Below are 72,089 nucleotides of genomic sequence, written 5' to 3' on the forward strand. Positions count from 1 at the left end.
AAGAGGGGGTGAAAGAGAGGGGGGAGAAGAGAGGGGGGAGAGGGGGAAGGGGAAAGAGGGGGGAAGGGAAAGAGGGGGGAGGGGAAAGGGGGGGGAGAAGAGAGGGGGGAGGGGGAGAAAAGAGGGGGGAGGGGAGAAGAGAGGGGGGAGGGAGAAGAGAGGGGGAGGGGAGAAGAGAGGGGGGAGGGAGAAGAGAGGGGGGAGGGGGAATAGAGGGGGGAGAGGCTCCGTATGCCTCGTACACGCGTGGCTCTACTCCGCACACCTCGTACACACGCGGCTCCGCTCAGTACACCTCGTACACACACGGCTCCGCTCCGTACACCTCGTACACACCCGGCTCCGCTCCGTACGCCTCATACACACGCGGCTCTGCTACATCCACACTGTAAACCCCTCCTGACCCCACACATAACCTTCCCCTCATCCAGCACCATGACAACCAGCACAGCAGAGTCCTGCATCCACTGAGGCCCCTGATCATGTGACCCCTGACTCCTCCCCTCCTGTGACCTCATCACAGGTCCTGTGTGCACAGAGCAGCCATATATGTGGTGGCGGCTCTGTAGGTGGAGGTATGTGGAGATCCCCCATTACTGGGCGCAGGGGGCATTAACCCCTTCAGTGCTGAGACTATATAGGTGCTTTTGTGTTGGTTCAGGAAGTAAGGAAAGTATTGCTCTCACAGTACAGTGCCTCTTTTGTGCCCCCCCCCCCCCCTTTATAGTATAATGTTCCCACATTACTGCCTCCCCCAACCCCCACATACAGTTTGGGACCACTTACCCCACGGCTAATAAATAAATACTCACTTAGCCCCATTCTTGGTGCAGATACAAATGAACCCAGGACATATGAGATATAATTTACCACACATCAGTCCTCATCATGAAGTAGTTATTTCTCATGTCACATGTAATGAATATCTCCTGCAGTATTGCTAATGCCGATTCCAGTGTCGGTAAATGAGACAAGAATTAGCCTTATGGAAGATGAGTCTATGAGAAATGTATTCAGCTGCAGACTCCGAGGAAGAAACTGCTTGTTATGTGTGTGGTCTAAAATATATAGGATTTATTAGTAGATGTAATGAAACAAACTGAATGCTGTAAAATAAATATAATAATACATTAATGATCCCCCACTACTTCTGAGCCACCACTGCTTTGGTCCCCCATCAGTTCCTGTATTCTGTGGTCAGTCTCAACGAACAAGTCATCCGTACAGGAAATCATTAACCGAAGCAGTGACCGACATAGCCTGTGATTGGGGGCATGGAGGAAATGTCTTAAAGGGAACCTGTCCTCTGTGACCCCAGAACTGCGAGCAGTTGTGTCTGCCTATGTAAATACCCTGCCTAACAGTCCCAGTATTACATTACACACATAAACAGATCTTTAGAAAAAGTATTTGTAAACTCCGTTTCCCTCTCTGCATTGATCTTCTGAAGTCGAGTGCACAGTTGCACTTTCGATCATGCGCAGTGCGCCTCTCTGAATCTGGCACGTGTACACGTGGCTTCAGAGGGGCAATGCAGTGAGGGAAAGAAGCTGTGTGCATGCCGGATGTATGGCGATGACGCCGGTTATTGTAAATTATGTTATCATGCCCACCCGACAAGGGAACACTAACACTCCATTGACTAGCAAAAGGTCTCCTTTACAGATCATGAATGGACTTTAGAAATACTTTTTCTAAAGATCTGTTTATGTGTGTAATTTAATAAAGGGACAGTTAGGCAGGTAATTTAGATAAAGTTAGGTCCATATATATTTGGACAGAGACAACATTTTTCTAATTTTGGTTCTAGACATTACCACAATGAATTTTAAACAAAACAATTCAGATGCAGTTGAAGTTCAGACTTTCAGCTTTCATTTGAGGGTATCCACATTAAAATTGGATGAAGGGTTTAGGAGTTTCAGCTCCTTAACATGTGCCCCCCTGTTTTTAAAGGGACCAAAAGTAATTGGACAATTGACTACAAGGCTATTTCATGGACAGGTGTGGGCAATCCCCTCGTTATGTCATTCTCAATTAAGCAGATAAAAGGCCTGGAGTTGATTTGAGGTGTGGTGCTTGCATTTGGAAGGTTTTGCTGTGAAGTAAACATGCGGTCAAAGGAGCTCTCCATGCAGGTGAAACAAGCCATCCTTAAGCTGCAAAAACAGAAACAAACATCCGAGAAATTGCTACAATATTAGGAGTGGCAAAATCTACAGTTTGGTACATCCTGAGAAAGAAAGAAAGCACTGGTGAACTCATTATTGCAAAAAGACCTGGGCGCCCGAGGAAGACAACAGTGGTGGATGATCGCAGAATAATTTCCATGGTGAAGAGAAACCCCTTCACAACCAAGTGAACAACACTCTCCAGGAGGTAGGCGTATCAATATCCAAATCTACCATAAAGAGAAGACTGCATGAAAGTAAATACACAGGGTTCACTGCACGGTGCCAGCCACTCATAAGCATCAAGAATAAAAAGGCTAGACTGGACTTTGCTAAAAAACATCTAAAAAAGCCAGCACAGTTCTGGAAGAACATTCTTTGGACAGATGAAACCAAGATCAACCTCTACCAGAATGATGGAAAGAGAAAAGTATGGCAAAGGCGTGGTACAGCTCATGATCCAAAGCATACCACATCATCTGTAAAACAAGGCGGAGGCAGTGTGATGGCTTGGGCATGCATGACTGCCAGTGGCACTGGGTCACTAGTGTTTATTGATGATATGACACAGGACAGAAGCAGCCGAATGAATTCTGATGTATTCAGAGCCATACTGTGTGCTCAGATCCAGCCAAATGCAGCCAAACTGATTGGTCGTCGTTTCATACTACAGATGGACAATGACCCAAAACATAAAGCCAAAGCAACCCAGGAGTTTATTAAAGCAAAGAAGTGGAATATTCTTGAATGGCCAAGTCAGTCACCTGATCTCAACCCAATTGAGCATGCATTTCACTTGTTAAAGACTAAGCTTCAGACAGAAAGGCCCACAAACAAATGTGGCACCCCAGGGGTCTGGTTTCCACAGTAATAGCCTTATTACGTCTGTGAGCAGGTGGGAGGTCTCCTGGTCAGGAATCCTAAGCATACCACACCTCCTGCCCAGTCCTGGGAGGGGAAGAACTTCCCCTATATAAAGCTGGGGCTGAGGTAGGGTTAGAGAGTAGAGTAGAGTGAGAGAACACAGACAGAGACACAGTCTGGTCTGTAGTGGAGCAGCTTTAGGGAAAGAAAGATCAGGAGCTCTGTGGGAGCTGTGCTAAAAGAGATCAGGGGCTGGAAGCTGTAGAGCTCGCCCTGATTGAAGAGTTCTGACCGGACCCGGAGTCCGAGGCTGTGGGGACGAATCCTTACCCAGCAGCAGAAACCGACCGGCAGGGGATTTCAGGTCCTCTGGCCAAGAAACCCGAAGGCACGGTCACACGCAAGGGACCAGCACCGCCGTCGTGGAGCGGAAGCTACCAGAAGGCCCCGAGTCACCGGCCATACGGGTGAGCACCACACGGTACACTCAGGGACGTGGGCTACTTTTACCCACCTCTAGCAAGGTAGCCAGAAGAGTACGATTAGTTGGGGAGGCCTACAACTCCGCCTGGCCAGGGGAGATTCCATCTGCTCACGGACTGACCAGGCCCCGATCGCTAGCCAGTACTCCGGGAGGGTCTACCTTTGCCACCAGTAAAGACCCTGAACGACACCGCACCGTCTCTGAGTGTTTCATCATCCACGTCCGCTGCCCTGAGGCCATACCCCTCCCGTTGGGGGTTATACCATCCACGCTGCACAACCGTACCACCGGCCTCAGCGGTCTGCCCTGCAGCGGCGGTCTCATAACCGCATTCAACGGGTGGCGTAGTCGAGCAATATAACATCTTCTGACAAGCACTGCCACTTAGTTTGACTCCCTGGGCACGGACCGGGTCACCGCCACGAAACTACTACCCCTATCAGATCCGGCTCCGGGTAGGCCCCCGCGTGCGCAACGCTACTTGGCACAGGTCCAGGGGCGCGTCAACTTTTGGCGTAGTCGGCAGGATTTTGTGCCCGCAACCACCGGGTACTGCGTGCCTGAAAAAGAGACTTTTCAACTTACCTGTGGTGAAGATTCCCGCCATCTGACGCCATCTTCTACCTTCTTCCCGCCATCCGTGGAGTTTTCCCGCCGTTGGACGCCATCTTCTGCCTTCTTCCCGCCATCCGTGGAGTTTTCCCGCCGTTGGACGCCATCTTGAAGACGCCGCGCGGGAAGAAGAGGGGCGTGGACTCCGAAAGCGCGCGAGAACTGGAGCTCCGCCTCACGTCCGGACGTTGCGTAAGGTCCTGGAAGGAGCCCAGCAGACGCCGACGTCACAGGAGCGCGACGGAAGGTCCTCGACCCTGACGATCCACTGCGGAGCCGCGGCCTACGGAAGAGGATCACCGCAAGGTAGGCCACGGTCCACTAGGGGGGAGGAGGATGTCGGATACGGAGGAGAGCTTCACTGCCACAGCCACCGCCAGCGCCACCGCTGCAGCGGTCATGCCTTTCATGATGCCCTATATCCCGGGGGCAGCCTGGCTACCCCAGTACTCAGGGGAGTCACATACCCTGAATGACTTTAGAGAAAAGCTGGATAGCCTCTTCCAGGTGTACCCCCTCACAGAAGAGCAAAAAGTGAGCATCCTGGTGGCCCAACTAACCGGGGCAGCCCAAAGGGAGGTAAAGTCCTGGCCACCTGGGAGGAGGACTGTAGCAGGGATATTAACCCGGCTGAAGGACACCTTTGATACCCGCACCTCAGCTGAGATTAAGCTTAGATTCTACGGGTGCAAACAGCGAGCACATGAGAATATAAGGGACTATGCACTAAACCTACAAGAGGCCCTGAGAGCCATTAAGCAGGCCGACCCTGACGGCGTGGGAAACGAGGACAGGCTGTTGACCGAACAATTTATAGAGGGACTATATTGCAATGCCCACCGAACCCAGTTGCGGGCAATGGCCTTACAGGATCCTCATCTGGACTTTGCACAGTTCAAGGACAGAGCCATTCGGGTGCTCCGAGAACCGGCACCGGGTGGCGTTGTGGCCCACAGGCGCCCTACTACCGCTTACCACCAGGAGGCGGCGCCCTTGTCGGCAGGGCCTGTGGGAGCTGATGCGCAGGCTTTGAACAATGACCCGGCTCCAGACCTGCACCATCAGGTCCAAGAGCTAGCTAAAAGCGTAGCTGCGCTAACCCGAACTGTGCAGTCTTTACAGGTTGCTGCTCCAGGGAAGATCCAGCTGGCATCCGGACCGGAGGACATCCCGTGGCGTCGACCAAGGAGGACCCCACCGGCCAGAGGAAGACCCAGCGACCGATACAACGAGGACGGACAACCCATCTGCCGCCGCTGCAATCAACCTGGACATATGGCAAGGTACTGTCCTTTAAACTGGCACAACCTGGGGTAGAGGGCCAACCCCTAGGAATAAGATCACCAGGCCCATCGAACTGGCGTGACAAATACGTGGGAGGACGTCCAGTCTTGCCTGTAGTACTGGATGGCATTCCTATGAGTGCCCTACTTGACACCGGGTCACAGGTCACCACCATCCCGTACGTGCTCTTTAAGCAGTACTGGAATGACTCGGATATAACCCGCTACCCTGACGACGACTTGAGTATCATCGCCAGCAATGGTCAACCCGTGCCACAGATCGGATTCAAAGAGATGACCATTAAAGTCGGTAGAGTCGAACTGGCAGCACAGGGACTGATCATTGTAGACATTGACAAGCGCGAGAGTCACCCAAAGATAACTCTAGGAACTAATGTGATTGAAAATTGTCTTGCAGAGGTGATTTTCATTTTACAGCAGGTTGCCAAGAACGCCAGCTCCGGCCAACAGCGAGTGCTCCAAAAAGAGATCCGGGCACTGATGCGGCGGCAACAGGTGGAACTCTCCGGTGGTGAGATTGGAAGCGTGAGAATGTGTGACCGTTTCCCTATTGCCATGCCCCCAAAAAGTGAAATGATGATTTGGTGCCGGGCAGCTATTGGTCTAAGAGGTAGAGACTACCAAGCAATGGTAGAACCCGTCTACTCAGACAGTAGGCCCACCATTTTGACAGCACGGGGGGTGGTTGATGTACGCCATGGGAGGGTGCCCGTTCGCATAATAAACATCGGGAAAAGGGAAGTGTACCTGCCCCGGTATGCTACGCTAGCCAAATTGTATACCATCAATCAAAATTCTGTACAGTCCGTGGAACCCTTGCCTCCATCTCATCCAGAGGAAGGTAACGGCTCTAAGAAAACAATAGAGGACTGGTGTCAGCAACTACATTTGGGTACTGACTCCACTCCCTCACACCAGAAACAGGGAGTCTATCGGGTGGTTCAAGAGTACGAGAGAGTGTTTAGTAAACACCCGTTAGACTTCGGGCGAGTAAAGGGGGTAGAACATCATATCCCCACGGGAGACCATCCTCCCATAAAGGAGAGATACCGACCCGTACCCCCTGCACACTACCAACACGCCAAGGGAATGCTTAGAGACATGAAGGAGGCTGGGGTAATCAGGGATAGCTGTAGCCCCTGGGCAGCTCCACTGGTCTTGGTTAAAAAAAAAGACAACACCATGAGAATGTGTGTAGATTACCGGAAAATCAACCGTATCACACACAAAGATGCGTACCCCTTACCAAGGATAGAGGAGTCTTTGGCCGCTTTAAAATCTGCTAACTTCTTCTCTACTTTGGATCTCACTAGCGGGTACTGGCAGGTTCCTGTAGCAGAGGCGGACCGGGAGAAGACCGCATTCACCACCCCGATGGGACTTAGCGAGTTTACCTGCATGCCGTTCGGACTCTGCAACGCACCAGGAACCTTCCAACAGTTGATGGAATGCTGTCTGGGACACCGAAACTTCGAGACGGTCCTGTTATACCTGGAAGATGTCATCGTCTACTCCAAGACCTACGAGGACCACCTGAAACACCTGGCAGAAGTGTTCGAAGCCCTGGCAAACTACGGCCTAAAGGTGAAACCCTCCAAGTGTCACCTCCTGAAACCAAGGGTGCAGTACCTGGGACACGTGGTGAGTGCTGACGGAGTGGCTCCCGACCCTGATAAGATCACCGCGATTAAGGAATGGCCAAGACCCTCCAGCGTAAAGGAAGTGCGGCAGTTCCTCGGGTTGGTAGGCTACTACCGAAGGTTCATTCCCGGTTTCACCAAAAAGGCAGCTCCTATGCAGGACCTCCTGATAGGCCAGTCCAGGAAGGCCAAGAACCAGAAGCCGCTCTTCAGATGGGAGAAGTTGGAAGAAGAGTCCTTCCGCCAGCTGAAGATGGCCCTCACGGGGGATGAAATCCTGGCGTACCCTGATTACAGCCAGCCCTTTATCCTCTACACCGACGCAAGTAACATCGGGCTAGGAGCCGTACTGTCCCAGATCCAGCAGGGGAAGGAACGGGTAATTGCTTACGCCAGCCGAAAACTGCGACCCACCGAAAGAAACCCTGAGAATTACAGCTCATTCAAGCTAGAATTCCTGGCAGTGGTGTGGGCAGTCACCGAACGCTTTAAGCACTACCTCGCCTCTTCCCGGTTCATCGTGTACACGGATAACAACCCGTTGACACACCTGGATACGGCAAGACTCGGTGCCCTGGAGCAGAGATGGATGGCCCGCCTGTCCAACTATGAGTTCACGATCAAATAACGGGCAGGACGCTCCAATACCAACGCGGATGCCCTGTCCAGAATGCCAAACCTACCGGACGTAGGGGAAGATCCAGAGGAATTGGAAGAAGTTGAACTCCCCGCGTTCCACCGTCATGGGACTATCCAGTATTCCCACCGCGTAAGGGGTAAGCAATCCGCTACGTTCAACCCCTTACCTCATTACAACTGGGCGGAAACGCAAGACAGTGACCCCGCCGTCCGACTGGTGAAGGAGATGCTGACTCAGCCAGATGCCCGCCTTGACCCAGACGCTCCGGAGGAGACCAAGCAACTGTGGGCTGAGAAGAGTCGACTGTTCCTTTACAAGGGGAAGTTGTGCCGCAGAATGGTTAACTCCCGGACGCATGAACTGATCTGGCAAGTAGTGGTGCCAAGAAGAGACGCGGCTATGGTACTGGAGGCATACCACGACGGAGCTGGGCACTTCGGATGGAAGAAGCTGGAGTTCCTGCTGCGCGGGCGGTTCCACTGGGTAGGCATGAGAGGAACCATCGAGAGGTGGTGCAGAGACTGTGGACCGTGCCACCTAAGAAGGAAGGACCGTGCCAGCCAGAAGACTCCCTTGCAGCCCATCATCACCCGACAGCCACTGGAACTGGTAGCCCTGGACCATGTGAAACTGGCTCCAAGCAGATCTGGGTATGTCTACGCCCTCACTATCGTAGATCATTACTCCCGGTTCCTGGTGGTGGTCCCGGTCAAGGACTTAACGGCTCAAACAGCAGCTAGAGCCTTCCAGCAGCACTTCTGCCGTCCACACGGATACCCAGAGCAGGTGCTGACGGACCAAGGACCTGCCTTTGAAGCGGAAGTCTTCCAGGAGTTCTGCACTCTGTATGGCTGCCGGAAGATAAGAACAACACCCTATCATCCGCAAACCAATGGACTCTGTGAGAAAATGAACCAGGTGGTGATAGACCTTCTGAAAACATTGCCCCTGGAAGAACGCAGTCTGTGGCCTGAGAAACTGCCTGATCTGGTGGACCTATACAACCACATCCCGGTAGGTTCTACCAACTGTACCCCGGCTTACCTGATGAGAGCAAGACCTGGTAAGCTGCCTGTTGATCTGGATATGGGAGTCCTGACACCCGAGGACACTTCACCAGAAGCAGACTGGGACACAGAGAGACAGCAGCAGTACCGGAAAGTACAGGAGAGCGTTGAGCGAAGTCTCTGTCAAGCTAGGGAAAGACAGGAGAAGACTTACAACCAGTATGCTCCCGCTGTTCCCCTGGTACCTGGAGAGCAGGTCTTGAAGAGGAAGAGACGGCTCCACAAGTTGGACGACCAGTGGGAGAAGGACCCGTACACCGTACTGCTCTCAAGCCATGAGAACCCGAAAGTCTGCACAATCAGTAAGGATGGAGGAGAAACCACAGCCATTGTCTCCCGAGAGAAAGTAAAAGAGATGTGCCTGTCAGGCCTATTGTATGTGACGGAGGGATATAAATATGCACATGTAGCAGAGCTGTGTGTATATGTAAATGTGCACAAGTAGCTGAGCTGCATGTATATGTGCTTTCCATTCAGCCATGTAGAGGGTATACATGTGCTCTGCAGAGTGTTCATTAACCCCATTTAGGATCGGGCCACTCTGTACATTAATGACTAAGCCTCATTTTTCAATTCTTTGAGGTAATAACTGCAATACTCCAACATGTTCCAGTGATTGAGAATGTTTTTTTGTGACATGTTGTACTTCATAATAGTCATGAATTTAGATTGATATTATTTGCTTTTATGAAAATCTTTAAATTTGATAAATTTTTTGATATTGACGCTTTAAAGCTGATAGTCATACTACACAAAATAGTTAATAAATAACATTTACTCGCTCTCGAGGAAGCCCAACACGCAAAATGTGCGTCAGGGCAATGCCACGAATGGACACTCACTATCTCGCTGACATGGGTAAGCTTCACTCTGTATTTACAATCAGAGAAAGAGATTGAGCTTCACACCATATCCCTCTAGTGGACCTACAGGTTTTTTTTTACTATAGTGTGGATTCAATATCACAGGATTGTTTCCACACCCCTTATATTGGACTGTGAGGTCTCCATAGCCACACAGTATAGTGGATGGATATGGATCACTATGTGATTGCTGTTTATATATTTCTATCATTGTCACTGGACAATTTTTGATATACCATGACTGCAGTTTCTGTTTGTAGCATTCTACTTGATTGTTTTGGACAAATTTATACTTTTTAACTTAATCTTTATACGATTCTCTTTTTGGTTTTAAGACTCAAAATATTTATAGGTTACAACATTTACCACATGTCTACTTTACATCATTCTGGAAATTATTTTTAGGGACCACTTCACGTTTGAATTCACATTGAGGGGCTTATATGTCAGAAAGCTGGCAAACAAGACTCCATTTTAAATCTACACCCCCTCAAAGTATTCAAAACCGCATGCAGAAAGTTTGTTAACTCTTCAGGTGCTTCACAGAAATTAATGCAACTTGGGGAAAAAAAAGTTTATATATATATATATATATTTTTACTAAAATGTTGCGTCAGCACCACATTTTTCATTAGAAGGAGAAAGTGGACAGCAGTTTGTTGTGCAATGTCTCCTGAGTACACTTATACTCTGTGTGTGATCGAAAACTACTGTTAGGGCATATGACAGGGATCGGAAGGGAAGGAGCGCTATATGATATTTAGAGCTTAAAATGGGCTGGAATGCTGCATTTGCAGAGCCCCCTGAGGTGCCAAAACAGCAGAAACTCCCCACATGTCACCCCAACTTGGAAACTACACCCCTTAAGGATATTAAAAAAAAAAAAAACACTGCCAAACAGAAAAAAGGCAAGTGTGAACAGGAACAATGTAAGGCAAGCTAAGAGAGCCATTGTATATAACTAACAAATTAAAGCTGCAATCTGAAACGTTATAATATGCAAACATTGAATATATGAAATTGGAATTGCATTACTGCTGTAGAAAACATGACAAAAAGCCAAGGTACTTTGCGCACAAATTGGCCAATTCGTTTGAGCCCAACAGCCAGCGACAAGGCGTACCCCTTTGTTTGGGTAAAAGCCTCCAATTACATGTGCAGGTAGGATCAGCTTTAATTTGTTAGTTACATAGAGTGGCTCTCTTAGCTGTTACCTGTTCACATTTGTCTCTTTCTGTTTGGAAGTGCCTGTCAGTTTTTTGATATTTGTAGTATATGCCTTCTGGCTGAGCACTCCCCTCATCAGCCTAAGGCGCTATTAACCCCTTAACGACCACAATACACATTAAAATGGCGGCTGTTAAGGGGCCTTATTCACTCATTGCCGTTTTAAAACAGCGATCTGGAAAAAGGCCGCAGAGCCCCTCAGAGTCTGAAAATATCCGGGGTCTCAGCTACCTTGGAGAACATGATCAGGGCCGGATTTTCCTGTCCTCAATCACGTGATCTACATTATTCAGTGAATGATGGTGATAACGAAAAAAAAAAGTGCCTGCTGTTACAATGATTTCTCTCTCCTCTGACATGATATACATGTCAGAGAAGAGAGAAATTATGCCACCCGGTACCTCTGCCATCACCAGGCCTTCCTGATCCGGCCCTCCGTGCCACTTAGATAAAAATTATAAAATAAAAAAAATAATATTTTTTTCCATTCTTTGCCATTGGGGTTGGGTTAGGGTTGTGTTGGAGTTAGGATTGACGTTAGGATTGGGATTTTTTCAAAAGTAAAAAAAAAAAAAGATGAAGATATGATGACCAGTGTTGAGAGCAAGTGTACTTGAGTTTGCATCGAGTGCTCGGGTATACACCGAGTATCGCGAGTGCTCAAGTGACGTGCTCTCCGCCCCACATTTTTCGCAGCTGTTACACAGACAAAAAAAACACGAGGGGAATGCCTGCCATACACAGCCCCGAAACATTCGAGGCGGGGACTCGATCTTGTCACTCGAGCACCCGCGATACTTGGTGCATAACCAAGCACCCGATACAAACTCAAATAGCGACCACTTGTGCTCAACACTAATGACAACATATTCAATATGATGACCTAATGTTATCAAATTCTGTGTCGTACCTCTGGGTTCAAAATGCTCACTATACCCCTTGATAAAATTCTTGAGGGGTGTAGTTTCCAAAATGGAGTCACTTGTGTGTGGTTTCCACTGTTTAGGCACATCAGGGGCTCTCCAAACACAACATGGCGTCCGATCTCGATTCCACCCAATTTTGCGTTCAAAAAGTCACACGGTACTCCTTCCCTTCCGAGCCCTGCTGTGCGCCGAACAGTGTTTTTTCCCCACATATGAGGTATCGGCGTACTCGGGAGAAATTGAACAACAATTTTTGGGGTCCATTTTCTGTTGTTCCCCTTGTGAAAATAAAAAAACTGGGGTCTAAATTAAAATTTTGTGAAAAAAGTTAAATGTTCATTTTTTCCTTCCACGTTGCTTCAGTTCCTGTGAAGGGTCAATAAACTTCTTGAATGTGGTTTTGAGCACCTTGTTTTTAGATTAATGTCACTTTTGGGTATTTTCTGTCATGTAGACCCCTCCAAGTCACTTCAAATGTGATGTGGTCCCTAAAAAAAATGGTTTTGTAAATTTTCATGGAAAAATTAGAAATTGTTGGTCAATCTTTAACCCTTATAAACAAACAAACAAAAAAATTTGCTTAAAAAATTGTGCTGTTGTGAAGTAGACATGTGGGAAATGTTATTTATTAACTAGTTTGTGTGACATAACTCTCTGATTTAAGGGCATAAGATTTCAAAGTTTGAAAATTGCAAGATTTTCTAAATCTTCGCCAAATTAAAATTTTTTTTCACAAATATAGTATTGAAAAAATTGTACCACTATCATGAAGTACAATTTGTCACGAAAAAAAAACATTCTCAGAATCAGTGGGATCCATTGAAGCGTTCCAGAGTTATTACTACATAAAATGACACTGGTCAGAATTGTAAAATTTCGCTTGGTCATTAAGCTAAAAATTGGCTCGGTCACTAAGGGGTTAAATAGAGCTTGATTCTACCTGCCCATATAATTATAGATTTTTAGCCTGGGAGAGGCATCATGTTAGGTTTAGGGTCACAACAAAGGGGTACGCCTTGTCGATGGCTATTGGACTCACACAAATTGGCCAGTGAAATACCTTCATTTTTAAACATGTTTTCTACAGCAGTAATGAAATTGCAATTTCATATATTCAATGTTTACATATTATAGCGTTTGAGAGTGCAGCTTTAATTTGTTAGTTACACCCCTCAAGGAATTCATAGATAGGTGTGATGACCATCTTGAACCTACAGGTGCTTCCTCAGAAGCTCATGAAAATTAAATGACTTCTTCCACAAAAATGTTGATTTATCCCCAAAATTCCCATTTTCACAAGGTTAGCAAGAGGGATTACTCAATGGATTGATGGGTCCGTTTTCTGCTGAGTACACCGATACTCCATATGTTGTTGGAAATATCTGTTTGGGCACCTGACGGGGCCTGGAAGGGAAGGAGCACCATTTGACTTTTGGAGTGCAAGTTTTGCTGGAATAGATTGTAGACGCCTGTTGCTTCTAAATTGCCCCTGAGGTGGCAAAACCCCGCACAATTTACTACATTTTGGAAAGTTTACGCTTCAAGTAATTTATCTACGGGTGTAGTGAGCATTTTAAACCACCAGATGATTTGCGAAATTTTATAACCTGGAGCTGTGGAAATGAAAGATCATGTTTTTTTCCCTAGAAAATTTTCCTTTACCCCAAATTTCTCATCTTGACAAGGATTGCAAGGGAATAATGTACCCAAAAACTAAAACTCCCAAAAGTGACCCCATTTTGGAAACTACACCTCTTGAATAATTCCTTTAGGAGTGTAATGAGCATTTAAAACATGCAGGTACTTCACAGAATTGTGTAACATTGGGCGATGAAAATGAAAAATTAAAATGTTACTACTAAAATGTTTTTGCCTCAAGTTTTTAATTTTCAATAGGACAAAATGGACCACATAATTTTGTTACACAATTTCCTCTGAGTACATCAATATCCTATATGTGATTGGAAACTACTTTTCAGGCACAGAGCAAAGCTCAGAAGGGAAGGATCGCCATTTTGGAGTGAAGAGTTTTCTGGAATTGGTTGCGGATGACATGTCACATTGGCAAAGCCCTTGCGGTTTTACAAACTATACTACTTAATGAATTCATCTAGGGGTGCAGTGAGCATATTGACATTACATGTGTTTCACAAAAATTCTGTACCATTGGCGATGAAAAAATAATTACATTTTTACCACTAAAATGGTGTTTTAGCTTCAGATTTTACATTTTATAAGCGAAAACAGGTGAAAATAGCCCCATGATTTGTTACACAATTTCTCTTGATCATGGAAATATCCCTGTCACGGTTTCAACATTGACTGTGGCCGAGGGATGCTGCGAGTGACAGCTCAGCCGCCCTATGGGATCTGGAGTGTGCTGGCCTGTCAGTTTGGTGTGTGTGACAGTCCAGTCATTCAATCTGGTCCTGGGGCGTGCTGGGTTTTCAGCATTTTGACTGAGCATCAGGGCTGTCAATTTAGTCTAGCCTGCGGGCGTTTCCCCAGGTGCCTCCCATCCTTAATAATTTGTAAGGTATTTAGCTGGCTAGCTGTTTGTACTCAGTGTCAGTTGTAGCTTTGCTGAAGTTAGGTGTGGTTGCTTAGCCCCGTGTCTCTTTCTTCTGACCTTGTTGCCGGACCTAAGATTTGTCATGATCTTATGGATTATCCCTCCTGGTCTTTACGCTCTCTGACTTCAGGTATCTGACCCCAGACTGGTTTTTGACCCCGGACTGTTAACTGACGATTCCTTTGTCTTACTCCTCTGTACTACGACCCCTCCTGGTATCTGATCTCAGACCTCCTGACTACCCTGCCTCACGGTTTGTCCGTGAGTAGTGACTCAGCGTCACAACTCCATATTTGACTGTATAGTACTGTTTGGTTACACGCCAGAGATTAGGAGGGAAGGAGTGCTATTTGACTTTTGGAGGCCGGATTTTCCTATTCTCCATTTTCAGAACACTTTACAATACATGGCACCCATCCCCATCCTGGTATACATGGCAACCCCATCCCCATACTGGTATGCATGGCCCCCTCATCCCCATTCCGGTATACATGGCATCCCCCCATCCCCATCCTAGTATACATGGCCTCCATCCCATTCCCATCCTGCTATGAATGGCCCCCTCATCATCATCCTGGTATACATGGCCCCCATCCCATCCCCATCCTGGTAAACATGGCCCCCATCCCATCCCCATCCAGGTATGCATGGCCCCCTCATCCCCATCCTGGTATGCATAGCACCATCACGCTGCACACATAAATTTAACAATTCTACCCACCTTCCTTCCCTCTGCTCTAGCGCGGTGTCCTGTTCTGCTGCCAGCAGCTGATCTCAGTTTGTAAGTGTGAGGAAACAGAGTAAAATCTTAAGCCAGACGTTTAGATTTGTTAATTCAAGAGAAATACCCTATTATCCTTGTGTATTTGTGTCTAGTCAATAAGAACAGACCAGTATTTGTATGACCATGATTGTTATCTCCTCTTGGAGACAATGTTGGAAACAATGTTGTTTTCTAATATGCTAATTGTACTAAAAGCCAGATGAATGTTGATTTAAAGAGCTGATTGTATACCAACTATGTAAATTGCCTCATGGGCATGGGGAGCAGTGAATATTAATTTTCCTTAATATCTCACACACTATGCCCGCAATGCGGCTCCTGCTGCCGCTCTGCGGTCTGTGTGCCCGCTATTAAAGACCATGAATATTCACTACAACCCATGGGAGTGGATTATAGTGAATATTCATGGTCTTCAATAGTGGGCACATGTGACTGCCGCCCGCAACAGGAGCTGCGCTGTGGGTACAGTGTGCGCGCTATTAAGGTGAGTGAATGGTCACTGCTCCCCACTGACACAGAACCAGCGTGAGGAGCAGTGACTATTCCGGCACAGCATCTCACTGTGTGAGGGCACACAGCAGTTACGCCATGCGTGGCTCACACAGTGAGATCCCTGCTGGCAGCAGAGCAGGACGCAGCACTGGGGGAGAGAGGAGGTGAGTAGAATTGATTATTTTTTTGTGTGCTGTGTGATGGGGATCAGAGTGTGCCAAGCATACTAGGAAGATGAATGAGGGGTGCAAAGCATACCAGGAAGATGGATGAGGGGTGCCAAGCATACCAGGAAGATGGATGAGGGGTGCCAAGCATTCCAGGAAGATGGATGAGGGGTGGCAAGCATACCGGGATGAAGGGAGCCATACATTCCAGGATGAGGGATGAAGGGTGCCATACATACCAGGATGGGGATGAGGGGTGCCATGCATACTAGGATGGGGATGAGTGGTGCCATGCATATCAGGATGGGGATGAGGACCATGTATAACAGGAAGGAGGGGGCCATGTATACCAGGATGGGGGATGTTAACAGAATTGGGGGACATTACCCCTATAACAGTGGCAGCAGCAGACCCCCTCCCCCTTAGCAGGGCATCATGACCACATTTTTTGCGTACATTTTTTTTTCTATTTTCCTCCTCTAAACCCTAGGTGCGGTGCGTCTTATAGTCCAAAAAATACGGTATGTGTCATCTGTATTAAGGCCCCCCAGTGCAGTTTACTTATGTATACAGATCTAGTATATCCAGAGTATTAGCCTCAATATATACAGTATGTACTATTATTCTCACTATATATGGATGATGTGGCTACATGCTCCATTCCTGTCCCATATACACTCTTTACTATATGGGGGTAATCAGATCCATCCCTGTGCTGTATACTTATGTGTGCAGAGCCAGCATATCAAGGGTATTATGACTGTATACTATACGGTATACTTATGTATATGTGTGGGTTACCCGGTGCCGGGTCTCTGGGGGTTGTAGTCTCCGTGGCGGCCACCCGGTCCCGTGGCTCAGGGTGGTCAAACCAGTGGCAGTCTTTTATAGGGTTTTTATGGGTTAGGGTCCGACTACGCCACCCGTGGATTGCGGTCAGGGTGTACCGCCGCTGCGAGGCAGACCGCTGAGGCTGGTGTGGTATGCGCAGCAAAGGATGGGATAACTCCCCACGGGAAGAGTATAGCCTCAGGGCAGGGAATGTAGATGATGGGAGTGATGGTGCACGGGTAAAGCAGGAACGACTCAGAGTCTTTGCAGTGCAGTTCAGGGTCTTTACTGATGATATTAAGACAGACCCTCCCGGGAGTACTGGCTAGCATAAGGGGCCTGGTCAGTCTGTGAACAAACAGGAGTTCCCCTGGCCAGGTGGAGTTGTAGGCCTCCCCGTCTATCTGCACTCTTCCTGGCTACTTTGCTGTAAGCGAGTGGAAGTAGCCCACGTCCCTGAGTATACCGTGTGGTGCTCACCCGTATGGCTGGTGACTTGGGGCCTTCTGATAGCCCCTGCTCCTCGATGGCGGTGCTGGTCCCTTCCTCATGATTGAGCCTCCGGGCTTCTAGGGCCAGAGGACCTGAAATTCCCTGCCTGCAGGTTTCTGCTGCTGGGTGAATATAAGTCCCCACAGCCTCGGACTCCTGTGTCCGGTTCTCGGTGTCTTCTGCCAGGACGAACTCCGTTTAGCTCAAGTCCCTGGTCTTTAGCTCCTGCTCCTACAGAGCTCCTAGCTGTTTCTTTCCCTGTGTCTGGAACAAACTCCAGGCTCTGACTGAACTAACCCCGCCCCAGATCCAGTTTATATAGGGCAGGTTCCTCCCCTATCTGGTCTGGGACAGGAGGTGTTGCATCTCAGGTATGGCCCCCCTGGTCTCCAGAAGCATTTATATCTTATAAGACCATTTTAGGGTAAAGTCCCTGGGGTCATGGCAATCATAATTTACATGTCTACAGAATAACAGCCAGAAACAGCGGCTGGAGGGGAGAACAGAAAGAGGTAGACATGTTTGCCAATACAATCAGTAGCTTCAAGGACCCTCTGTTTTACATGTGACTTTATAATTCTGAGCCTAGCCAGTCCTGATTTTTTTGTGTTTTTAAGTGCATTTCCTTCTTGAAGGGGGGGGGGGAGAGAAGAGACGAGATGAGCTGAACAGCTGTTGTTCACGTGTCAGGAAATCCACTAACTTTGTCACAAGAATCAGAAAGAATCTACAGACTGAGGACTGACAGTAACCAGAGGTACTACAAGGATCAGATCAGACGAACTGAGGGTAGTACATGCTGATCATCAGAAGCTAAGAAATCTGAAGGTAAGCAAAATATGGATATAATTTCTTCTTTTGCTAAACAAAGTAATATTAATTTCAAAGTTAATGAAGGAAATGACTTAGATGTTTTGTGGCTTAGTCTATATAGAGAATCTGAATTAGAGAATTTACAATTAAACTCCAAGGTACCTTTTCATTGTGAAAAACACAAATTGTGGAATATTCTACAGTTGGTTGATGTATTTCATTGTCGGATGCTTGAAAAGTCTAAGCAGGACAATAGTGTAGAAATAGTGTCAAATGGTGATACTGATTCTGACTGTAATGTGGAAATTGAGAAAGAAGTAAGACATGTGCCTGTAACTGAAGGTGACCTTGGGTCTGACGAAGAGACAGACATACAAAAAACTGACATGGGAGGAGACATGATTGACATACAGTACAGACCAAAAGTTTGGACACACCTTCTCATTTAAAGATTTTTCTGTATTTTCATGACTATGAAAATTGTAAATTCACACTGAAGGCATCAAAACTATGAATTAACACATGTGGAATTATATATTTAACAAAAAAAGTGTGAAACAACTGAAAATATGTCTTATATTCTAGGTTCTTCAAAGTAGCCACCTTTTGCTTTGATGACTGCTTTGCACACTCTTGGCATTCTCTTGATGAGCTTCAAGAGGTAGTCACCGGAAATGGTTTTCACTTCACAGGTGTGCCCTGTTAGGTTTAATAAGTGGGATTTCTTCCCTTATAAATGGGGTTGGGACCATCAGTTGTGTTGTGCAGAAGTCTGGTGGATACACAGCTGATAGTCCTACTGAATAGACTGTTAGAATTTGTATTATGGCAAGAAAAAAGCAGCTAAGTAAAGAAAAACGAGTGGCCATCATTACTTTAAGAAATGAAGGTCAGTCAGTGCGAAAAATTGGGCAAACTTTGAAAGTGTTCCCAAGTGCAGTTGCAAAAGCCATCAAGCGCTACAAAGAAACTGGCTCACATGAGGACCACCCCTGGAAAGGAAGACCAAGAGTCACTTCTGCTTCTGAGGATAAGTTTATCCGAGTCACCAGCCTCAGAAATCGCAGGTTAACAGCAGCTCAGATTAGAGACCAGGTCAATGCCACACAGAGTTCTAGCAGCAGACACATCTCTTCAACAACTGTTAAGAGGAGACTTTGTGCAGCAGGCCTTCTTGGTAAAATAGCTGCTAGAAACCACTGCTAAGGACAGGCAACAAGCAGAAGAGACTTGTTCGGGCTAAAGAATACAAGGAATGGACATTAGACCAGTGGAAATCTTTGCTTTGGTCTGATGAGTCCAAATTTGAGATCTTTGGTTCCAACCACCGTGTCTTTGTGCGACGCAGAAAAGGTGAACGGATGGATTCTACATGCCTGGTTCCCACCGTGAAGCATGGAGGAGGAGGTGTGATGGTGTGGGGGTGCTTTGCTGGTGACACTGTTGGGGATTTATTCAAAATTGAAGGCATACTGAACCAGCGTGGCTACCACAGCATTTTGCAGCGGCATGCTATTCCATCTGGTTTGCGTTTAGCTGGATCATCATTTATTTTTCAACAAGACAAAGACCCCAAACACACCTCCAGGCTGTGTAAGGGCTATTTGACCAAGAGGGAGAGTGATGGGGTGCTACGCCAGATGACCTGGCCTCCACAGTCACCAGACCTGAACCCAATCAAGATGGTTTGGGGTGAGCTGGACCGCAGAGTGAAGGCAAAAGGGCTAACAAGTGCTAAGCATCTCTGGGATTGTTGGAAGACCATTTCCGGTGACTACCTCTTGAAGCTTATCAAGAGAATGCCAAGAGTGTGCAAAGCAGTCATCAAAGCAAAAGGTGGCTACTTTGAAGAACCTAGAATATAAGACATATTTTCAGTTGTTTCACACTGTTTTGTTAAGTATATAATTCCACATGTGTTAATTCATAGTTTTGATGCCTTCAGTGTGAATGTACAATTTTCATAGTCTTGAAAATACAGAAAAATCTTTAAATGAGAAGGTGTGTCCAAACTTTTGGTCTGTACTGTATGAGAAACTGACATATTAGGTGATTTGGGAGGAGACATGAGTGACGTAGGAGGGACGGACGTACAAGGGCCACTAAAAATAGCAGAAAATTCAGAAACTACCGAGGCCCAACTTCAAAGCAAAATGAAGAAAAATTTGCTAAAATTATACAAAATCATGCAAAAATATGATGTCAAAATCCATGCCTGTAGAAATTCAGAGATATTTGAGAGCTTCTCTGATAAGTTTGATTTATCCAATGAGGAGAGGAATCAATTATTTAAAATGTGGATTTCTGTGACATTTTCCAGACGTTTAAATTTAATGCCCTGTGAAAATGACTCAGACAGATTAAAGTATTTGATTTATAGTGCCCCAAAGGATTTCCCCAACATTAATGACCTACAAAAATTAAGGATTGGTAGGAAAGAATGTACATATACATTCATGTCCATATTTGAACAGTTGTACAAAGCTCTCATCGAAAATTACAACAAATGATAAATACTTTTGTACAAAAATTCAAATTCTTAAATCCAGTATCTCGAGTTATTGCGTCACAAAAAGCTTCTTTATTTGAATGTGCGCAGTTGCTGGATTTTATTAGAAAACATGAGAATTGTGAAAAGAAAATAAATCGAGCTAAATTTATAAAACCAGAAAAGGTAAAATCTTCTCAAAGGCCAATATCAAACTCTCCTAGAATGAGTCATCCTCATAGTGAACTCTATCAAGTACGCAGGAGATTTCATATATGTTATAAGCCATATCAGATGATTGAAAAGTCAATTTCTCCACAGAAAGAGTTAAAAATTCAAAGCTGTGACTTGTCCCTAGAAAGGAAAATGGCCGAAATTGACGGACAGAGACAGGTGAGACGACCAGCTCACAGTGACATCATGGAATGTGGACTGAAAAACAAGCAATTATCTGAGCTTATAAAGGAGAGAAAGATGTATTTTTTAAATAGGGCATTTATGGAGATTTTTGACAGAGACAGAAGATTTGGTTTAGGGAGTGGCTAAGAAGAAATTGTAATTATATGTTGTATCAAAGTGTTATACAATGTATCACTAGTTATTTATTATTTTATACAGTAAAATTGTGTAGTTACATAATATCTAATAGTTCATATATATATCTCTACTATATATATATATATATACACACACACACTTGTATACAGTAGAGATTGTGTATAATTGTTTTTATATATATTTATAGTAATAATTAAAATAATTAATTAATAAATTAGAACCTTTTATGTGTATAACATTTTAAAATAATAACAATATAACTAGTTGAACTATATTATGTGTAACACTTATTATTTTTTTTGTGCATTATAACTGAAGTAGCTTTACGTGTGACAGCTGCAGCCTTTGAACTTTGAGAAAATAGTAAAGAATCCCATACTGTGTAAACCAGAAGCTGATGTAGGCCCAGGAAACACGTTCTTTACCTGGACACATGGTTTCATCCGGACACACATGCTGGACAGATAGACGCAATCTACTAGGATCCCAGGATTCCCAGGGGTGAATCTCAACTATTAAGCTAATTATGGACAAATGGACAATTACTCGAATTGTTTAACCATTGTATGCACCTTCTGGAATTATTCATTTTAATGGACAATCCAAGAATAAATCGATACATTTTTTATAAGAATATCGTGATATTGATATTTTGATAAGTCCTCGATAGAGAAAAATAATACAGAAAGAAGTATTATTTAACAGTCTCAGAGGGAAATTGGATGGGTGTCATTAAGCAGGAGGGCCCCCGAATCGTTGCGTTGCGGTTGGGGGCAATAGAGAAGCAGCTGAGGGCGATAGTTTTTCCGATGTGCCGGCTTCCAAAGACCCCCTCTCCCCTTTTATTCCTTAATCTCAGGTTATGTTAGGTTATATGTTGAGATAGGCGTTACTATTTAAGATGTTAATTATTTTATTTTCTAACACTCTTTCTCCTATAGGCTTATTTCAATTACTATGTCCAAATATTATGAAAGTTATTTAATATTTATTTATTAATGTTGAGCTCATATATATGTAGCTTTTAAGTACTCTCTCTTTATAATATTTTTCTCTTTATATATACTCATCACTTTTCAGTTAATATTAAGTGGGTTTAAGAAATGATTACTGCACAGCTTTAACATATTAGGCTAATAGTGATTTCTGCAACACTTATGGAACTTGGTTCCACTCTATTGATTTGGATAATGTGCCACTCCTATGTCTGCGTAAAGAGAGGAGAGAACAAGGCGCAATGGGTGACTCAGTATTGCAATTGTTAGAGGGGTGTGAGGATGGCTACTAACCTTATGAAGTTGTGCACCTCTGCACAACCCCAGTATAAAGCTCCACAAGCTCCGCTCTGTTGGTGGCTGTCATCTATTTCCAGCGGCGTTCACAGATCCTGATCTCTCGGTGGTGGATCACGTGGTCAGGTTAGTTGCATGTAACGCCGAGATGGACGCCCAGCTTCACCAACACCCCCGGCAGCGTTCCGGAGGGGTTAGGGCAGCGCAGCTTGGAAAACCAGGGTAGTGATTCTAATTAAATTCCTCCCACAGGTGAAAGAACAATAAGTTAAAGGCAGCTCTACCGCACCCCAACAGGGGGAAAGGGAAGCTGGGCGTCCATCTCGGCGTTACATGCAACTAACCTGACCACGTGATCCACCACCGAGAGATCAGGATCTGTGAACGCCGCTGGAAATAGATGACAGCCACCAACAGAGCGGAGCTTGTGGAGCTTTATACTGGGGTTGTGCAGAGGTGCACAACTTCATAAGGTTAGTAGCCATCCTCACACCCCTCTAACAATTGCAATACTGAGTCACCCATTGCGCCTTGTTCTCTCCTCTCTTTACATATTGAGTCTGCTATTGCTGGGGGCTTAGCCTCAAGACCAGGAGCTGCAAATTGGGCGACTCAGATTATTCAACACATCGAGAGACGGAAAAATCTTGCAGAATCGTCAACAGATAAGAACTGTGTTTAAGACTTTAAAATCTAAATTGCTGGATCATTATGGACTTTTATGTGACCAATAGAGAGAAATTTAGATTATCTCTGATCATTACAGCCCTTAGTAAAGACTCTAAAGATGGCGACAGATGCATATATACTAATCCAACTATGCTGAATGATACAGATCAAAAAAGGTTACGTGGACTGTTTTTGAACTTAGAAAATAATAGCAAAATAGAAATAACTAATCACGTAGACACGATGTTTTTAGAACATTACATTAAGGATAACATAATACCCAAGGGATTGAGAATGAATCTCAACTCATCCTTTCCTCAGGATATTGTTTTTACTGAAAGATGGGACAGGTGTATTTCTGATTGCTCAACAACACTGATCAGATTGTTGATTGATAAAAGGAATACTCTGGCTATGCATGCTTTAGAAACAATAGCTAAAATTAAAGGGGATTTGGAGTTCTTTTCTTCATCTGCGGAATATTTTGCCACAGATAATGAGGTAAAACTAAGACTGGCTAAGTTTGAAAATGATTTAATAAATAAAAAAGCCAAAAAATATGAAAGAGATATAAAAGACTCTAAAAAAGAAAAAATCCAATCACCACTTCAAATTTCACCTGTTCCCATCATCTCTATGCAGAGAACAACTAGGGATAATCCATCATCCCCTATTCTAAGCAATGATACTGATAACCATACAAAACAAGTGAATAGTTTTCAAAAACAGTTTTTTATGAATAAAAAACAACAAGCAATATATGAGACTCATAAAAAGAAGTTATCCATTAACAATAATTACAAGAAAAATACTGCATTTAATTCTAATTTGGAAAAAAATAATGACCTTATAATAGAGGGAATGTGTCTGGAAATTACTCCTCCCTCCATACTGATTACTGATCCACCTATTTTATCCACACAAGCAGCAGATGTAGAATTTATTGCTAATCCGTCTACTATTTCCACACAAGTAGCAGATATTGATGAACTGAACTTCACATTACATATTAATACACAGGAGATATCCCATAGTGGATCTAATATCTCAGAGCTTTCTAGTGCAATACAGACTCCTATTGCTGGGGAGTCATCTGGACAGATCCCGATAGCGGATACACTGAATATTTTAAATCAAGGGAGACCTTCTGATAAAACAAATGGTATAAACCACATAAAACCCCCTATAAACAGAATGACATCCTTGGAATTATCTCCGATTTTGAATGAAAATAGTATCTTGATAAATCCTCAAACACAGAATGCAGTTGCATCTCAAACTAATAAAACGAAAATTACACATTTTTTTCACGTGGTCCCCGGACGTTGTCCAAAACGAAAAAGAAATTTAGGGGATGTAGAGGGAGTGGAAAAACCCGAGGCCTCAATAACAAAAATAGTCCAAATGCCGAAATTGAGACACAATCCAAATATAAAGAAAATGAAATCTTGCCAATGAACCAGAATACAAATTCCCTGCAGATAGAAACCCCTATCGGTTGTGGGGGCATTTTTAATATTTCTAGCTATGTGCTATCTGAAGCTGAACGATCCTTGTTAGGTCGAGGATTACCTTTCTGTCCAGCTGTCCCATTTAATAATTTCACTTTGTTCTGTGATTTAAATGAATTTATAAGGAAATTGACACTAAAAAGACATTTTCTATTGGAAGATAAGAGAAAATCACATCCTATTAGTTCATGCTCAACAGTATCCCCCTCCATTCAAGAATCTAATATACCAGGCCCCCCATTACTGGACCCTTTCACTCATGTAAATGTGAAGGGGAAAAATAATTTTTATCCATTACATCACAAAGGTTCACACCTTGAAACTTTCCAACAATTAATTTTGAGGGACCTTAGGACATTCCCCCCAATTTCTAAAAAAGTGAATAACTTGAGCTACCAGGAGAAATGTGCATTAAAAACCCTTCAGGATAATAAAGAAATAATTATAAAGAGAGCAGATAAGGGAGGGGGGACTGTGATAATGAACAGAGGCTGGTACATCAAGGAGGGCCTCAGAATCTTAGACGACTCAAACTACTACGTGAAATTAGAAGCAGACCCATCTGTAACCATTTTTTTGGAGTACAAAGGACTTGTAGCAGGGGCCTCTACAGCTGGCTTCCTCAATAAAAAAGAAAAATCCTTTTTAGACATTAAAAAATTCAAAGTCCCTTATTTTTATTTTTTACCCAAAATTCATAAAGATAAATTTAATCCCCCTGGACGTCCTATTATTTCTGGTATTAATTCTATCACATCCAACTTATCCCACTATATTGATCTTTTTTTACAGAAGTACGTTTTATCCCTAGATTCTCATTTAAAGGATTCCACACATTTAATTAGACTATTGAGAGAATTACCCCCTCTTCCAGGCTGTCTTCTTATTACACTCGATATAAGCTCTCTTTATTCCAATATCACACATGTATTGGGTTTACAGGCAATTAAAAAATTCCTAGATGAGGACCCTAACTTACAAGATCCTCAAAAAAACTTTTTATTGAGGGGTATAACTTTCATTCTTGAGAACAATGTATTTTCTTTTGAGGGGGTGATGTATCGACAGCTGAGGGGCTGCGCGATGGGGACGAGGTTTGCCCCCAGTTATGCAAATCTATATATGGGGGCATTCGAGTCTATCCACATCGCGCAATCCCTCGGCGCCGATAAATCCATCGTTATGTACCGCCGCTTTATAGACGATCTGTTTATTATATGGAGGGGAAATACTGTGGAGGCTGCCAAATTTATTGATGAATTAAACTCTAACGACTGGGGTCTTTCCTTTACCTCTACCATATCTGAGAGTAATATTCAATATCTTGACCTTCAGATAAATATAGACAATTCGGGTAAAATATCCACATCTACCCACTTTAAGGAAGTGGATGTAAATAGCTATCTTGAATTTGACAGTGGCCATCTACCCAGCTGGATTAGAAATATTCCATACGGTCAATATTGGCGTGTCAGAAAAAATTGTACACATGATTCGGATTTTTTTCTGGAATCTAAGGTTTTACAAAAACGTTTTAGAGCTAAGGGATACCCCCGGAAATTATTAGAGGAAGCTTTCTCCAAAACTAGATCCCTATCACAGAACCTGTGTATCAACAAATCCAAGAATACCAGCCAAGAGCCATACAGCGATTTCAGTTTAAATCTGATTACTACCTATGGTAAACCTACGCAAGTGTTATCCAGTTTATTAAAAAAATACTGGTTCATTTTAAGTAATGATCCAATATTAACTGGTCATTTACCGGAATTTCCTCATGTCATATATCGGAGGAGTAAAAATCTAGGAAACTATATAGCCCCTAGCAATACAACAATTGGTAGAAGACCGAACCATTCAGTTCCTATTAGCAATAATGGATGTTATAAATGTAATGTCCCTAAATGCTTATGCTGTCAATCCATTGATAACGGAGCCAAAACATTCGTCTCTGCGGTCACTGGAGAGATATATCCCATTCGCTTTAGACTTACATGTCAGTCCTCATATGTGATCTATCTGCTCCAGTGCACCTGCGGCCTGCAATACATTGGCCGCACTATCCAGGAAATGCACTCCAGATTAAATAAACATCGCCAAAATATTAGAAACGGCTTTCCCCTACATAGTGTTTCTAATCATTTCTTAAAAGAACATCAAAAAAATCCTAATAACCTAAAACTAACTATCATTGATCATATAGTTGATACACACCCTGATAGACTAAATCGTCTCATTACACGTGAAAATTATTGGATTTTCAAAATGGGAACCTTGTCTCCTGAAGGTTTGAACCTTAATATAGAGAAGACAACTTTTTAAATAATTGTTTTCATATTTTAGCAAATTTATTATATATATCTTTTATATGGAGGAGGAGGGGGGAGGAGAGAGAGAAGGAGGGAAGAGGGGAAAGGAGAGAGGGAGGGGAGGAGGGAGGAGAGAGAGAAAAGGGAGAAAAAATTTAAAGAAAAATTTTTTTTTTTTTTTTTTTTTTTTGAAAATTTTTTTTTTTTTTTTGGAATTTTTTTTTTTTTTTTTTTTTTCTCTTTTTTTTCTTCGTCTACTTTTCCTAATTATAATGATAGAAACTGATTGTAATTTTATACTTTATATTTATGCATTGTTTTATGTTGTATGTAAAAATTATTATTATTTTTTTATATAATCTAAAATATAGGGTGGTAGATGACAATATATCCTATGAAGTATTAAGATTATAGGATTCACAAGTTGTTGTTTTTTTACAGCGAATCCTTTTTATAAGAACCCTATATGCTTCATTAGGCATTATTTTATAACAATCCTTTTTACTCTATTGAGCATATATGAACTCAAGGGGTTAATATAGAGGTATTACTCTGTATCTGGCCCCGCCCCTTTTAAGTAATTGTATACCTAGTCAAATGTATATAAGGATCAATTGTTTGCTGCTTGTCACACCTGATGAAGGTGGCTGTGTCCACCGAAACGCGTTGTGTGTATATTAATAAATCAGTCCTTTTAATATTTTTGCCCTGTTATTGGCGCTCTGGTACCGCTATTCATATCCATTTATTACTCCTATGTCTGCGGGCAGACGTGAGACTGGAGGCAAAGCAACTTGGTGTTTCAAGGGACAAAGACGTTATTCGCTGGATTGGCTTTAGAGGTATGAGGTGGAACAGGGTGTTGAGGGAGGTGAATAATTTCATCCGTTTAGATCGGCCCCCGGACATACTGCTGTTACACGTGGGGGGTAATGACTTAGGGGTTTGGCCATGTAGGGATCCAATTAGAGACATTAAGCACGATTTATTAAGGTGTTGGGTATCTTTTCCAGGGATGATACCGATCTGGTCCGAGATTGTTCCCCGCAAAAGATGGCAAAACGCCAGGTCCATAGAGAGTTTGAATAGAGCACTAAACAAGGTGAACAGGGCGGTTTCCAATTTTTATTTCCAGAAACGGGGGGGGGGGGGGGGGGTTTCAATTCGGCATTTTGACTTGGAGAATCGCTCAGAGGATTTTTGGATTGGCAGACGGAGTTCATTTGAACGACGTTGGAATTCAGTTATGGTCATTAGCTTTACAAGGGGGCATTGAGCAGGCAATGTTTATGAAAGGAAAGGGTGGGGGGGTCTCAAGTACTTAAGGTTGTCAACCACTCTCATGGTGGCATGCTTTAGGGTCCTTGAAGTTGGTTATAAATTGGTATGGGAGTGTCAACAGGACATGGATCCCTCGGTTATAAGTGATATTTGGGTCTGGTGATTTATGGGACTTACGACAAAGCAATGTCGAGTCCCAGGTGTGGCGGTTTTAACGGTTTCTGAATCCCCCTTCGAGGGGGTTCTTGGTGCTCCTGAGCCTGAGAATTGGGCTGGGAGTAAGTGGACCCTAACACGATTTGTTTCTAGAACACTGTTTTAATTGCTACTGTTATAATATAGGGCCACTGTGGCCAATTGAATCCAAGCCACGATGTCTGTAGTTCTTGGGGTTAGAAGATGGGGGCGAGGGCCAACCCACTGAGAATTGGCAATACCAACGTCATAGTCTATTTGTCTCCAAGCAGAGAAATCACACATTACATTCCACAAATAAAACTGTCTAGAAAAGGCAGTGCGGGGTAATTGTGCCCGTAGTGCGGAGCAAATAATGCTGTAACCGTGACCAAGAGTCAGTGTAAGGCCACGTTCACACGTTCAGTATTGATCAGTATTTTACATCAGTATTTCTAAGCCAAAACCAGGAGTGGGTGATAAATACAAAAGTGGTGATGTGTTTCTATTATACTTTTCCTCTGATTGTTCCACTCCTGATTTTGGCTTACAAATACTGATGGATAATATTGATGAAGTACTGAACGTGTGAACTTCACCTTAGTAAGAGACCGGGAAACACTTCTACCAAGATGCAGTAAATCACAAAACACAGTGTCAGATCCCCGTGACTGAACTAGGGTCAGAAAAATGGGGTTGTAAGGCTAAATCCAAGTGGGAAACACAACAATATACATGCGGCTCCGCTCCGCACGCCTCGTACACACGCGGCTCCGCTCTGTACGCCTCGTACACACGCGGCTCACACATGGCTCTGCCTCATACACGCCTCGTACACGCACGGCTCCGCAAGGTGATGAGCAGCCTTTCCTCAGCAGAGATGGTGTCACTGTAGTCCAGGTCAGGAGAAATAAGGCTTAGCAGCCGATCAAACGCAGTAATGGTCAGACGGGAAAAACTGCTGAAATTTTTCTGGAAAACTTTAGTAAACAGCTACAAAAAAAAAACCCACACGGATTAAAATCTAATTTTGTAACAGCATACCAACAAAACCTCCTTCAAAAAAAAAAAAAAGGTACACACGGGTGACATTATACTTTATTCCCATATATCTTACCTCCTTAAATCCTGGTAAAGAACATTGAAGTGGCCCTTGTGCGTCCGCTCCTGCAAGATAGGGTGCACCCACATCTTTTTTGGTCTTCTTCTCCTCCTTAACCGCTCCGATGGAACAATAATAGGTTAGTACACACTACATAAAAATAATGTAACCCAAAAAAAATTGACTTTATATTACCTGCTCGCAGTAGTAGTGCAGGAGATTTATGGCAGTCAGCAGCAAAAGGTTAATGCATGGTCTGCTGAGACGCAGGGGCTGCAGTTCCTGTGGCATCCTGTCTATTGCAAAAACCAAAATGGTGAAGAGGGGTTGAACTAGGAAATAACAAAAGAATTTTCCCTTTGTTTTTTTTTTTTCACTAACTTTATTTGTGTTCAAAAACGCTTGAAATATGCTTACAAAAACACATGTAAAATCCGCATCAAAAACGCGTCAAAAACGCACCTAAAAAACATGCGTTTTCTGGCAATGGAGATGCAGAAATGCTCAGGAAAATTTCTGCTTCATTTCTGCATCGTGGGCACATAGCCTTAATCCCTCCTGACCCCACACATAAACTTCAGCTCATCCAGCACCATGACAACCAGCACAGCAGAGTCCTGCATCCACTGAGGCCCCTGATCATGTGACCCCTGACTCCTCCCCTCCTGTGACCTCATCACAGGTCCTGTGTGCACAGAGCAGCCATATATGTGGTGGCGGCTCTGCAGGTGGAGGTATGTGGAGAGACCCCCATTACTGGGGGCAGGGGACATTAACCCCTTCAGTATTCAAACTATTTTGGTCCTTTTTTGTTGCCACTTTCTAATAATCATAACAGCTATTTCCTTTTCCTCTGATAAATACATACAAACCAACTATGCAAAACAGGAAGAAAGGAAACACGTATTACCCACATAGTACAGTGCAGCTTTCTTGGCCCCCACACACAGTATAATGTTCCCACAGTACAGCCATCCCCCCACACACAGTATAATGTTCCCACAGTACCACCATCCCCCACACACAGTATAATGTTCCCATAGTACCGCCATCCCCCACACACAGTATAATGTTCCCACAGTACCGCCATCCCCCACACACAGTATAATGTTCCCACAGTACCGCCATCCCCCACACACAGTATAATGTTCCCACAGTACCGCCACCCCCCCCCCCACACAGTATAATGTTCCCACAGTACCGCCATCACCCCCCACACAGTATAATGTTCCCACAGTACCGCCACCCCCCCCACACAGTATAATGTTCCCACAGTACCGCCATCACCCCCCACACAGTATAATGTTCCCACAGTACCGCCATCCCCCACACACAGTATAATGTTCCCACAGTACCGCCATCCCCCACACACAGTATAATGTTCCCACAGTACTGCCACCCCCCCCACACACAGTATAATGTTCCCACAGTACATCCATCCCCCACACACAGTATAATGTTCCCACAGTACTGCCATCCCCCCACACACAGTATAATGTTCCCACAGTACCGCCATCACCCACACACAGTATAATGTTCCCACAGTACCGCCATCCCCATCACACAGTATAATGTTCCCACAGTACCGCCATCCCCCACACACAGTATAATGTTCCCACAGTACCGCCATCTCCCCACACACAGTATAATGTTCCCACAGTACCGCCATCTCCCCACACACAGTATAATGTTCCCACAGTACTGCCACCCCCCCACACAGTATAATGTTCTCACAGTACCGGCATCCCCCCACACACAGTATAATGTTCCTACAGTACCGGCATCCCCCCACACACAGTATAATGTTCCTACAGTACCGGCATCCCCCCACACAGTATATTGTTACCATAGTACCACCATCCCCCCACACACAGTATAATGTTACCACAGTACCGCCACCCCCCCACAGTATAATGTTCTCACAGTACCGCCATCCCCCCATACAGTATAATGTTCCCACAGTACTGCCATCCCCCCCACACAGTATAATGTTCCCACAGTACCGCCACCCCCCCCACACAGTATAATGTTCCCACAGTACCGCCATCCCCCCACACACAGTATAATGCCCCCACAGTACCGCCATCCCCCCACACTTATTATAACAGTACAAGTTTTCCCCCACAATGTGGCACCAGCCACCTCCTAATAGATAAACCTTCCCCTCCCCCATTCCTGATGCAGATACAGATGACCCCGGGACACAGCACCGACCTCCGGGATCAGTTCCCCAGTCTGGAGATGTGGATCCGGGCCGGGGGGCCGGTGCTATAGATTTATTAGGATCTGTTATCGGCGGTATGAGCTGTACATTGTAATGGAGACATTCTGGGGACAGATTATTCCAGAAGTAGAACGTCTTAGCTCTTTAGTGAATGTTGCTGTATTTTATCTTGTTTGTTTTCTCTTTATAATTTAATGACATTGTTCTAGGACTCCATTGTTAAGCCCCCGTCTCACATAGCGATATCGCTAGCGATATCGCTGCTGAGTCACGGTTTTGGTGACTCACCAGCGACCTCACCAGCGATGTCGCTGTGTGTGACACTTTGCAACGATCAGGCCCCTGCTGTGAGGTCGCTGATCGTTGCAAAGTGTCCTGGACCATTTTTTGGTCGTTGGCCTCCCGCTGGCCAGCACACATCGCTGTGTGTGACCAGCGGGACCAACGATCTGGCTGGTAACTATGGTAAACATCGGGTTACTAGGGGCACGCGCGCACTTAGTAACCCGCTGTTTACCATGGATACCACTCTGCTACGGTGCGCGGAGGCTCCCGCGCACCGTAGCAGAGTGGTATCCATGGTAAACAGCGTGTTACTAGGGGCACACGCGCACTTAGTAACCCGATGTTTACCATAGTTACCAGCCTGCTCCTGCTTCAGCAGGCTGGTAAAGGGAGCAGGACATCGTGGAACGATTCTTTCCACGATATCGCTGCTCCCCTGATCGCTGGTGAGCCTGCCTGTTTGACAGCTCACCAGCGATGTATTAGCGATGCAGCAACGATCCCTGACAGGTCGTATCGTTGTCAGGATCGCTGCTGCATCGCTTAGTGTGACGGGGCCCTTAGGCTCCGGCTGTCATGGAGATATATTGGGATGTGTCTGTGGGGAGCACAGGGCTCCCCCTCTCTGTATCCCAGATATAATGGAGGAGGTTCTCCGCCTCTGTCTTTCTGCCTCTAATAAAATAATGGATGTTGTATTTCAGTTACCTCAGATATATAGAAGATGTCTTCTCTCTGTCTTCATCAAGAATGGAGAATGTTCTTTATTAGTGTTAAGCGAGTATGTTCTGTCCGAGTATGCTCGGGCCGAGCTCCGAGTATTTACAGCTGCTCGGTGATATGGTTGAATCACTCCCGTGTGCATGATTTGCAACTGTGCGACAGCTTTATTACATGTGAGGAATGTGTAAGAAATAGACATTCCTCACATGTAATAAAGCTGTCAAACAGTCGCAAATCATGCACACTGGAGTGATTCAAGCATATCACCGAGCAGCTGTAAATACTCGGAGCTCGGCCCGAGCATACTCGGTGAAAGGGTTAATAGAACATACTCACTCATCACTATTCTTTATCCCTCTTGCTAAAACTGTGATATGTATTTTTTACTTAACTTTAAGCTTTTTTCCCCAACCCTCATTAGTGCGATGATACAACATACAAGCCTCTGATTTTTCAGGTGATACACTGTACTACTGTAGTGCCGTGTATTATCTCTCCCTGTCAGTCTAATACTTATGGCCTCATACACATGAGATAACTGTTGTCCGATTGATCACTCAGCTCACTACTATTTCTCCTGACTTCCCCATACACAACTGTTCTTCTCGGCCGAGCTTTCCTGTAGTCTCTCTAAAAAGGTTTAAAGGGAATCTATCACCCCCTGGGAGATATCAGACCTCTACTATGGGCATACAGGTTATAGAAAAGTAAATCTATACATACCTGTATGGCCCATAGTAGAGGTTTGATTGCAGAGAAATCTGTTATCACCTCAGTTTTCCACACAAGAAATCCCCGCCTAACTATTTATTATTCCCCTAAATCCTCACTCATATGCTTAGTTACCATATCCCCCCCCTCCGCTCCGTACACGCGCGGCTCCGCTCCGTGCACGTCGTACACGCGCGGCTCCGCTCCGTGCACGTCGTACACGCGCGGCTCCGCTCCGTGCACGTCGTACACGCGCGGCTCCGCTCCGTGCACGTCGTACACGCGCGGCTCCGCTCCGTGCACGTCGTACACGCGCGGCTCCGCTCCGTGCACGTCGTACACGCGCGGCTCCGCTCCGTGCACTTCGTACACGCGCGGCTCCGCTCCGTGCACGTCGTACACGCGCCGCTCCGCTCCGTGCACGTCGTACAAGCGCCGCTCCGCTCCGTGCACGTCGTACACGCGCCGCTCCGCTCCGTGCACGTCGTACACGCGCCGCTCCGCTCTGTACACACGCGGCTCTGCTCCGTTAGTTACCATATTCCACCCTCTCCTCTGCACGTCACAGGGCCTGTGACGTGCACTGTGCTCCCTGACTTCCAGGGCATGTGCAAAAGTGCCGCTCACATAGAGCGCGCTTTGCTTCATCCCGGCCCCGTCTCTTTGTGCACTGCACAGCAGGGTTCTATTGCGCAGGCGCCGGGGAATCACTGTCACTTCCTGGTGCCTGCGCAATAGGACCCTGCGGTGCAGTGCATGGAGGGAAGGGGCCGGGATGAAGCAAAGAGCACTCTATGTGAGCGGCACTTTTGCACATGCCCTGGAAGTCAGGGAGCATAGTGCACATCATAGGCCCTGTGATGTGCAGGGGAGAGGGGGGAATATGGTAAATAAGCACACAGGCGGGGATTTCGGGGAATAATAAACAGAGTGCCAATTATGTTTTGTAACATTTTAACACTGTACATGTAGATTTTGGCATCAAATAACTAGTCAGTAGTGTTCTTACAAACCAGCTTTTTTAAATGTCTCAAACTTTTGTGTGTATTAGATAAAAGATCTAACACGATAAAAGATTAGAGCTCGGGGAAGACGGGAAGCATTCATATAGGCGGCTGGTGGTGATGTAGTCAGTGACGGACTTTGGATAAATATATTTATTGAAATGTAATAGAAGATGAAGTAGTTATATCTCATTTCACATGTAATGAATATCTCCTGCAGTATTGCTAATGCCGATTCCAGTGTCTGTAAATGTGATGAGAATTAGTGTTATGGAAGATGAGTCTGTGAGAAACGTATTCACCCGCAGACTCCGAGGAAGAAACTGCTTGTTATCTGTGACCTAAAATATATAGGATTTATTAGTAGATGCATTTAACATACCTAAAAAAGACCCGCTTTCAAACAGGCTAACAGCTTGCCCTAAATGCCACCTTCCACTCTCCGACCTCATGCACGGCCTATGGTCATGCCCGGCTTCAGTTTCATATTGGGGACAAGTATCAGCTATGATCTACACCATATGGGGTCCGGGTTATACTCTTTCCCCTTATCTAGCCTTGTTACATTTTTGGAACAACACAGAAAACCCTGAGGGGAAGAGGGGTAACCCTCCGAAATTGCTCCACACCCTACTTATCCTGGCAAAAAAATAATTACTGAAATATTGGCTAGAACCCAACACTCCCCCCCCCCCCCCCATTAATAAGTTAACAGCTCAAATGAAACATTTTATGGGAATAGAGCAACAAGACCCCCTTAGCAATAAGGAAATGCAGGTTGGCAAATTTCTTCCAAAATGGAAACAGTTTATTGTAAATTGCTGCTCATTAAATGAAAAAAAGAAAATGGTGGAACCCTTCACTTCCACAGCGTGGTACATTCTGGAAGATCTTGGGGATAGCCTAGGTCCATTATGCCTGGATTGATGGGGATGGGGGGAGGGGGGGAGAGTGGAATGGAGGGATCATTTGGTGAAGGTCTATAATACTAACATAGGTTGTCTAATCTAACAAGATGGCTTCAATAAATCAGAGTATCAACTGGATGGCATGTTAATTAAACTGATGTAAGTTACATTGTTATTAAGTTCTTATATTGTATTGTTTTGCTTAACCAATCAAATATGTAAGAACTATCTCTTTATAACCCGTCTTCGAACAGGTATCTGATTATCACCTTAATCTGGTATGTTTTGTTTCTTTTTGAAAAAGTTAATAAAAATTAAAAAAATAAAATAAATAAATAATAAATCTCCTGATATGTTTCCTATTATTATCTCTAGTAATTGCATTTTTACACAGGGTTCTTTATGACACTACAGTATGGGAAAATTTCAGTGGAGATTTTCTATATAAGAGAATTTTTCTGAGTAAACCATCAAGGATGCAGTTGGACAGGGACACGATTGAGGAGAAGATAATACACCTCAGTCTAGAGATCCTCTTCCGGCTTACTCGAGAGGTGAGAGATTTCTGATGACGTCACATTACATCATTCTTATCTATGGGAATAATAGATGTACAGAACTGGAGAGGTGAGGACTCTGGAAATGTCTGTAGTGAGATTTATTAATGTGTCTCTCCATAACCAGGATTACCGAGTAGTGAAGAAGACCTCTAGTGAACGCTGTCAGGCCCCTGTGTCTGGGCTCAGGGGTCTTCCCCATTCCTCAATCACGGGGCCTCCACCTCACCCTGTTATACATGAGGACATCAATGACCAGAGGATACTAGAACTCACCTACAAGATGATTGAGCTGCTGACTGGAGAGGTGACACTGCTGGGAATGCTGGAACATTATACAGTAACGCTATGGATGGATCAGGGGGATGACGGTATCATTGTATGTGTCAGGTTCCTATAATGTGTCAGGATGTCACAGTCCATTTCTCCATGGAGGAGTGGGAGTATTTAGAAGGACACAAAGATCTGTACAAGGACGTCATGATGGAGGTTCCCCAGCCCCTCACAGCACCAGGTAATAAACAGGACTAAATACACACAGCCTATAATTATCTGTATGTAAAGAATGAATTAAGTCGCTGTATGTGTTTCCTCCAGTTCTATCCAGTAAGAGAACACCACCAGAGAGATGTCTCCGTCCTCTTCTTCCACAGGACTGTAAACAAGAAAATCCAAGTGTTCCTCAGGATCATCAGGTAGATGAAGAGAAGGTGTCATGAGATCCCCCCTATGATGTGTAGATGGCTGTGAAGGTCTTGTGTTCAGTCTTGTTTTATCCACCAGTATTATATATTTTATACTTGTGTAATGAAAACGGTGGAGATGACAGGATTAGAGCTGATCATAGATGTGACTTCTCCATCTGTCTGTGACTTGTACAATATTTGTTTCAGGGTAAAGATCTGACCCATATTAATACTACAGAGACATATGTGAGAGGTGATGAGTGGTGTAAAGAGGAGATTCCTACATATGATTACTTAGGTGAGTAGTAACCACTAAATGCAGGATTTTACAGATTCCTCTCACTCACTGGCTGACACTGCTTTATCAGTGGTGTAGTCTGGCCATATCACAATCTAGTGCTCACCATACTGGCACTAGACCGCAATATTCTCCTCCACCGGATACTGTTTAAATTACTTTGGGCATTAAGACCCCTTGTTCTATAGAGCTTACAACCTGAAAGATCCACCTACTCCCTGAAATTAGAAGATGCTGACCCTTAACTAACCTGATCTGTAAACTGCAAAGCCAAATGACAGCGTACGTAGAATGTACTGACAAGTTAGAAAATCACTTGAACAAAAATATTATTCGTATGGTGGACCTCTAAGAGAAAGCGGAGGGTAATGATGCAGTTGTCTTCCTAAAATGCTGGCACAATAAAGGATGAATCTATTTTTTCTTCCTACTGTGCTTCTGAATGTGCTCATATGGTCCCTGCAAGACCAGGTCTAGTCTTTTTGACCAAACTTCACTTTTATGATCGACAATATTAAATGTGCAGTGAGGGCCAAGTGTGAATTTCGCTACAATCACAGAGTTTCCTTTTATCCCAACTTTTCAATTTCTTTTAAAAACTACTAACTTCGAAAATCATTGTGATAAACTACACAAAGAACATTACACTTGTCCCATGATATTCAGCGGCTTGCGAAAGTATTCACTCCTTTGGCATTTTTTTTGTCTTGCTACCTCACAACCTGGAATTTCACTGTGTTTTTTTTTGATGGTTTGCATCAGTTCATGTAAAGAACATGCCTACAACTGTGAACATTTGGTTTCTTTTTGCTGTGATGCAAACAATAAATAGAACAAAATAACTGAAAAATTCAGTGTGCATAACTATTCGCCCCCCTAAAGTCAGTACTTTGTAAATTCATCAATAGGAGTAGTGTCAATTTTGTTTTCACAGGCACTTCCCAAACATTAGCACGCAGTGGATGTTGAAGAGTGAAAATTGCAAATATGCCATTTTATTGCCCAACAGATAATGCCTAGATTGTGCTCCAGGAGACACACACCATAAATTGTTAAGTGGGTTCTTCTCATAACAGCAACGCCAAATGCATGAATGCTAAATGTGGTTTGGGCACACTGCAAGGCTCAGAAGCGAGGGGGAGAGTTGACTTCGGAAGAGTGGATTTTGCTGCATTGCTTTATGGAAGTAGCCTTCCATAAATTGCTTTTCAGGAGCCTTTCAGCCACTAATATTTTTCCATTGATTGATGATGGTCCTAAGTGGGGGCTTGTTTGTTCCAGGATGAGTAGAATTTTTATTGGTATTATTTTCACCTAACTAACATTTGGTGGCTTTTCATTCCAATGTTTGAGAGGCAGAATGAACAAACAATTGAACACGACACTCTACTGGTTCATGCATTGAGGACTTCTATTAGACTGTGAACTGTCATTGTCTTGGTGAATAATTCAATCTTGCTACATAACTTGCCATTTTTATGGACATTTTAAGTAGAAGTCTTTAAAAGATATACATTTCAAAGATATTTAATTCAAAAATAATAATTGGTTTTATTTTTGGCAGATGACTGTACAAGAAGATCAGAGGGACAACTGACATCTTCAATTTTTAAATCAGATGAACTTGAGATCACACAGGATACAACTGAAGTGAATGTCATTACTCCAGATTCACCATCATCCCTTCACAACAAAGATCTATCATGTGATCCTTTTAAACAGGTCTTAAATTCATTACTGACTACTAAGAAAAATAAAAACCACAAAAGAGGCATTAAAGAACATATCGCTCTAAAAGCAAAGAAGCCATTTGCACTTTCACAATATGGACAAAGTTTTCCCCTCAAAATGCCTTTTGTTAAAAAATGTTGTTTAAAAATTCACACAAAGGAGAATAGATTTTGTTGTTCCAAGTGTGGGAAATATTTTAACAAGAAATCAGTTCTTGTTAGGCATGAGAGAATTCATACTGGGGAGAAGCTGCATTCATGTTCAGAATGTGGGAAATGTTTTAAATGGAAATCGATTCTTGTTAGTCACCAGCGAATACACACAGGGGAGAAGCCTTTTTCATGTTCAGATTGTGGAAAATGTTTTGTACATAAATCATCTCTTATTACACATCAAAGAACTCATAAAGGAGAGAAATCATATTTATGTTCGGAATGTGGGAAATGTTTTGCATATAACTCATCTCTTGTCATACACCAGAGAATTCACACAGGGGAGAAGCCATATTCATGTTCAGAATGTGGGAAATGTTTTGTATATAAATCACAATTTGTTGTACACCAGAGATATCACACAGGGGAGAAGCCATATTCATGCTCAGAATGTGGGAAATGTTTTGTAAATAATTCACAGCTTGTTTTACACCAGAGAACTCACACAGGGAAAAAGCCTTTTTCATGTTCAGAATGTGGGAAATGCTTTGTATGCAAATCAACTCTTGTTACACATCAGAGAACTCACACAGGAGAGAAGCCATTTTCATGCTCAGAATGTAAAAAATGTTTTACACAAAAATCAAAGCTTATTAATCATCAGAGAACTCACACAGGAGAGAAACTATATTTATGTTCAGAATGTGGGAAATGTTTTAACTGGAAATCGAGTCTTGTTGGTCACCAGAGAATTCACACAGGAGAAAAGCCTTTTTCATGTTCAGAATGTGGAAAATGTTTTACCCAAAAAGCAAATCTTATCACACATCAGAAAACTCATACAGGGGAGAAGCGTTTTTCATGCTCAGAATGTGGAAAATGTTTTAACCAGAAATCGCATGTTAGACACCAAAGAATTCACACCGAGTAGAAGCCTTTTTCATGTTCAGAATGTGGGAAATGTTTTAACCAAAATGGTCCCTTCTTAAACGTTAAAAATCTCACATGGGTAGAAGCCATTTTCATAAATAGAATGTGAGAAATTATTTACTGGAAAATCATACTTTGCTGAAAAAAAAAAAATAAATTGGAGAAACTATATATTTTTTATTGACAATTTGTTCAAAAACATATAATCGTAAAGAGAAAGGGAAATTACTATAACACTTACTATATTTTTTGGACTGTAACACGCACTTTTAGGAAAAAAAAAATCTTGCTCATAAGAGAATGCCTCTTGTAGTCCAGAGACCGCTTCCTGTGATCAAGGAGAACACTGAGACAGCATCCTTCCCGATCACTGAGGGAACTGCTCTCTCTCCTCCTGCCTCACGGTCATGATGCACTGTTAAAGGGGAGGGGGGTCTGCTGCTGACACTGTTATAGGGGTAATGTCCCCCAATTCTGTTAATATCCCCCACTCTGGTATATATGGCCCCCTCCTTCCTGTTATATGTGGCCCTCATCCCCATCCTGATATGCATGGTACCCCAATCCACCATCCTGGCATGCGTGGCACACCAATCCCCCATCCTGGTATGCATGGCACCCTCATCTCTCTTCCTGGTATGTATGGCACCCTTCATCCTGTTATGTATGGCCCCCCTCACACCCATCCTGGTATGTATGGCACCTTCATCCCTCTTCCTGGCATGTATGGTACCTTCATTTCTCTGACTGGTATGTATGGCACTCTTCATCCCTGTATGTATGGCCCCCCTCATCCCTGTATGTATGGCCCGCGTCATCCCTGTATGTATGGCCCCCCTCATGCCTCATCCCTGTGTGTATGGCCTCCCTCATGCCTCATGTCCTGTAATTATGGCCCCCTTCATCCCTGTATGTATGGCCCTCTCATCCTGGTATGCTTGGCACCCGCTGATCCCCATCATGCTGCACAGAAAAAAAGTAAACAATCATACTCGCCTCCTCTCTCCTCCAGCGCTGTCTTCCGCTCTGTGCCGGAATAGTCACTGCTCCCCATGCCGGGACTGCGTGGGAATCAGTGACTATTCATTCTCACTAATAGCGCGCACACTGTAGCCGCAGCGCGGCTCCTGCTGCGCTCGAGGTCAGCGTGCCCGCTATTAAAGGCCATGAATATTCACGACACCCATGGGTGTATCCACTAAAATACTAATTTAGTACCAAATTTATAATTTCCAAAAGAGGTAATAGGAGAAAATGGACCCCATAAATTGTTATGCAATTTTTACCAATTGTGGCAATACCCCATACGTTGTGCACGACTCTTGGAGCACACTGCGGGGAAAGGAGCACTACTTGGCTTTTAGAACACAGATTCTGTTTGTATAAATTGTGGGCGCCATTAGCCAGGCCACTGAGGTTACAGATCAACAGAAACCCACAAGTGACTCCTTATTGGAAACTTCAGTGCTTAAGTGTTATGAACGTAGCACACACTCACTCATGTGTAACGAAAGGAGACACTGCACGACACCCAACTGGTCCCTATACAGACTAGAAAGACCCTGGTCGCACAACTCAAAAATACCACCTCGGATCTGGCTCCCTAAAAGTCCATTGAGGGGTTTCTTGTACCTGTTGAAGAACCAGAGGGGAGACCGCAACACAGTGCCAACAAGACAAGAAAATGTGCAGGAAGATATGAAAACCCAGGATGAGAAAATTCAAACACGTTCAGATAAAGTAGAGAGGGAAAGCGTAGGAGAGCCAAAAATAAACGGAACAAGAATAACCTCAACCCTTAATGAGGGGAAAGGAAGAGGAAATGGGAAGGAAAACACTCACTGCAGGAATACAGCTGGTGTTTACCATGCAAGATAAATCACTTAGCTGAAGGGCTCGAACTGCTAACCAAAGTCCACCTAGAGGTATAGCCAGCAAGGAAGTGCTTTGTAGAGTGAACATATAAAGCCCAACTGAAAATGTGATAGGGCAGCAGACCAGAATGGAAAACACCTGGAGAGCAGTAGCATAGCTACTGGGGGGAAGCAGAGGGGGCCATTGCCCCGGGCCCCATCACATGGAGGGGTCCAGCCGGAGACACGGAAGCTTCTGTCATTCAGCAGAAGGTGGCCGCGGCTCTCTGATGTAGAGAAAGGGCGGCGCACTGAACGCACGTATTGCCTGTTCTCCATCTGAGCGGAGATTCTGCACAGCAGCCAATCTCAGAGTCGCAGTGCATGGTGCGGGATGGAGCGCTGCTAACCTGATCATCTTCTACAAGCTGGCAGCGCCGTGGTTAGCTCCACCCCATGCGTGCTCTGATTGGTCCACACTGGACCCTGGGTCCTAGTGAGCATCTGCAGCTTCGGTTATGCAAAGACAGTGCCTAGGCCCGACCAATCATCATCACGTTCATATGTGAGGGCTGCTATAACCAATTTTTTTTAAAATATATTAAAGTATACAATATTACTGTGGGAGTGGGGTGAATAAGAAGGGGAGCTGAATTGGAGTAGTGAGGGTGGCGCTGGGGGACTTGTGTTCTGAGATTGTGCTATCTCATGTCATAGCTGCTGTCTGGTTGATGGTGGAGATGGGGAGTAGGGGGCTTATTATATTTACAGCTTGGGTGTTATAATAAGCCCCTGCCTCATAGTATAACAAGCTCCATACAGTAAACATGGCACGAGCTGTACAGTATTTAAACGGGTTGTCCGGTCTAAATGTACAAGTCTGCAGTTACTCCATGTGGCTGCAGACTTGTGAGTCCTCACATTGCGCACACTGTGAGGATTCACCATTGCCCGTATCGGCGAGTATGCGATTTACATGCTCCTGGCCATATTCCAACTGCGTGGCCTCATGCAATACAAGTGTTTTGATCAAGACCGGAAGAAGTCTAATCGAAATGTGGACAGGTGTATGCAAATCACATATGTGAAGACCCAGGGTCTTTCGAGGGCGTAACACTACTCAGACAACACAGGGTGAGGGTAAAACAGTGTGGCAATACTTTATTGAACCACAAAATGGACATTAAACACATATATCCAAGATGGTACAACATTACATTACACAATCCTCATCCTTCCGCTGACCCGCCTGGGATAGAATAGCTGCACTTTGGGACTTCCAGGGCCAACTACCTCTCTGTGGGGGCCCACCAAAAGCGGGGCGCCACTGGTTGAGGAAGTAGCGGAAAGCTTAGGAAGCTAGCAGTCCATCGAGGTACAACGCCAGGAGACCCGAGGGTCCCACCCTGGCCTCCCCGAGAGTTTCCATGGGGCCAGATGACCGGTTGGTCCAAATCTGGCTTCTCTGAAAGTCTCCATGGGTTCCAGGCGACCGGAGGGTCACACCTGGCTACCCCAAACAACATATGCATTGGGCCAGGTGACTTCATCGTCCCAACCTGGTCTCCCCAAATGTATCCATGGGCTCTCTGATGGTCAGTGGAGCAGATCCATACCTTTCCAATCAGGGCCATATACCCTTAGGCCAGAATCATGTAGAATCCAAATCTGTGTCTCTTTGGATGGAGCTGCCATGCTATCCATCTACTCTCCTGAAGGATGTCTCATAATCCTTGTAAAGTCTTCTTGATTCTGCTTGCAGCACTACAGACACCCCTGTTTATATTTACATATAAAGGTCACTAGTCACAGATTGGGGGGGGGGAAGTACAGCACTCAGGTCTCATTGTTTGAGCATTTAATGAATTTGCGTAGTTTGTCTTCCTGCTTTGTGAGTCAACAAGCCACAGGGTCCTCACAATTGTTAATCAACATATTTAGTAAACATTCATTGCTCCACAGACCAATAGAAGACAACAATCAGGGTTATACAATTAATCGTATGTCCTTCTTGACCAGCCACAGAAATACACATACATTTACAAGTCAACATAAACACAATAGTGTATTTCTCTTGGCTTAACAAATCTAATTGTCTGACTGATTAAGATTATAAGCAATATCGTCACATTGCTCCCCCAATCTTAATCAGCCAGACATGATAGGATCCCAATCATCCTTCTCCACTTACTGGAGACAGTCCATCAGCATGTCTTTAAGCACAGACACGAATGTAACAGGTCTCACCTTCATGAGAACAAAACTTTGCATCATCCAGTTTCCTTAGAGCATATTCCATGTCTTCCTTGCGAATAAACTCCACACATAATTGACGAAAACAGACTGGTATCCATTGCGTCCACACATGCCGTCCTCAGCATCTTGTGCTTCCTGGATTAAATCCGATGAGTGTCAGTGGCCTGGTATTCAATCCGTTGAGGCTGGCACAACTCCTGTAGTTGCCGTTTCTTGTTGCTGCTGTATATACTTTCCGCTCCTCCTCCTTAGGCCGGACTGGTACGGTTGGACATGGTAGCATCCGAAACCCGCTATGTATGCCTCACCTATGGTCTACTGGGTCTGTCTACATGCCTCCCTAGTTATGGAGCCCGGTGGATGGTGTGTACTAACACCAGTCCCCCTTTCAGCTCCCCTAGATCTGCTAGGCTTTGTAGTATCCACCAAAATGTCGCGACCCAGGGTCTTCCGTGTGCGTAACAATACTCGGACAACACAGGGAGAGGGTAAAACAGTGTGGCAATACTTTATTGAACCACAAAATGGACATTTAACACATAGAACAGTCCCAGCAAATATCCAAGATGGTACAACATTACACAGTCCTCACCCTTCCACTGGCCCACCTGGGATAGAACATCTGCGACTTTGGGACTTCCAGGGCCAACTACCTCAACCAGTGGCCCCCCCGCTTTTGGTAGGCCCCCACAGAGAGGAGGTAGCGGCAAGCTTAGGAAGCTAGCAGTCCATCGAGGTACAAGGCCATGAGACCCGAGGGTCCCACCCTGGCCTCTCCGAGAGTTTCCATGGGGCCAGATGCCCGGCTGGTCCAAATCTGGCTTCTCCGAATGTTTCCATGGGTTCCAGGCGACCGGAGGGTCCCACCTGACAACCCCAAGCAACATATCCATGGGGCCAGGTGACTTCATCATCCCAACTTAGTCTCCCCAAATGTGTCCATGGTCTCTCTGATGGTCAATGGAGCAGATCTGTATCTTTCCAGTCAGGGCCATATACCCTTAGGCTGGAATCATGTAGAATCCTAATCTGTGTCTCTTTGGATGGCGATGCCATGCTATTCATCTACTGTCCTGAAGGATGTGTCTCATTCTACTTGTAAAATCTTTCTGATTCTCCTTGCTGCACTACAGACATCCCTGTTTATATTTACATATAAAGGTCATCAGTCACAGGTTGGGGGGGGGCAGGGCTCAGGTCTCACAGTTTGAGCATTTAATGCATTTGCGCAGTTTGTCCTCCTGTTTTTTGAGTCAACAGGCTACAAGGTCCACACAATGGTTAATCAACATATTTAGCAAACATTCGTTGTTCCAGAGACCAATAGAAGACCAAAATCAGGGTTATACAAATAATCGTATGTCCTTCTTGACCAGCCACTGAAATACACATACATTTACAAGTCAACATAAACACAATAGTGTATTTCTCTTGGTTTAACAAATCTAATTGTCTGGCTGATTAAGATTATAAGCCATATCGTCACAGCATACTTGAGGTCACATGACAACCCGCTCCCCCCACCGAAGAGGCCTGACAGTGTGCTGTGAATGCAATGTGAGGATTCACAAGTCTGCGGTCACATGCAGACTTGTAATTTAAGACAAGACAATCGCTTTAATAATTTCATAATAAGCAGCTTATTATTTGTATAAAGTTATTAAAGGGGTTGTGCGGGCATGGGATAAGTGACTGCAGACGGGCAAATCATGACAGGGTGCGGTGCACCTGCTGTCATGAGTCCCCAATATCAACAGTGTGATCGGGCGGTCATGCGACCCCATGTATGTTATTTGCATGTGTTGACTAGATACTTTTGGCTTCTCTCATTAGAAGAGAATTGAGACAAACCAAAGGAGTGTAGTCGACACATGCAAATAGCAAACGTGATCACATGACCGCCCGATCACATAAGTCATGATGGGGACTCATGGACCATTATTACTGTACATTGGGGAATTGGGGGACATTATTAAATCTTAAGTGGGCACTTAAGAAGCATTATTGTTATAAGGGGACTTAGGTTATTGTGACAGTCAAAGGTGCACATGGGGCATTATTACTTTCTAGGGGCAAAATGTGGGCAATGTCTAATAGGGCAGTTCCACAGGGTAGTAATATTTTATAGGGTTAGTTTTACTATCTAGGGAGCACAAATGGGGGATTTTACTTTGAAAGGGGCACAATGGTGGGCATTATTATGTGGGGTACTAAGAGTATAGGGAAACATACGGCAACAGCTCAGTATTGTGGTATCAGCAGGATAAGGAGTTTCTGCAGGTTGGGGTTAGATGGAGACTGTGCCTGAGACATGAGAAGTCATATGTGTCTGTGCTGTAATCTTTGCAGACGAGTCCTGGCTAGAGAAGTCTGGGCCAGATGGAAAACACGGGAAAAGTGAACAACTTCACCAGAAAGAACATCAGGTGTAAGTCACCATCTATAACTGTACTATAATCTCTTATATGTTCTGCAGGACTGATATCTACAACTAAATGTCACCGTATGGCGGTAATATCAGTGTTGGTCATTGTACATTTGAAACCAGAAGTTTACATACACTATATAAAAATGAAATCAGAATAAACCTTTCCCATTTTAGGTCAATCAGGATTAAAATAATTTTTAATATTTGCCAAATGCCAGAATAATGAGAGAGAGAATGTTTTAAGGCATTTTTATTACTTACTGCAAAGTCAAAAGTTTACATACACTGAGATTACTATGCATTTAAACAATTCTGGCCTGCCCATATGATGATGTCATGTGTTTGGAAGCTTCTGATAGTTTTTTGGGCAACATCTGAGTTACTTACAGACACACCTATGGATGTATTTTAATGCGCACCTGAAACACACAGCTTCTTTGTGTAGCATCATGGGAAATTCTAAAGAAATCAGCCAAAATATCAGGAACGGAATTGTGGACTTGCACAAGTCTGGCTCATCCTTGGGTACAATTTTAAGATACCTGAAGGTGCCTCGTTCCTCTGTACAAACAATTATACGGAAGTACAAACAAGATGGGAATGTCCAGCAATCATACCACTCAGGAAGGAGACAGGTTCTGTGTCCCAGAGATGAACGTGCTTTGGCCCAACATGTGCATATCAACCCAAGGACAAAAGCAAATTGTGTTTTTTTGTTGTTTTTTTTATGCAAATTTTAAGATGCGTTTAACAGTACCAGCAAAGTCTATGAGATTTCAGAAATCTCGTGCACACACATTGTTTTTTTTTTCCTGACTGATTTGGAAAACTGCGGCATTTTTGCAAACTGCAGCATGTCACTTCTTTCAGCATTTTCCAGCATTTTTTTTCACCCATAGAAAGCAATGGGTAAGTGCAAAAGCGCAGAAAAAACGCAGTGATCAGGCTTTGCTTCGTTTTAGTGAAAAATATGTGAAACCCACTTATTTTTTTTACTTTTCCCAAGTTTAAACCATATTGTCTTGTTCATGGCTGACCAAAGTGTGAGAGTAAATGACGCGCCCAGGGGATGGAGGACGGACGACTCGGCGCCCAGGCCTTGTTGTTGGCTTTTGGGATGTCGCGGTGGCCAGCTCCCGGGCCCGTACCCTGGAGTCACTCTTAAAAAGAAGGGTAAGGGGGAAAGTTGTATGGGATAGGGGAAAGTTCGTGACGCCACCCGTGGTGCCTGATGAGGATCACCAGCGCTGCAGCAGTCCTCTGAGGCCGGTGTTCAGGCAGCTTAGTTGGTGCGGCTCCCCACATGTGGAGCTGGGCCTCAGGGCAGCGTAGAGAGGGTGTAGAGTAGAGCGTTGGCGGGTGCAGAGCTGCGGAGGAACGAACAGCCAGAGGCAGTAGTTAAAGTCATCCAAGTCTTTTACTCATGGTAGTGTTTTCTCAGCTCAGAGCTCCTCTTGCCGTCACACGGCGAGCTGTGGCCACCAGGGTGGGGTTCAGCACACTCCAGGTAGTTCAGGAGCACTTGACAGGACCCCCGCTCTAGTGTGTTCCTCTCTAGTTGAACTTCTCCCGCCTTGTGTCCCCCACTGAGTCCTGTAAGGGTACTGCGATGTCCCTTGTGGGTAACGTGTAGTTCCCGGACCGACTGGATGCCCTTTTTGGTGACTTGTGGTGAGAACTCAGATTAGGGCATACAGGTGGCGACTCCGCTCCGTCCGTATCCCCCTGGGATCCACATAAGCCTCCGGACTTTTCCGACAGAGACGTGAAGTGCAAAGTCAGATAATCGGTGACCGGTACCCCCTCTTGCGGCAGGGTCTCTCTGGCTGTGCCAGAATAAGGTATGCAAGTGGCGACTCCGCTCCGTCCGCACAGCTGAGATCCTTTCGCCTGTGGAGCCTTTCTCCTCTGCTCCCCTCCTGGGCCTTCTTGGTTGGACTAAGAGCCGGTTATAACTCTGCCCCAATCCCCCGTCTCGAGGCCAGAGACCGGGAACCGTGGACCCTCAGCCAGCGGCAGCTTTGTGCTGACTTGACGTCCCAAAGACCCACGACCAAAGACCCGGTTCTTAAAATGGCCTCTAGCTATATATGATTCTATTAAGTGCTTAGGTAAGTGCTTCCTCCACCCTCACTCACTATGTGGTTCCCCCTAACTTTGGTTCCCCCCAACTCCTCCATTCCGGAACAGGGCTGCACTATGGTGCTTTAGGCCCCCTTCAGAACTGGAGTGGTGTAGTGTTGAGTGTGTGGTTGGGGTCCTGTGTGGTACTCCATCCTTACCTGGAGAGGAGATACCACACCTCGTTCTGAGGTGCAGTACCCCTGTGGCGACTGAACCCTCAGGGGTGCCACATAAACAGTGCCCTGTACAAACTCAATTCTCTGTCAATGTCTTTGGTAAACAATTACTGACCAGTTCACCTCCCACCGCTATTACATTTGTAATTTTGTATTTTTTCATGAACTCATGAACTTTTTCGTTCAGAATAGTCACTATTTTTTCAGACATAAATTTTTTTTTTCCACTAAACAATTTCATCAAATTGCCCTTGTTTCCAAAAAGTGGTTTTATGGTTTCACATGTGTCTTGCATTTGTGACCTGTGTTCATGATTCTGTAGTGGAAGCAAAGCAGAATTTTGGTATCCTGAAAAATGCAGCAAAAAAACGCAGCAAAACCTGCTTTTTGTAAGCTGCTTCTTTACTGCTGCAGAAAAAAAACACAGCAAAAATGCAATGTTGTGTTTTTGGTTAAGATTTTTCCTCACTCATTACTATGGGTGAAATCTGCAACAAAAACGCTGAGAAATTACACAATGCAAATCTGCAAAGAAAAATAAACTGTGTGCACGAGACGTCAGGAATCTCATTCACTTTGCTGAGACCAGGAAATCCTTAAACTTTTTGTGACAAATTTCGAAGATAATAATGCGACAAATTTGTAATGTGTGCACAGGCCCTTATACTGATTAAACACAAAATTTGAGTTTAAGTTGGTATACATGCAGCATATTAACGCATGTTCACAATGGCCATAAATCAGAAAAAAACTTCAAGAAGCAAAATGAACATAAACCCTGCTGTAAATAAATAAATAAAGAGCAAAGTGCATTTAAATAACATAGGGTTCTAAAAATAGTATAAGGCTGTGTGCCCACGATGCGTTTTTAATGCATTTCCGCAGCGTTTTTGCAGCTGCGGAAACGCATTAAAAACGCATGGTAGAAGGACAGCAAAGTCCCCCAATGATAATGCGCATGTGCTGTGCACATGCTGCGGAAATTTCCGCTGTGGATTATCATTGCGGAAAAAAACGCAGCATGTCCAATTATTTTGCGGAAGTGCTGCGTCTTCGCCGCCATTGACTTTCATTGGAATGCATGGATTACGCATCACTGTATATGTAGATGCGTTCTAATGTGCGGATGGTACCCAGGTCTAGAGGACAGGAGACTCTCCTCCACACCCAGGTACCATTAAAAAATCTGTAAAAAAAGAATAAAATAAAAAATAAATGTATATTTACCTTCTGTCGGCCCGCGCACCGCTCCTACTTGCTTCCCGGCACTTTGCAGTGAATTGAAGGACCTGCGCTGACGTCAGAGTCATGTGACGGGTCACGCGACGCTGACGTCGGCAGGTCTTTCAATTCATTGCTGCCAGCAGCTGGGGCGGAGCGAAACAAGACAGAGCGGGCCATCGGAGGGTAAGTATATATTTTATTTTTTTATTTTTTACCACTCTCTCGGTCACACTATATAAATCCATGCTGTTTGCATGTATTTATATAGTGTGACCTAGCTGTCACAAGCACTTTCCAAGTGATGCTAATCGCTTGGAAAGCGCTTGTCAATCCACATGCGGAAATGTTATTGGGTAAATGCTCCATTTCCGCATGTCCCTGGCAGGAAAACGCATGTATAATCCGCATGTACAATCCGCATGAGTTTTTTTTCTGCCAGGGAGATGCAGAAACGCTCAGGAAAAAATCCTGAGCATTTCTGCATCGTGGGCACATAGCCTAAAAGCTATCCCATTCAAAATAAAATAATGCAAAAAAATTCCCACATACACATATTTGTTATCGCCGCGTTCAGAATCGCCCGATCTATCAATATAAAAAAATAATTAATCCAATCGGTAAACGGCGTAACGAGAAAAAAATTCTAAACGCCAGAATTATGTTTTTTTCGGTCATTGCAACATTGAAATAAAATGCAACAATGGGCGATCAAAACATCGGATCTACCCCAAAATGGTATCAATAAAAACGTCAGCTCAACACGTAAAAAATGAGCCCTCACCCGGCCCCAGATCCCGAAAAATGGAGACTCTACTGGTCTTGTAAAATGGCGCCATTTTTTTCTTTTTTTTTAGCAATCTTTGGATTTTTTTTTCACCACTTAAATAAAAAAGAACCTATACATGTTGGAGTCTACGAACTCGTAATGACCTGGAAAGAAAAAAAAAACAAAAACAACCGTGGAATTGCATTTTTTTTGCAATTTCACAGCACTTGGAATTTTTTTCCCGTTTTCCAGTACACGATATGGTAAAACCAGTGATGGTGTTTAAAATTACAATTTGTCCTGCAAAAAATAAGCCCTCACATGGCCATATTGAATGAAAAATAAATAGGCTATGGCTCTGGGAAGAAGGGGAGCAAAAAATGAAAACGCAAAAACGGAAAATGCTCAGGTCATTAAGGGGTTAAGTTGGTATACATGCAGCACAAATTTGTTATTTAAATGCACTTTGTCTTTTATTTATTTATTTACAGCAGGGTTTATGTTAATTTTTCCTTATAGTGATTATGCCCAGTCACAGCAGCTCCAGTGACAGTGGTTGTAACACCGATAACACACACACGGCTCGGCATCGTAGACGCGCGGTTCCGCTACGGGCACCTCGTAGACGCGCGGCTTCGCTCCGGGCACCTCGTAGACCCGCGGCTCCTCTCCGCACACGTGATACACACGTGGCTCTGCTACATCCACACTGTAAATCCCTCCTGAACAGGGGCGGACCTACTGCCGGTGCAACTGAATCGGGGCCCGGCGGTGCAGGGGTTCCCTTGCCTGGCGGTTAATATTGAGGGAAATATGGCCTGCTTCTTGTAGCCCCAGGCTCTGGGGGGCCCATGGCCTGATTGCCTTCATCATATGTGGCGGGCAGGGAGCGATCCCTCCAGCTCCACTGCTGACATGAGGAAAATGGCAGCGGAGCTAGAGGGATCCGTCCTCACCTCTGCTTCCTGCCTGGCGCTTTCTCCCTGACACAGGCCCGCGCTGCTTGATGACATCATCATGCAGCGTGCGCCTGGGTCAGAGCAAAAGTTTCCTGCAACAAGGAGGAGGATACTGCTGCAGGGGAGTGGGCTGAGAGGTAAGTTGTGTTTTTTATTTTTATTTTTTTTATACTGAAACGCTGGAAAGAGGAACAGGAGAATGAGGGGAGGTGGGGGAGAGCAATGGTGGCGATGGGGAGAGCAATGATGGGGCTGGGGAGAGCAATGATGGGGATTGGGAGAACAATGATGGCACCGGAGTTTAACAGGTACCGGCCACGATATGAGCAGCACGCGGCGGCACGGACGCCCGACAATTGTAAAGAATCCGCCGCCCCCAACAGATGACGCACGTTCACGCCGGCCAATCCCATGCTTCGTCCCATTGGACCAATCAGTGGTGGCCACGTCTGGCACAGACGTCATAGCGCCATCCCAGAAGCGGAGGTATCCTAGATACAGGCACAGAAACAACAGATAGATAGCGGAGAAAGATATACAGTGGGCAAGTCTGCAAAAACATAACATGCCCACTATCTAGATCCCCACTATATGACACAAAGATTACTAAGCATCTCTAAAGGAACGTATAAGGGACTTATACAGTACAGACCAAAAGTTTGGACACACCTTCTCATTTAAAGATTTTTCTGTATTTTCATGACTATGAAAATTGTACATTCACACTGAAGGCAACAAAACTATGAATTAACGCATGTGGAATTATATACTTAACAAAAAAGTGTGAAACAACTGAAAATATGTCTTATATTCTAGGTTCTTCAAAGTAGCCACCTTTTGCTTTGATGACTGCTTTGCACACTCTTGGCATTCTCTCGATGAGCACTATATTAAACTAATATCTTCTCTCAGTTTGGGGCATTTTACCCTAAAAATACTGTCCCACTCTCTTCTCATCAAATAAAGGGGACAAAGGAAATACATTCATTAAGTCCCAATGGGGTCACGATTTTTAATCTAAAAATCCATTGGGCCTCCTTCCTCAAAATCCTATTATCATGATCACCCCCCCTGGGAGACTATCTAATTTTCTCCACACCTTGAAACCGCATTACTTTAAGGTCACCAACATGTTTCTCCCAAACATGCCTAGCAATGGGGGTGTCCTATTTTCTCCTAATATCCCCTATGTGTTCAAGAATTCTTCTTCTAAATTCTCGACTCGTTTTCCCAACATAAGATTTAGGACATGTGCATTTAGCCAAATACACTAGGCCTTCAGTACGACAATTAATGAACTCTCTATTTTCATAGACAATCCCCGTCGTATCACTTTCAAAGGTATTACCCTTTAAAATATAATCACAGGCCTTACATAGGCCACATCTAAAGGTACCTCTAGGTGTGGTCTTATTCAACCATGTCGGGTCGGCTGTATCAGGTGAGAGATGACTATGGAAGAGATGATCCTTCAAATTTCGGCCTCTCCGATAAGTGACCGAAGGAAGAGGGGTTATCATTTCCCTCAAATCAGGATCAAGTTTAAGGATTTCCCAAAAAGTCCCTAAGATGTTCATAACCTCCCTTGACTTATCACCATAGGTACCTATAAGGCGTATACATTTATCATCCTCTTTTCTCTGCCTAGGAGCCAATAAGGAGGTCCTATTGGAAGCTTTGGCATGATGGTATGCTGATTTCAAAGTGCTATTGGGATATCCACATCTCAAAAAATTTGTGGGAGCTATCTGTAGTAAACTCTAAGGTGCTCTGGGTGAATGAGAGTTATAATAAGGAGCTCTATGACAAGGCTCTATGACAGGCAATTGGGCTATTGTGCAGTATACAACTGATTGCACTTTATGAAATAAGGAGCTCTGTGACAGGGCTCTATGATAAGTATTTGGGCTATTGTGCAATATACAATTACCGTATATTCCGGCGTATAAGACGACTTTTGAAGACTGAAAAATCTTCTGTCTAGTCTGGGGTCGTCTTATACGCCGGTAATGCTTTTGAACTTTCAGAAATTGACATGCGGGGATACTCTGGGGGTGTTAATAAGCTGCCGTGGCCGTATCCCTGCCATGTCGGAGTTAATATAAGGTGGAGGGAGTTAAAATACGGCGGCGGTAGGTCCAGACAGTCAGCGCTTCTGTGCTGAAACTGACACATCGCTGCGTATTCCCAGCTCCGGACACAGCGCAGGGCTTCTGTGCCGACAGCTTTCACTTGTCACAGAAGCGCTGCGCTGTGTCCGGAGCAGGGAAGTTCGCATCGCTTCTGTGACAATATATGAAAAGCCGGCAATTCAGCAGCGGCATAAGCCGGCACCCGACAATTTAGAATAGAAAGAATAGAGCTTCACACATAGATTAGATAGATAGAAACATGTCAGTCACATATATATGAAGTACAGTGACAGTGTTGCTTACTGTACTTGTCATTTAGTGTAAAGGATTTATTAAAACAAATAATAGTGTTTTCATGCACCGTCTCTTTAAAAAAGCCGGCCGGCAATTCAGCAGCGGTACCCGACAATTTATAACAGAAAGAATAGAGAATCACACATAGATTAGATAGATAGAAACATGTCAGTCACATATATATGAAGTACAGTGACAGTGCTGGTTACTGTACTTGTCATCTAGTGTTAAAAAAACGGATTTATTTAAAAAAAAATTGGCATGGGGTTCCCCGTAATTTTAGTCTCTAGCGGAGGTTAAGCAGACGGCTGGGGCAGATGTTTGAAGCCTGGGAAGGGGGTGATACCCACGGAGCTTCCCAGGCTACTAATATCAGCCCCCAGCTGAATACCTAGCCTTTACTAGCTATTAAAATGGGGGACCCCCCCAAAAAAATGACGTGGGGTCCCCCCTAATTTAATAGCTAGCAAAGGCTAGGCAGACAGCTGGGGGCTGATATTAATAGCCCAGGAAGGGAGCCATGAATATTGGCCCCCTCCCAGGCTAGAAACACCAGCCGTCAGCCGCCCCAGAAATGGCGCATTCATAGGATGCGCCAATTCTGGCACTTAGCCTCGCTCTTCCACGCTGCCCTGGTGCGGTGGCAGGGGGTAATAGGGCTGGGGTTGATGTCAGCTTATAATGCCAGCTGACATCAAGCCCAGGTTAGTAATGGAGAGGCGTCTATAAGACACCCCCATTACTAACCCCATAGTAAAAGTTAAAAAAAACACAAACACCCAGAATAAAGTCCTTTAATTGAAATAAACACACAATTCTTTATTGTTCTAAATTAAACCATACTTACCATCACGCCCATTCCAGCTGAAGCCAACGATCTCCTGCAATAAAAGTAAAATAATAAAGCAACCTCATCCTTACCTCTCCATGGTTCCCAGGACCGATCCAGCTCTGCTACATTCACATGACAGGCTGGACCGCAGCAGAACGCTGCCATCCAGCCTGTCATCCCGCAGACACTGAGAAGCGCAGGCATGCTTGCGCTCCTCAGTGTCTCGCTGTGACGGCATCCAGATGAGCCGACAATGAACTCAGCTCACCTCCTGGACGTCCGTCACTGACAGCGTGGGAAACTTCTACTGCGCATGCGGGGAGCAGGAGAATTTTCCCACGCTGTCAGTGACGTGCATGAGGTGAGCCGAGTTCATTGGACATGATCTCGGCTCATCTGGATGCCGTCACAGTCAGACACTGAGGAGCACAAGCATGCCTGCGCTTCTCAGTGTCTGCCGCATGGCAAGCTGAACGGCAGCGTTCTGCTGCGGTGCAGCCTGTCATGTGAATGTAGCAGAGCTGGACCGGTCCTGGGAACCATGGAGAGGTAAGGATGAGGTTGCTTTATTATTTTACTTTTATTGCAGGAGATCGTTGGCTTCAGCTGGAATGGGCGTGATGGTAAGTATGGTTTAATTTAGAACATTAAAAAATTGTGTCTTTATTTCAATTAAAGGACTTTATTCTGGGTGTTTGTGTTTTTTTTAATTACTTTACTAGAAATTCATGGCGGTCATGTCTAATATTGGCGTGACCCCATGAATTTCGGGCTTAGGGCCAGCTGATAATGCCAAGCTGGCCTTAACCCCTTTATTACCCAGTGAGCCACCGCACCAGGGCCCTGGATGAGTTGGGTACAGCGCCAGAAGATGGCGCTTCAATGAACGCGCCATTTTCTGGGGCGGCTGCGGACTGCAATTTGCAGCGGGGGTGGCCCAGAAAGCTTGGGTCTCCCTGCGCTGCAGATTCCAGCCCCCAGCTGCCTAGTTGTACCTGGCTGGACACAAAAATAGGGCGAAGCCCCACGTCTTTTTTTTTTAAATTATTTCATGAAATTCATGGAATAATTAAGAAAAAAAGGGCTTCCCTATATTGTTGTGTCCGGCCAGGTACAAATAGGCAGCTGGTGGTTGGGGGCAGCCCGTTCCTGCCTGCTGTACCTGGCTGGACACAAAAATATGGCGAAGCCCACGTCAACATTTTTGGGAAAAATTAATTACAAAATTAATAATAATTTAGGGACTGCATCTTTATTAACCCCTCAATTGTCATTTAGTGTTAAAATAAAGGATTTTTTAAAAAGAAAATTGGCGTGGGATCCCCCATCATTATAGTCTCTAGCGGAGGTTAAGCAGACGGCTGGGGCAGATGTTTGAAGTCTGGGAAGGGGGTAATACCCACGGAGCTTCCCAGGCTACTAATATCAGCCCCCAGCTGAATACCTAGCCTTTACTAGCTATTAGAATGGGGGACCCCCCCAAAAAATGACGTGGGGTCCCCCCTATTTTAATATGTTTATGAGTGACAGTTTTCCTGCTATATACCTGCATGTCATAAGAATTTAAATTAAAAAAAGGACCATGTTAAATTCAAATCTGTTTTTTTTTAATTTTTACCGGTGTTTGGTATGCGTTGGAAAAGGGGTAGTCTTATACGGTGAATATATCCTAAACTCTATATTTTAACAGGAAAGTAGGGGGGTCGTCTTATACACCAGGTCGTCTTATACGCCGGAATATACGGTAATTGCACTTTATGAAGGGGGTCTCCCTTCTTGGTTTAGTTTTTCTATGCCCTCTTTCATCAGTTGGGGATTTGAAATATCAGTGAGTCTAGTACCTCCATGTATTATGAGCTGATGCTGGACATTTATTTGTGAATTTTAGGTCTATTAATACCCATGGTGTGTCCTGCCTGTGCAGGCACACTTGGGTAGACTGCACACAAGCACGGTGGATTTGGTGTATTGCTATTTTATATATTCAATAAAAGTTATATTTTATTATGTTCCACCGCAGTCGATGGGGAGAAGAGCAATGATAGGGCTGGGGAGAGCAATGACAGGGATTGCTGGAAGAGAGCAATGACGGGGGTGGTGTGGGGAGAGCAATGATGGGGGTGGTGGGAGAACAATGATTGGCGTGCTGGGAGAGAGCAATGATGGGGTTGCTGGGAGAGAGCAATGATGGGGGTGCTGGGAGAGAGCTATGATGGGGGTGCTGGGAGAGAGCAATGATGGAGGTTTCACTTTGCTTGTACATTTTCTGTGTGCACATAGCCTTACAGTTAATTGGGGAGAGTCACAGAGACTGAATAATTTATATTATTGGCCGGTGGAGATTATAGTTAATGGGAGGCACAGTACTGCTTATCACTTTACTAAATGGCTAATAGTATATTAATGGGAGGGTACATATCTGTAATCAGGGGCGCAGTGCGGGGAAGACAAGTATGTATACAATATATGTGACCTTGTTATTTTTTAGGCTGGAGATGATCGTGACAAGACAAGTCGTGGCTGGGAGATGTCGACATGAAGGTCTGACCAGAGGTAGAAGAAACAGCAGAAACCGTCTCTGATCAGATGAGACGTCAGCGGTAAGTGCCTGGATGTAAATATGATTCTGTATCTGCACTGTGTGACTTGGAGTGATAATGTTATATGTAAAATCCCTTAGGCTGCATTCTCACATTTGTGTGAAATGTCCGTGTGCTGCTACATTTTTTATGGGATGGTCCACAGACTTGTAGAGTTTTATCGATCCATTCACACATCCATGAAAATCACGAATCTGAGAATGACATCTGTGAGCATCAGAGAATGTCCGATTTTGAGGATCAGAATAGGACATGCAAACTTTGAATGTGTCCCCAAGTGCAGTTGCAAAAACCATCAAGCGCTACAAAGAAACTGGCTCACATGAGGACCGCCCCTGGAAAGGAAGACCAAGGAGTCACCTCGGCTTCTGAGGATAAGTTTATCCGAGTCACCAGCCTCAGAAATCGCAGGTTAACAGCAGCTCAGATTAGAGACCAGGTCAATGGCACACAGAGTTCTAGCAGCAGACACATCTCTACAACAACTGTTAAGAGGAGACTTTGTGCAGCATGCCTTCATGGTAAAATAGTGAATGTTGCAACCAAGCAAAGATGACGCAATGTGTTTCTTTCCACATTGGTCAGAGGCGGACACTGACTGCTTGGGGCCCCTGTGCAGCGGCATGCTATTCCATCCGGTTTGCGTTTAGTTGGACCATCATTTATTTTTCAACAGGACAATGACCCCAAACACACCTCCAGGCTGTGTAAAGGCTATTTGACCAAGAGGGAGAGTGATGGGGTGCTACGCCAGATGACCTGGCCTCCACAGTCACCAGACCTGAACCCAATCGAGATGGTTTGGGGTGAGCTGGACCGCAGAGTGAAGGCAAAAGGGCCAACAAGTGCTAAGCATCTCTGGGAACTCCTTCAAGATTATTGGAAGACCATTTCCGGTGACTACCTCTTGAAGCTCATCAATAGAATGCCAAGAGTGTGCAAAGCAGTCATCAAGGCAAACGGTGGCTACTTTGAAGAACCTAGAATATAAGACATATTTTCAGTTGTTTCACACTTTTTTGTTAAGTATATAATTCCACATGTGTTAATTCATAGTTTTGATGCCTTCAGTGTGAATGTACAATTTTCATAGTCATGAAAATATAGAAAAATCTTAAAATGAGGTGTGTCCAAACTTTTGGTTTGTACTGTACATGTGAGGAATGTGTAAGAAATAGACATTCCTCCCATGTAATAAAGCTGTCAAACAGTTGCAAATCATGCACATGGGAGTGATTCAACCATATCACCGAGCAGCTGTAAATACTCGGAGCTCGGCCCGAGCATACTCGGCGAAAGGGTTAACAGAACATACTCGCTCAACACTATCTGTGACCCCTCTATGCCAGCACTGGGTAGGACAGGCAGGAAGTTACCAACAATCTGCCTGTTAGCTCATAGGACCATAGTAAAAAAGAAAGAAACCGTTCCGGATAATCCCTTAGAGTTCTCAAAAAACTCAATTTCTCCTAACTACAGTATTATTTCCTCCAATATATAAAGTAGTGCGAGTCTAGACCACTTGATAAGTGATGGGCCACGATAAGCACATCCAAACACCACGTATCACTGGCATGACTGCTCTGTGATATTCAGTTCTTAAATATCTATATGTTTACATAACATTGTTGCATTATGAAGGTGGGGGGCCCAGAAATGCTTCTTGCACAGGGGCCCTCTGCAGTCTGTGTCCGCCCCTGCTCCTGACCCCACACATAAACATCAGCTCATCCAGCACCATGACAACCAGCACAGCAGAGTCCTGCATCCACTGAGGCCCCTGATCATGTGACCCCTGACTCCTCCCCTCCTGTGACCTCATCACAGGTCCTGTGCGCACAGAGCAGCCATATATGTGGTGGCGGCTCTGCAGGTGGAGGTATGTGGAGATCCCCCATTACTGGGCGCAGGGGGCATTAACCCCTGAGACTCTTGTGGTGTTTTTCTTTTGTCACTTACTATGAATCCTATTTAGATTTGAGAGTCCTCAGTGGTTGATAGCTTTTAATGGCTAACTGAAAAGATGGTAACAAATTGCAAGCTTTCAAGACTACTCAGGTCTCTTCATCAGGCTAGTATAACACAAAATCTATCTGCTGGCTAACACTGTACAAAGATATAACTTTTACCTGTATCTATATGACTCCTGACGTGCTGCTCCTCTTCCTCTGATAGATAGGACCCAGCTATGGAGGACGGGACACATGGAAGCCCGTCTTCCTCCCATAGTACATTAACCCTTTCTTGCCCCCACACAGTATAATGTTGCCGCCTCAGACGGAGACATCATGCTCCGCACTGTATATTTTGGCCACGCCCCTGACCACACCCCTTTGCCCCCCATTTCCCATCTCTTCCTCCCTGGCAGGAGGAGTTGTCAGAGGGTCGGATGCAGTGAGGGGCATTCAGCAGGGTGCAGGGAGAGATCAGGGCCGTCCCTCTGGATCCAGGACGGGTTATTTCTGCTCATTCATAGTTGGAGCCGCCAGAACCTTCTCCTTTATATGGAGCTTCAATCTTCAGCTCCGGCTTCTCTGCAACACAATTTGTCAATCACATCTGTAAGGCCGTGTTCACATGTAGCGAAAATGCTGCAGATTTATACAGAAAAGCTTTGAAAGTGTTTTTTACATGTGTCTTTTACAGATTTATTTATCGTATCCTCTCAGTGGAGATCTTCTATATAAGAGTATTTTCCTGATTGATCTGTCAAGGATGGATAGGGACAAGGACAAGATGGTGGAGAGGATATTACACCTCACCCTAGAGATCCTCTTCCGGCTTACTGGAGAGGTGAGAGATTCTGATGACGTTACATTACATCATTCTTATCTATGGGAATAACAGATGGACAGAACTGGAGAGGTGAGGACTCTGGAAATGTCTGTAGTGAGATTTATTAATGTGTCTCTCCATAACCAGGATTACACAGTAGTGAAGAATACCTATAGAGAGCACTGTCAGGACCCTGTGTCTGAGGGATGGGGAAGACCCCTGAGTCCATTAAAGGGGCCTCCACCTCACCCCCTGATACATGAGGACATCAATGACCAGAAGATCCTAGAACTCACCTACAAGATGATTGAGCTGCTGACTGGAGAGGTGACACTGCTGGGAATGCTGGGACATTATACAGTAATGCTATGAAGGGATCGGGGATGACGGTATCATTGTATGTGTCAGGTTCCTATAAGGTGTCAGGATGTCACTGTCTATTTCTCCATGGATGAGTGGGAGTATTTAGAAGAACACAAAGATCTGCACATGGATGTCATGATGGAGGTTCCCCAGCCCCTCACATCACCAAGTAATAGACCGGACTAAATACACACGGCCTATAATTATCTGTATGTAAAGAATGAATACAGTCCCTGCATGTGTTTCCTTCAGATCTATCCAGTAAGTGGACAACACCAGAGAGATGTCCCCGTCCTCTTCTTCCAATAGACTGTAAACAGGTAATATACAGATGATGTGTAGATGGCTATGAAGGTCTTGTGTTCAGTCTTGTTTTATCCACCAGTATTATATGTTTTATACTTGTGTAATGAGAACGGTGGAGATGACAGGATTAGAGCTGATCATAGATGTGACTTCTCCATCTGTCTGTGACTTTTACAATATTTGTTTCAGGGTGAAGATCTGACCCATATTAATACTACAGACACTTATGTGAGAGGTGATGAACAGTGTGAAGAGGAGAGTGCTACAGAAAACCACTCAGGTGAGTAGTAACCACTAAATACAGAGAAGTAACAGATTCTTCTCAGTCACCAACTGTGGCTGCTTTATCAGTGGTGTAGTCAATTATGTGATCACCATTTTGCCTCTAGACCATAACATCCTCCTCCACAAAAAACTGTTTAACCCCTTTACCCCCGAGGGTGGTTTGCACGTTAATGACCAGGCCAATTTTTACAATTCTGACCACTGTCACTTTATGAGGTAATTACTCTGGAACGATTCAACGGATCCCCCTGATTCTGAGACAGTTTTTTTGTGACATATTGTACTTCATGATAGTGGTAACATTTTTACTATATCACTTGCGTTTATCTGTGAAAAAACGGAAATTTGGCAAAAATTTAGCAATTTTCAAAATTTTAAAATTTTATGTCTTAAATCAGAGAGATATGTCACACAAAATAGTTAATAAATAACATTTCCCACATGTCTACTTTACATCAGCACAATTTTGGAACCAAAATTTTTTTTGTTAGGGACCTATAAGGGTTAAAAGTTGACCAGCGATTTCTAAATTTTCCAACAAAATTTACAAAAACATTTTTTTAGGGACCCCATCACATTTGAAGTGACTTTGAGGGGCCTTTATGACAGAAAATACCCAAAAGTGACACCATTCTAAAAACTGCACCCCTCAAGGTGCTCAAAACCACATTCAAGAAGTTTATTAACCCTTCAGGTGCTTCACAGGAATTTTTGGAATGTGGAAGAAAAAAAATGAACATTTAACTTTTTTCACAAAAATGTTAATTTAGACCCCAATTTTTTTATTTTTGCAAGGGTAACAGGAAAAAATGGACCCCAAAATTAGTTGTTTAATATCTCCTGAGCACGCCAATACCCCATATGTGGGGACAAACCACTGTTTGGGCGCATGGCAGGGCTTCTTAAGGGAAGGAGCGCCATTTGACTTTTTGAATGTAATATTTGCTTGAATAATTAGCGGATGCCATGTTGCGTTTAGAGAGCCCCTGATGTGCCTAAACAGTGGAAACCCCCCACAAGTGACACCATTTTGGAAACTAGCTCCCTCAAGGATTTTATGAAGGGGTATAGTGAACATTTTGAACCCAGAGGTACGACACAGAATTTGATAAACTTAGGTCATCATATTGAATAAGTTGTCATTAGTCTTGAGCGCACGTGCTCGCTACTTGAGTTTGCATCGAGTACTCAGGTATGCACCATGTATCGTGGGTGCTCAAGTGACATGCTCGAGTCCCTGCCCACATGGTTATTAGACACCCAAAAAAAAACTATTTGCAGGGATCGCTCGTGCATAGCAGGCAATCCCGCAAGTTTTTTTGGGCTGTATAACAGCTGCAAAACATATGGGGAGGAGACTCGAGCATGTCACTCCATCACCCGCGATACTCGGTGCATATCCGAGCACCCGATACAAACTCAAGTAGCAAGCACTTGTCGCCATATCGTCGTCATTTTTTTTCTTTACTTTTGAAAAAATACCAACCCTAGCCCTAACACAACCCTAACCCTAGAGGTTATTTTTTACGCCGTTCTTCATGCAGTATAAGTGATTAGACCGCTTTATTCTTCGGGTCGGTGCGAATACAGTGATACCAGATTCATATCGGGTTTTTATGATTGACAGCTGTCACACACTAAAAGACGCTTTTTTTTTTGCAAAGACTAGTTTTTGCATTGCCATATTTTGAGAGCTATAATTTTTCCGGATTTCAGCCGATGGAGTCATGTGATAGCTTGTTTTTAGCGGGACAAGTTGACGTTTTTATTGGTACCATTTTTAGGCATGTGACATTTCTATTCCGATTTTTGGGAGGGAGAATAAACAAGAAACAACAATTCGGGGAATTGTGTTTTGTTTTTTTTATACCGTTCCATGTGTGGTAAAATTGATAAGGCAGCGTTATTCTTCGGGTCAGTATGATTACAGCGGTACTACATTTATATATTTTTTTATGTTTTGGCTATTTTACACAATAAAAACTATTTTATAGAAAAAATATTTTTTTTGTATCGCTTTATTCTGAGAGCTATAACTCTCTTTTATTTTTCAGCCGATGGAGCTGTATGGCGGCTTGTTTTTTGCAGGACAAGGTGACATTTTCAGCGGTACCATTTTTATTTGTATTCATCTTTTTGATCGCGTTTTATTGCATTTTTTGTTTGGCGGTATGATGATAAAGCATGTTTTTTTGCTTTGTTTTTTTTTTTACCGTATTCACTAAAGGAGTTAACTAGTGGGACAGTTTTATAGGACAGGTCGTTCCGGATGTGGCAATACCATATATGGGTACTTTTTATTATTATTATTTTATTTATTTTTTTCACAATAATATTTATTTATAGGTACAATATATTTTTATTTTTTTGGATTATTTTTTTTTCACATTCTGATTCTTTTTTTACTTTTACACCTTATCCCACTATGGGACTTTCACATTTTATTTTCAGATTGCCTGTATAGCATAGAGAGCGGCAACAGCTCCCTGTGCTATACAGGCTGTCACTGTTGCAGAGGGAGAAGATACTTTGGTCATGCACTGCGCATGACCAAAGTATCTTCCTGCTGTCTGGTGACCCGGATGTTGTCATGACGACATCGGGTCGTCATGGCAACATCCGGGAGCCGCGGCAGACAGCGCTGGACACCGGCAAGAGAGGTGAGTATCGGTGATCACCTCCCCTTGCCCCCCACAATGCTGTAATCGACTTCAATAGCAGCTTTGAGGGGGTTAATTTGCAGGGAGTGGTGCAGGACCGCTCCCTGCACATAGTACCGGGTGTCAGTTGTGACAATCAGCTGACACCCGGCGGCGATCGCCCCGCACTGCTTGTGTACAGGCGCGATCGCCATATGACATAATAGTACGTCATTGGTCCAATCGCCCCAGGTCACCATGACCCATGATCCATCTACCACCTGGAATTAGAAGATGCTGACCCTTACCTACCCAGATCTGTAAACTACAAAGCCAAAAGACAGTGTACGTAGAATGTGCTGACAAGTTAGAAAATCACTTGAAGACAATTATTATGATGGGCCTCTAAGAGAATAAGAGAAAGCGGAGGGTAGTGATGCTGTTGCCTTTCTAGAATCCTGATATCTTACAGGGTGAATCTACCTTCTCTTCTGTGCTGCTGAATGTGCTCATATGGTCCCTACAAGACCAAGTTCAGTCTTTGTGGCCAAACTTCACTTTTATGATCGACAACATTAAATGTGCAGTGAGAGCAAAGCGTGAATTTCTGTACAATAACAACAGAATTTCCCTTTATCCTGAATTTTCAATATCTTTTAAAACCGACTAACTTCAAAATTGCGATAAACTACATAAAAACATTACACCTGTGCCATGATATATCTCTAAGCTGTGCGTGTCTGATCGCTGTAATATGCATTTAATCACGTCTGCAGGAAATGTGTGGCATGGCTCGAGACCTGGTTTCATTCCATGTCATAAATTTCCTTTTTTTTTTTTGGATCCTAAGGAATTCGGAGTATTGCACAATCACTACTGAATTGAGGAGCACTAATACTTCCTCTACTTATCTAGCCAGAACTCATAAGTGTTCCAATGGTCCACAATAAATGAGTGCAACTTCGGTTTAGTGTTGTTGTTCTCCCCCCCGAACATAAGTTCTTGTTGGGGATGTAACATATTTTTTTTTCTATTATATCATCTTTTTTTTTACAGGATCATTCTGTATAATATGTTTGTTTGTGGTGGGATCGGCCTGCCTAACTTACAGGGCTGTGGAGTCGTGGAGTCGGAGTTAGTTTTGGTTGGAGTCGGTAGAAATGTACCGACTCCGACTCCAGCTTTAAAAGAAATGTATTAATATTTCATAATTGAACTTTCATATGAATTTTATAAATGTTACTCAAATATATATGTTCTATCAAACTATGAACAACAGTGATAAGCAGTTCTGCTGGAGATAGACATTTCTTACTTCTTGTGTGTCACTGTTCTCCACTGCCCTTATCTAATCTTATACTTGGTTAACCTCATGCTGCCCCAACCCCCCTACTTACAATGTATGAAACTGAAATGAAAATGTGTTGCAAATTCTTAGTAGTAAAGCTCCTCCTCTAGACTAGATGTTTACTAGGTGTGCGTCTTCCAAGCATCTCACAGCTGCTACTCAGAAGATGAAGACTGTAAGAAGTATTATCCTTTCAACAAACTTTGCATCAGTTAACTGTGAGTACATGAAGAATAACAGTATTACTGACCACTATATCAGTTGTACGACCTGGCAATAATTTTGTACAATTGTTTTTAGGAAAAACAATTGTCATTTGGATTGTGAATGCAGAATTAAAAACCTGAGAATGTCAAAGAAGCGTCACATTAAATCAGCTGTATTTGAACATTTCACCATCACTAAAGATAGAAAACATTATGTTTGTCAGTGTATGACAAATGATCCAGACGAAAACAAATGCTGTGAAGCCAAGATCAGTGCATATTCAGGCAAAGATAAAAATGCTCCTACCAGAGCTTCTAATCTAAAGAGACATTTACAGCGCTTTCATCCAGAAGTACTGAAAGCAGTGGATGAGAAAGACTGCATCCAAACCAATGAACCAGTGCCCAGCTCTTCCAGCCAAACAAAGGAGCAGAGAACTTTGCAGCCATCAGTTGCAAGATATTTTGTCAGTGACAAAGTTGCTGTGACAATGACAGTAGATACATTTAAAAAAACAGATCATAGAGCTTGTTGTAAAGGATAGTGTGCCTATTTCATTATTTTCACGACCAGCTTTTATGTGTCTGAATGGGGAAATGGCCCGCAAGCTTGGTGTTTCTCTGGAGAGAGAGAGTATTAGAAAATTAGTAATCGAAGAAGCGTTTAAACAAAAGGAAGAACTTAAAAAAAACTCTCAAGGGACGCTTTATGTTTCTTAAAATGGATGCCTGCACACGTCACAGAGTGAACTATTTTGCCATCAATGTCCGATTTGTTTGTGACAAAAATGAAATAGTTACCAAGACATTGGCAGTAAAAGACACCAAAGCTCATCAAGTGAGTTTCTCCAGGTCTTGGTGGAAAAGGTTCTACAAGACTATGAACTTAAAAAAGAGCAAGTTCTTTCTGTCGTAACTGACAATGCTTCAAATATGATAAGTACTATTAAGCTAATGAATGACAGTAATGATGGTGACTAGCAGCTAGAAGAACATTCTGGGTCCACAGACACAGAAATGTTTGAAATAGAGGAACACAGTTTTGTAACTGAGGAGCAAACTGAAGTTGCTTCAGATGAACAGCAACATGATAGTTTAGATGATCTTGTTGAAACTGTGTCAATACGTTCTTTCATTCATCACATGGGCTGTGTTGTGCATACGCTACAGCTGGCTATAAGAGACAGTCTGCAAGAAGGACATGCTGCTGCACTGATTGGCAAGGTGAGAAAATTGGCTACTGTTGCCAGAACCCCTAAAGTTGACTCAATTTTGAAGAGACGAGTGGAAAAGGGGCAATTATTGATCAAGCCACACGATGGGGCAGTACTTACTTGTAGACATGGCTAACCCTCAACTGACGCTAAATGAAAGTCAGTGGAATCAGGTGACTGAGCTGGAAAAATTGCTATAGCACCCATTTACAGTGACTAAAAAATTACAAGCAGAGGACATAACTCCAGGTATTTTCTTAAAGGAGTGGAAGAACCTGATGTTTCGCCTGTCCCAAAGAGGAGGGTTAGTTGCAAGTGGCATTGCTACATCAATGAAACGCAGAGAGGAGCTACTATTACAGAATAACATTCTTTTGGCATCTGTTTATGTAGACCCAATGCATCGGATTCTTCTAGATGATCAACAGCTAACTAAAGGAAAAGAAGCTCTGTTTGAAATAGCAGTAAGGATGAAAGGGTTGCAGAACAGTCAGGAGGAACAAGAAGAATTTGGTCGTCCTGCCACATCTTCACCCTCATCATCAACTGATGAAGAATTTAATTTCGAAAAATATTTGGATCACAAGGACCGTGCAAAGCGTTCCCGCATAGAAGAGTCATCCCCATCAAAGAACACAGCCAGTACATTTCAGCAGAATTTTTCATGTGCACTAAAAGAAATTGAGAAATTTGACCGTTCATCAAAAATAACAGTGCAACAAGCGATTCCTCTGTATCCTGACATTGTCAGAGATGTTGCCCGAGTGGTTACTGCTTTGCCACCAACCCAAGTTAGTGTAGAGAGGTTGTTCTCTGCTCTCAAAATAATTAGATCAGATTTGAGGGCATCCATGAAGGAGGATCTGACAGAGGCAATACTTTTTCTGAGGACAAATTTATAGATTTCTTCTTATTAACTGCATAACAGTGTTTATTGCATATTTACTTACAAGAGTTTAGAAAAGTTTATAAAAAGTTATTTGCTATATTCTAATTGTATTCTAATAAATATAGTTTTTGCTCTAAGTGGTCTGTGACACATTATACTTTATGTTTTTGCTTATTTTAAGTTGATATATTTTGCGTTTATTTTTGGAAACACTTTCCAACTTCTCCTGAACCTGACAATACCCTATATATGGTTGTTCACTACTATATGGGAACATCGCAGGGCTAAGAAAGGGAGGAGCGCCATTTAGCTATTGAAATGCTGATTTTTCTGGAATAGTTTGCAGGCACAATGTAATGGGGGCACTGTTCATGGTGACCTGGCAGCTCAAAAGATGGCTACTATAAATGCCACTATCTACTCCGCTTTCCAGATCCCAGGGATTGTCTTGCCATTCACCCTTTGACCCCTATACATGGATTTGGTCTTGCACAGAGATCCCCTAGCCTGATGCTATGGAGGTAGCTGCTGTTTGTTTGGTGGTGCGAGAAGGTAAGAAGAATAATCATGGAGCCGCGTCAGAACCAGGAGGGCAGAGAAAATACAAAATCAGTAGACAAAAGAGTAGTCTGTAAACGGGCCAGGATCACAACAGGAAACAACTACACAAGTTGGGAGCTGATCACAGAGGACTGAACCGAAGGAGAACAAGGCTGTATCTGGCAGCTTCCGGAAATATGCTTTGAGCTTTAGTAGGGTGTGGTGCTTTCCAATTACCTGAAGCTTTGAGCTGATTATTCCAGCTGGACTGTACACACACTACACACCCATACTGCCAGACTGGATGGTATTAATGGTCTCGGTCACCCTATTCTTAGTGGCTGGAAAGAGCCTGCGCCACCCAGACCTTCTGGTTTCAATGGCTCCTCCATTACCAGTGCCGACTACAGAATGAATAAGGCCACTCCTGATGTGACAGAAATCAAAGTAGTAGAAAATCCCATTAAGAGAATCCATTTAGGAAATTAGAACATTCATTGAATTCCTATTTACTGTAGGAGTAGTGAGTATTTTCGCTCCACATGCACTTTCAGGGAATTAGCCCTCAGTGGATGTTGGAGAATTCTCATACTGCCCAGCATGTGCTCCAGGTGACACGCACACCGTAAACTGTTAAGTGGGTTCTCCTCACTACAGTAATGCCAAGTACATGGATGCGAAATGTGATTTGGGCACACTGCAAGGTTCAGAATTGATAGGGAGATTTGACTTATGGAGAGCTAATTTTTGCTGCATTGGTTTATGGAAGCATGCTGCTTTTCAACAGTTTTTGAGCCACTAATAATGTGTAAACCTCTGTTTTTCCATTGACAGATGATAGACCTGAGTGGGGGCTTGTTTTTTTGCGGGATGAATAGAAGTTTTTATTGGTATCATTTTTGCCTACATAACATTTTTTTGGTTGCTTTTTATTCCAATATAATGAGAGACTGAATGAACAAACAGTTGAACACCACACTCTGGTTCATACCATGAGGTTTTCTATTAGACTGTGAATTATCACTGACTTAGTAAAAAATTCAATTTCAATACATAACTTGCCATCTCTATGGACATTTTATGTTGAATTGTTCAAAAATCTAAGTTTCAAAGATATTTTATTCAAAAATAATAATTGGTTTTATTTTTGACAGATAACGGTGACAGGAGATCAGAGGGACAACTGACACCTTCAGATTTTAAATCAAATGATCTTGATATCACACAGGATACAATCGAAGTGAATGCCATTACTCCAAATATACTACCATCCCTTCACAGCAAATATCTATCATCTGATCCTATGAAACAGGTCCTATCTTCTGATTCATTACAGACTACTAAGAAAAATAAAAGTCACAAAAGAATCATTAAAAAACGAACTGCTGTTAAAGTTAAGAAGACATTTTCACGTTCAGAATATGGAAATAGTTTTCCCCTTGAAACATCTTTTGTTAAACTTCAAAATATTCACACAGAGGAGAATAGACTTTCTTGTTCCAAGTGTGGGAGATATTTTAACCGGAAATCAGTTCTTGTTAGGCATGAGAGAATTCATACTGGGGAGAAGCCATACTCGTGTTCGGAATGTGGGAAATGTTTTGCAGAGAAATCAAATCTTATTGCACATCAGAGAACTCACACAGGAGAGAAGCCATATTCATGTTCAGAATGTGGGAAATATTTTAATCGGAAATCGCATCTTGTTAGTCACCAGAGAATTCATACTGGGGAAAAGCCACATTTTTGTTCAGAATGTGGAAAACGTTTTGCAGAGAAATCAAATCTTATCACACATCAGAGAACTCACACAGGAGAAAAACTATATTTATGTTCAGAATGTGGGAAATCTTTTATCCGAAAATGGTGCCTTCTTAAACATCAAAAATCCCACATAGGTTGAGAAGCTATTAGCACACCTAGAATATGAAAAATGGATTTCTGGAAAATCATGTTTTGTTGACCTTCAAAAAATAACTCCCATGGGAAGAAACTATAAGTTTCATTGTCTGTTATATGTTTTTGTAAAATTTGTCTGTCGTATAATTAAACGAGAAACAGAAATTACTTTAGAACTTAAGGTATTTTTTGGGCTATAAGACTCAGTTTTAACAAGAACATGTCTTGCTAATAAGTGAATGCCTCTTAGTCTGGAGACAGCTTCCTGTGACAGAGGAGAACGCTGCAGGTGACATTGTCCTTCCTGATAAATGAGAGAACTTCTCTCTCTCCTCCTATCCGACATTGATCTATGTGAACGCTGTAGAGCTTGAGAAGAAAATACCAGGACCTGCACATATGCTGCACGTCCTGAGTGAGAGGCTGAAGAACCTTTCACCCGACTAGCTGCAGGACCTTTTAAGGTCATGTGATCAATCACATGACTTGAAAAGTACTGCAGAATGAGGCAAGGTATACACAGTTTGTGTATGTGTATGTAAAAATTAATATAAAGCAGACCTGTATGTAAATGTGCATATGTAGCAGAGCTGTGTGTGTATGTAGATGTGCATGTGTAGCAGAGCTGTGTGTATGTAAATGTGGATACGGTATATCACAAAAGTGAGTACAGATTTCTGTTATTATTGTATTACATCTTTTCATGGGACAACACTGAAGAGATTTCACTTTGATACAATGTAAAGTAGTCAGTGTACAGCTTGTCTAACAGTGCAAATTTGGTGTGCCCTCTAAATAATAATAATCTTTTTATTTTATACAGCACCAATATATTCCGCAGCACTTTACAATTCAGACAATTTACAGACATTATCGGCGCTGTCCCCATTCGGGCTCACAATCTACATTCCTTATCAGTATGTCTTTGGAGTGTGGGGGGAAAACCCACGCAAACACAGGGAGAACATACAAACTCCTTGCAGATGTTGTCCTTGGTGGGACTTGATCCACTCAACGCACAGTCATTAAAGTCTAAACTGCTGGCAACAAAAGCGTGTACACACCTAAGTGAAAAGAGTTATTTTGAAGCAAAGCCTTAATTCTCCTGGGCATGGAGTTCACTAGAGCTTCACCGGTCACTACTAGAATCTTTTTCCACTCCTCTATGACGACATCACGGAGCTGGTGGATGTTAGAGACCTTGCACTCCTCCACTTTTCGTTTGACAATGCCCCACAGATGCTCAAGAGGGTTTAGACCTGAAGACATGCTTGGCCAGTCCAGCACCTTTACCCTCAGTTTCTTTAGCAAGTCATTGGTCATCTTGGAGGTGTGTTTGGGGTCGTTATCATGTTGCAATACTGCTTTGCAGCCCAGTTTTTGGAGGGAGGAGATCATACTCTGCTTCAGTATATCATAGTACATGTTGGCAATCATGGTTCCCTCAATGAACTGTAGCTCCCCACAGCCAGCAGCACTCATGCAGCCCCAAACCATGACACTTCCACCACCATGCTTAACTGTAGGCAAGACACACTTGTCTTTGTACTCCTCACCTGTTTGCCGCCACACAATTGACTTGATCTGAACCAAATAAGTTTACTTTGGTCTCCTCAGACTATATGAATTGGTTCCAGTAATCCAATCCCTTAGTTTGCTTGTCTTCGGCAAACTGCTGGCTTTCTTGTGCATCATCTTTAAAAGAGTCTTCCTTCTGGGAAGACAGCCATGCAGACCAATTTGATGCAGTGTACGGCGTATCGTCTGTGCACTGACAGGTTGACCCACCACCCCTCCAGCAATGCTGGCAGCACTCATACATCCATTTTGAAAAGACAACCTCTGGATATGACGCTGAGCACGTGTACTCAACTTCTTTGGTCGACCATAGTAAGGCCAGTTCTGAGTGGAACCTGTCTTGTTAAACCACAGTATGGCCTTGGCAACCAGGCTGCAGCTCAGTTACAGGTTGTTGACAATCTTCTTATAGCCTAGGCCATATTTTTTGTAGAGCAACAATTCTTTTTTTCAGATCCTCAGAGAGTTCTTTGCCATGAGGTTCCATGTTGAACATCCATTGACCAGTATGAGAGAGTGAGAGCGATAACACCAAATTTAACACACCTGCTCCCCATTCACACCTAAGACCTTATAACATCAATGAGTAATATGACACTGGGAAGGCAAAATGGCTAATTGGGCACAATTTGGCCATTTTCACTTAGGGGTATACTCACTTTTGTTGCCAGCAGTTTAGACCTTAATGGCTGTGTGTTGAGTTATTTAGAGGGCACACCAAATTTACACTGCTATGCAAGCTGTACACTGACTACATTGTGTCATATCTTCAGAGTTTTCCTATGAAAATTCTGCTGTGAAAGTCAGCAGTTGGTGGCTGTCTGGGGATGATTGGGAGGTATTCAACACCTGATCATTAGG

At 43.8% G+C, this 72,089-nt stretch overlaps 2 protein-coding genes and 1 long non-coding RNA gene across 5 annotated transcripts; 2 read left to right on the forward strand and 1 right to left on the reverse strand.

Moving 5' to 3' along the window:
• The first annotated feature begins 541 nt into the window (after positions 1-541).
• Positions 542-39,688, forward strand: LOC141271837 (uncharacterized). Of its 3 annotated transcripts, XM_073682021.1 has the most exons (8): positions 542-575; positions 17,827-17,964; positions 35,583-35,742; positions 35,873-36,052; positions 36,136-36,259; positions 36,343-36,440; positions 36,639-36,729; positions 38,294-39,688. In XM_073682021.1, the coding sequence occupies exons 3-8, from the start codon at positions 35,665-35,667 to the stop codon at positions 39,541-39,543; spliced, it is 1,821 nt and encodes a 606-aa protein (XP_073538122.1). In that variant the 5' UTR covers positions 542-575; positions 17,827-17,964; positions 35,583-35,664; the 3' UTR covers positions 39,544-39,688. The 3 variants fall into 3 exon arrangements, with proteins under 3 accessions (XP_073538122.1, XP_073538121.1, XP_073538120.1); XM_073682020.1 differs by lacking the exon at positions 17,827-17,964 and having other exon boundaries at positions 543-575; XM_073682019.1 differs by lacking the exons at positions 542-575; positions 17,827-17,964 and adding an exon at positions 30,009-30,067.
• Positions 27,318-30,038, reverse strand: LOC141271862 (uncharacterized). Its single transcript, XR_012321940.1, has 3 exons — positions 29,529-30,038; positions 29,349-29,444; positions 27,318-29,224 (listed from the first exon to the last, which is right to left on the reverse strand). It is a non-coding gene; the product is annotated as an uncharacterized lncRNA (long non-coding RNA).
• A 19,314-nt stretch (positions 39,689-59,002) lies between the features above and the next one.
• On the forward strand, positions 59,003-69,818 carry LOC141271852 (uncharacterized). The gene is made up of 7 exons (XM_073682046.1): positions 59,003-59,065; positions 59,833-59,979; positions 60,109-60,288; positions 60,370-60,493; positions 60,577-60,644; positions 60,820-60,910; positions 68,906-69,818. The coding sequence occupies exons 2-7, from the start codon at positions 59,902-59,904 to the stop codon at positions 69,652-69,654; spliced, it is 1,290 nt and encodes a 429-aa protein (XP_073538147.1). The 5' UTR covers positions 59,003-59,065; positions 59,833-59,901; the 3' UTR covers positions 69,655-69,818.
• Positions 69,819-72,089: the final 2,271 nt, after the last annotated feature.

This window comes from Phyllobates terribilis, unplaced genomic scaffold (genome assembly GCF_046119375.1).
Source record: "Phyllobates terribilis strain yellow unplaced genomic scaffold, ASM4611937v1 Scaffold_5__5_contigs__length_657084704, whole genome shotgun sequence".
In the NCBI taxonomy this organism is placed as follows: Eukaryota; Metazoa; Chordata; class Amphibia; order Anura; family Dendrobatidae; genus Phyllobates; species Phyllobates terribilis.

Coding starts and splice junctions, on each gene's coding strand:
- LOC141271837 (XM_073682020.1), top strand. CDS start 550: ATGTGGTGGCGGCTCTGTAGGTGGAG. Junction 576..35,582: donor TGGCGGCTCTGTAGGTGGAG/GTATGTGGAGAT, acceptor ATTTTTACACAG/GGTTCTTTATGACACTACAG. Junction 35,743..35,872: donor TCTTCCGGCTTACTCGAGAG/GTGAGAGATTTC, acceptor CTCCATAACCAG/GATTACCGAGTAGTGAAGAA.
- LOC141271852 (XM_073682046.1), top strand. CDS start 59,902: ATGGATAGGGACAAGGACAAGATGGTGGAGAGGATATTACACCTCACC. Junction 59,980..60,108: donor TCTTCCGGCTTACTGGAGAG/GTGAGAGATTCT, acceptor CTCCATAACCAG/GATTACACAGTAGTGAAGAA. Junction 60,911..68,905: donor TGCTACAGAAAACCACTCAG/GTGAGTAGTAAC, acceptor TATTTTTGACAG/ATAACGGTGACAGGAGATCA.